Below are 72,089 nucleotides of genomic sequence, written 5' to 3' on the forward strand. Positions count from 1 at the left end.
AATATTTCATCAACAGGTGAACTATAAGCAATCAGACATGAAGCAACAGCCATCAAGAAATAGTAAAGCAGAAGTAATTATGCCATGAGAAAACCTGTTATGCATTTTCACCTGAACAAGGAGCCCATCCTAACCAGGAACAGGCTCAGAGCCTGAAGATGGGCCATACCGCAATTTGTGGTTAGGTAGGCAGATTTTACCTGCTGGAGTTGCAGTGTCTGAGTAAAATACAGATTCTGATAAGGTTGAAGTAGGGCTTTGAAACTTTATTGGCTGACAAAAACTACTTCACCTACTCAGAATGCTTATCAGAAGAAACCTTAGGTGAGTTCTAGAGCTGGCACATTTTTCCTTCTTGAGTGATGATGATAATTGCACAACTCTCAGGTTTTAGCCAAAACTGAGTAGTAGAGCTACAAATAAACTAAAATGATTTAGCAGGAGTAAAAGGATAGGGTCTCAGTCCCAGAACTCAGGGATCTAGTCCTTGTTCCCATGAACCCTTTCACTGAAGCAACAGTTGTTGGCCAGAGCTTCTCATGTGTGACAAGAATCTGGAGCCTGAAGGGGGTTACAGCAGTGTCTCTTGTGTCAGGGGCAGAGTGAGGAGTTGAGAGAACATAGGTATTGGAGAGCAGACAGGCCTGGAGTTGAAGCAAGTCTTGGAGAAGAGGGAGAAGATTTTCCCACTGTTGGCTCTCGTTCACTTGCTGACCACCCAGAATCTTTCCCCAGCTTCCCCCTTTATCCTGTTCACAGCCTCTCACTGTGGGTAGAGGAAGATGGGAGATAAGAGAGCAAGAGTGAATATTTAGGGAGTGAACAAAAGGCACGTGAAGTCAGATTGGGTAGAATAAAGCAAGTGGAGAAAGAGATAAGCAAGAGTTTCTGTTCTGCTTCTGACACTGACTAGGGATATACCCACAGGTAAATCATTGTCCTTCTAGAAACTATCTGTGATGTTGGACTGAGGATCCTTGGACAGTCTGTGGTTTGGGGGCCTCTGTTCTGCTGAGCTTTAATAAATACTTTTCCTTGTGATCAGATTTAATGTCTCAAATCTTGGATTCCTCACATATAACTGATTATTCTAGACAGTCGAAAATCTGGACAGTCTAATTTCTGTAACATTTTGCTTGAAATCCAGAATTCAACATAACTGTTTCTTTAGGGTGAGATAGTGGAGTTGGAGAAGAGTGGGAAGGCATTTTTATTATTTTACATTATTTGTTCTAAACTCACCTACCAATAAGATTGACTCTCAAAATCGTGTTTGGGAAATGTTAGGTGGAGTGGACCCAAGCTTCAACCGGAAGGTGGGCAATGGTCCTCATATTTCTCGTGTTCATTCACTTGGATTTCTTTACTTGAAAAGAGGAGTGCTTCCCAGAAATAGCCATTTTTGTTGACTGTTGCTAGGAAATAAATTCAGACACCATAACATTTAACAAGTACCACGGATGGAAGATATTAGAAGGTAGCCACCCTGATTTCCATTAGAGCGGAAGCTCTGACCCAAAATGATTTAATTTAGTCTAGCCTACTTCCCATATTAATAAAGTAAAAAAGCATTAAATGCTAATGCCAACTTCTTTTAGAATTTTGGAAAGCTTGCCAAACAAAGCACACACACGAAAAAAAAAACCTTTATTTCACAGTGATGGGGACCCAATGATACCAGGGACAGGGCAGGCTCCTGGCTGAGTGAGGCAATTGGGTCTTTCCTTAACATGAGTTTAGATATTACCGATGCTCAAGTATAGTTTGTTCTTCAGGGCCAGAGTGCTTACTTTGACTCACTAGCAAAGAAACCAATAGGGCTGCAGCTCCTTTTGGTGGAAGTAATGAAAAGGAAACTAGAATAGAAGGAGTTGAGTTCACCATTACCCCCAGGACTAATGCCCACACCCCCTGTCCTCCTCCACCCCAGCACCTGCATTACTAAGAGTAATGAGCTTCAGCTGCCCAGTGAGCTGGAGTCTAAAGCTCTGCTCATGACTGTCAGACTCAGACTTGGCATATGGCCCACTAGACAAATAAAGAACCTAAAAACTCTAGAAATGGGAACTTTCTCAAGGAGGGGCATGGAGATTCAGAACGAGAGGCTCAGAGAAAAAGGTGGGGAATCCTAAATATAGAAACCCAGATTGGGAGTGGAAGGAAGGGTGCATAGGGAATTCTCCATCCCCACCCTACTCAAAGCTGCTCTTTCTAGGTGACTTTCTCATGAAATTCAGGGTGTAATGTAGTAGATAATTTTATTTGCTAGAAATCAAATACAGGGTGAAAAGTGCAGTGCTTCCCAGGATGGTCTGGTAAAATGATTGTGTACATTACGAGCATGAACATGTGAGGAAGGTGGCAAGAAGACATTTAGAGGATGCCTTGTGGTCAGGAGATTGTGGTAGGCTGAATGAGGGCCCCCAAAATATATGAAGATCCTGCAAATAATCGTATATGGTCTAAGGGACTTTGCAGATGTAATTAGTTAAGGATTGTGAAATGGAATTATCTTGAATTAGTTGATAAATGTAATCACAAATGCCCTTATAAAAAGGATAGCAGAGGGAGATTGGACTACAGAAGACGAGAAAGCAACATGACTATAGCAGCAGGGATCAGAGCAATGTGGCCAAAACCAAGGAATGTTGGCAGTCACAACAATGTGGAAAACACAAGAAAATGTATTCTTCCCTGGAGCCTCCAGAAGGACCGGCCCTGCCAACACTCTGATTCTAGCCCAGTGGAACTAATTTGAGACTTCTGGCCTTCAGAACTGTAAGAAAATAAATTTATACTGTCTTAAGCTACCAACTTAAGGTAATTTGTTACAACAACCCTAGACAAACAATACGGGGATGACGTAAATGAGGAAGGGAGAAAGCATACTATTTATTCTATTAGCTGCTTCAATGAGGAAAATGTGGGGAAGAGATAAAAGAGATGTGCAGACTGCTGAGATAAAGGCTTTAGGAGAAGTCAAAGAAAGAGGTATTGTCTCAAGGGCTACATCCAAGTATGTAGAGGTATTGATAATGAGAAGAAAGGTTTTTTAATGAAATTTTGCAGCTGGGCATAGTGATGTATGCCTCTAATCCCAGCACTCTGGGAGGCTGAGGCAAGAGGATCGCTTGAGGCCAGGAGTTCAAGACCAGCCTGTGCAACATAGCGAGACTCCATCTCTACAAAAAGATTTCAAAAATTGACCAGGTATGGTGGGATGTGTCTGTGGTCCTAACTACTCTGGAGGCTGAGGTGGGAGGTTCACTTGAGCTCAGGAGTTCAAGGCTGCAAGTGAGCTGTGATCATGTCACTTCACTTCAGCCTGTGCAGCAGAGCAAGATCCTGTCTCTATTTTAAAAATAAATAAAAGAAAGAAATTTTTTTTTGTTTTTCTGTGCTTTCAAAATGAAACTCATATCCATTTTGGCATGTGCTCAAAAGACTAGGAAAATAGATAGGCTTTTCAGTTTCAATGTATTTCTGATGGACCATCATTTCTTTGAATGTAACTCCAAGTAAACTCAGAGGTACCTGAATTTTATACCAGGGATTTTGTGCTAATTTATGTGCCATTTTGGTATTCAGCCTCAAGAGGGCATTTTCATCATGACTCCAAATAATTAGAAACATGATGGAAAAGAGTGTCATATTCATTAAGCATCAGCTGTAATTGGATTATCATCATAAAACCATAAAGACAGAACAGAAAGAGATCATATTAAGGAGAAATCATATTTTAGAATTCTGTATTTTTGTCAAAAAATCATATTTATATGCTATTATACTATTTATTAACACTGAGGATTAAAACTTCTCCCATATGAGGCCAGAACTTAGTTTTTAACTCAATGCAGACTCTTTCTTAAAAAGAAAAGAGGTCAGTGGCAGACATATAAGGTTTAGTTGAAGGCTTTGGCCAACTCCATTCCCAGAGACTAGGATCCCAGTGAACGTGCCTGACCACAACTTCTAGCTTCTTGAAAATGAAGAAATTTACAGCAAGCACTATGAAGGAACTTAGGGGAGAAAGGATGACTTTTAGCCATGATTAAGGCATGTCCCTGAAATGACACAAGAATGGGTAGATTTGGAAAGACTAAAAGAGTGAGAGGATTGGTATTAGGAGTTATTGGCAAATTTGATGACAGCCTGTCTCACTGCCTTAGAAATATGGCAAGGCAGTAAAGAGTTTAATAAATGGTGTTGGGAAAACTGGCTAGCCATGTACAGAAAACAGAAACTGGACCCCTTTCTGACACATTACCCTAAAATTAACTCCAGATGGATTAAAGACTTAAACATAAGACCTAACACCGTAAAAATCCTAGAAGAAAACCTAGGCAAAACCATTCAGGACATAGGCATAGGCAAGTGCTTCATGACTAAAACACCAAAAGCATTGGCAACAAGAGCCAAAATAGACAAATGGGATCTAATTAAACTCCAGAGCTTCTGTACAGCAAAAGAAACAATCATTAGAGTGAACTGGCAACAAACAGCATGGGAAAAAATTTTTGCAAGCTACCCATCTGACAAAGGACTTATATCCAGAATCTACAAAGAACTAAAACAAATTTACAAGAAAAAAACAAACAAACCCATTCAAAAGTGGGCGAAGGACATGAACAGACACTTTTCAAAAGAAGACATATGTGAGGCCAACAAACATATGAAAAAATGCTCATCATCACCGGTCATTAGAGAAATGCAAATCAAAACCACACTGAGATACCATCTCATGCCAGTTAGAATGGCAATCATTAAAAAATCTGGAGACAACAGATGTTGGAGAGGATGTGGAGAAATAGGAACACTTTTACACTGTTGGTGGAAGTGTAAATTAGTTCAACCATTGTGGAAGACAGTGTGGCGATTCCTCAAGGACCTAGAAATAGAAATTCCATTTGACCCAGCAATCCCATTACTGAGTATATATCCAAAGGATTATAAATTGATCTAGTATAAAGACATATGCACATGTATGTTCATTGTGGCACTGTTTACAATAGCAAAGACCTGGAACCAGCCCAAATGCCCATTGATGACAGACTGGACAAGGAAAATGTGGCACATATACACCATGGTATACTATGCTGCCATAAAAAATGATGAGTTCATGTCTCGTAGGCAGGTGTTGAACAATGAGAACACATGGACACAGGAAGGGGAGCATCACACACTGGGGTCTGTTGGAGGGGAATGGGGAGAGACAGTGGTGGGTAGGGAGGTTGGGGAGGGATAACATGCGGAGAAATGCCAGATACAGGTGACGAGGGGATGGAGGCAGCAAACCACATTGCCATGTATGTACCTATGCAACAATTCTACTTGTTCTGCACATGTACTCCAGAACCTAAAGTGCAATTATATATATATACACACACACACACACATACACACACACATAATTATGTATTTATATATATATATATACACACACACACACACAAATAAATAAATAAATAAAAACAGTACCCTTATACAAAGTCTGGGATGGAACAAAAGCCTACCAAGAGTTTTGCCTAGGCCTTTCCTGGGCCTTACCAAAGCATGACAAATTAACAAAGGAATTCTTAACATGACACACTTAGGATTAAACAAGTTTATTTAGGGTCTCAAGGAAATCCCCAACCCTTCCACGATTTAGCAGGAGACAAGGTACGCATTATCAACCCAGAACCTGGACCTATTTAGATTCAGTAAATTTACTGAGGCTCCAGAGGAAGGTCTTCAGGACTCAGACTCTAGTTATAGATTAAAAGAAGTTAATCACTAACATCTTTAGATAAATGCACACTTACACGTAGACATATAGGTTAGAAGGTATATAAGCTCTGGAAAACTTTGTAATTTTGAGTTGCTCTGGTGATAATTTCCAGGCCTTCTCCCTGTAACTGGATGGAGGAATAAAAACTCTCTTCCTCCCCATATCTTCCTCTGCATCTCCTTATTGGGCCACGAGAAATAGCAGCCCAACCCTCAGTTTGGTCCAGGAATACTACTACTGTATACAAAATGTTTAAACTACAGTATATATTCCTTCATATTTTTCCTATGTATTCTTGATATATGTATGTACTTTTATAAAATAGAATCATTCTACACATATATTTTCCATGGTTTTACTTTTTGTATTATATAAATCTCTATATATAAATTTACATCAAATTTTAAAGCTCAAACAAAACAGCATATTAAGAAGTTGTGACATTGTGAAATATGTATTTGTTCTTTCTCCCTGCTTATTGACATATAGCTACTAAAATCCTTATAATCTCAAAAAAAAAAAAAAAAAGATTCATACACTGAATTCGTAAGCACAAATCAGCAAGGTAGAGGGAAATAGGACGTTGCATAGGTAGACAGATAGATAGACTAAAGTGTATGTGGATGCATACATATATACACATTTACAGCTACTTATATATAAATATATATTTGTAGTCACACATACACATATGCACACATTTACATCTACATTTATATTTATATACATATTTATCTATCTATCTGGATAGATCCATATCCCTAGCTCTGTCCACTGATGGAACATAGGAGCAGTGAGATCCCAGTAGCAACGAGCAGAACTAATGCCTGGATCTTGGCTTCTAAAACTATCTCTAAAAGAAACCAGGGTTCTTGCAGAAGCAGCTGATTGCAGCACTGGGACAGTGAAAGCTCAAGCTGAGGCCGGACTAGCTCGTTCTGCCAGAAAGCAAAAGATTGCTGAAAGAACATTGGGGACATGGCGGAAGGATACAAGACCCAGTTGGAATGGGCTCCCACTGGCCAAGGATGGGGCAGTTTCAGTATCAAAACAGAATAATGATAGTAACAAATTTTGATCTATTGAATAAAATAGGATGCCATGATGCCATACAGTATATATAAATGAACAAATAAAGAAATTGAAATTTTCACAAGGAACAGAAGATTTACAAAGTTTCAAAGTACTTTCCCATAAAATATTTATTAAAATATAAAGGGAGCAAGAGTTACTTTGCAGTGGAGAAGCTTGACACACACCACCTTAGTCAAGTGATTAAAATGAACATTATCAGTAATGAATAAATCAAAACTGTGAGCTGCCTGATGGGATGCAGTTAAAAGAGTGCATTATCATTTCTGTGTGATTTCTGCCAAAGATGAAGAACCTGATTTTAATCATGAAGAAACATCAGACTGACCCAAACAAGGGATGTTCTACAAAACAACTGTTTTCATCTTCAAAAGTGTCAAGGCCATGAAGTCTAGACTGAGACTGTCACTACAGAGACATATCAACTAAATGCACAGGGCCAGTGTTGAAGGCGCTCTGCGGATGGGATGGTAGCAATGTATCTGAAGGCTACACTGTAGTTAGGAAGGGCAGTTTTCTTGTTTGTAAAAAATACCATTCAGAGGTGACAAGACATTAGATCAGAAACTTACTCAGGAAAAGAACCTTTTGCTGTGCTTCCAACTGTTTTATGTTTATAGCTATTTCAAAATTAAAAAAAAAAAAAAGAAAAAAGAAAATGAAGAAAGCAACCATTCCAAGCAATGTAACTATTTTCAAGTACAATATCAAATTTGTACATGCTAGCTAAGGTAATCAATTCCCTGCTCCCCCCAAAAAAACACAGTGAGGTATTTCCAGTTGCTGAATATCAAAATGTTTATTCTTTTGCTTCTTACTATTGCTGAAAATCTCTTTGATAAGTGGCTCCTCTTAAAACCAGATTTGATTTCACAGAAATTTTGTCCTTTAATAATTCATTTTGAAATGTCCCATACTGGGGACGAGGATGTGTCAAGGCACAGCTTGGACAACCAGGCCAGGTGGGCCACCGTGAAGGCTGTCCTCCCCACACTCCACCCCACACACAGAAAGCTGCAAACAACTCAGGGAACACCTGTGCAAAGCCAGCCAGGTTGTCCAAGTCAGCTGAAAACAGAACACGATACTAGATTCAAATTACAAGTTCAGTACTATACTGTACACATCCAGCATTACACATGCTTAAAATAATATAAGTATGCATAATGACACATCAGGTCTCACTTGTAAGCGATAAGCAGGCAGCTACAAAACGTTAAACTACAACATAATTCCAATTTACCTAAAGTCACAAATGTTGTTGCATACACATTGGCTGCTTCAGAAGCCTTGGGCATGCAGACAGGAAGTAGAGAAAATATTCCAGCTAAGCATAAACACATTACATGTATTTAAGACTCTTTCTAGCCAAATCATATTCTAAAGACTATCTTGAAGAGCCAGGGCCATTTTCAGGCTGTATGGTTTTTAGGAGAGGGAATTGTGCCCTGACACATTTGTGTGCTTCACAGATCCTGGAGTTATGAATGCAGGTAGACCCACTGTGATTCCCAGGGTGATGTCAGCCTCTGGGAAGAAGAAAACCTAGTGGCCCCTGGCTCAGGGGAGTCTCTCAACCCTGGAATTCCACCCAGGTCTGGAGGGCTGCTCCAGGCTCATGGGGACCATTTTGACCTGTCAAGCCCAGAGGCAGCACAGGTATAGTCTGACAGCAACCTACAGTAACTACAGCTTTCAGGCTAAATGAATAATCTGCTCTACCCCAGAAGAATGCTTGCCCATTAAAGATGATTTTGTTTGCAATTTTAATATGTTCTACAAAAATAGCTAAACTTGTCATTAATAGCACCATGAAAACATAGATAATGGTAGAAAACAGGATAATAAAGTTGCTTTCAATTCCAGGCATTGTTTCCTACCTCTAACATAAACAAAGTTAACCATTTTAACTGAATTTGAGAAAACAACATGTCTTTCAGGAACAAAAATATTCTTGTAGGGAGAACATAGGCAAATATATTCATTATGAATTTTATATGCATATGTGTGTATATATGTGTGCATAGATACATAAAATCTCTGAGCAGCGAGGAAAGAATGTAAGACATAGCTCTCTATTGAGAGTGGCTGGGAGGCTGTCAAGCAGTCATGTAGAAGTATTTTTAAAAAGAAAATTGAGGGCACAAGAAAGCATCTAAAGTCTTGGTAAAATGGTCAACTGAGGTTCAGCAACTGAAGGAGAGTACTGTGTCTAATGTACAGTTCACATCAACATCTCAGAAATAAAATAGCTCCAGTTCTGAAGCATCTCCCTCGACTGTCTGATGAAAAGAGGAATTCTCATCGCTATAGAAAGAAGAGGTAGTATGACAGTGAAATGCGGACAGATGCTGGCCCTTGGCTGCTCATTTGCTTTGCAGATTCAGTCCTGGCATCTTTAAAACACTGTTTTGGTGAGTGTGTTTGTTTTGCTGGCTGGTGCACTGCTAGGGGCAGATGTGGAGACAGGGATTCCACTCCCAGTGAGATCTATTTGTTGAGCACACAGGAGCTGGTCTTTCTCTAAAGCTGGTTGCAAGAGGGTGATTGTTTTGAGAGGACTCAGCAGTACCAAGGCAGTCTGTTAAAATTCCCGTTGACTGATACAGTCACTCGTCCAGATTGAACAAAACACCAGCAGAAGATGTATGTAGTTAAATCAAGTCAGACTCTCCATGGTCCAGGAAATGAGAGAATCTTGTGCTTCAAGTTGTGGAAAACTGGCCAACATGGTTCATCTCTGGGTGCCAGAGTTTCAGATTATAGGGTCACATCTGTAACAAAAATTTAGCATAAATTCTCTAAATGCTCTCCATGTGCCAGTTCCCTACAAGAAGCTTTCTCCTTTCCATTGTCTTTCATACACATGCACACACACACACACACACATACACACACATACACCCCATGTAAACTTGTCTTTATGCTTCAAGACCCAGCTCCAGTTCCCCATTTCCCAAGAAAGCTCTCAACTCCTATAGCAGACATTACCTGAACTCATCACTTTGAAACTGTCTACCTCTGATTTCAGCTGCTGCTGAGATGGACAGGTCTGCATGCACTGACTGTTCTAGCACAACACGCCACTGCATTTCTCTGTTTTTCTGCCTCCAGACTATCTCGTGAAGACTCATCCTGATTAGAGGCACAGCTCAGGGATGAGGGAAAGCTAATGCCCCCTGCAGGCAACCCCAGATCAGTGGGGATGGAGCCAGTGGTTATCATCCTTCAGGAGAATAATTCTGGGAGGCATCTGTACACTTCTCAGAGATCCAATGATGTCAGGCCTCTGGCTGGAGCTGAGACCTTGATAATAATGCACCCTTCATTTGCTTCTCCTCGTTGGCTGTCTCACTCTCCCTGCCCCCTCACCCCTTCTTTCTGAGATCGGCTCCCAAATAAACTACTTGCACCCAAGTCATTATCTCAGGTTCTGCTTGTGGGGATCCAAACAGACAAAACACATTAAGCACAAAGATTGAGAGATCGTGTATTTTTTCAACAGCAAAGTAATGAAACACAACCTCTTTGTAAGTGTCAAAGCTATGGTATTAACTCTGTAGGGAACCAAAAGAGTCAATGAACACTTTGGGCATCAATTTCTGTCACCTAAAAAAATGAGATGTGAACTCCAAAGACCTTTTTAACTCCCATCCAATGCTATAATTCCATGATAACACAAGCTATATACCCCCTTTAGACAATCCATAGCCACTGAGGGGTGGAAAAATAAAATGGCTTCTGTCTCATTATATACCACACATCATTCCAACCTCAAGGGGTATAAGACATGAATTTTCCACAATGAAAGCTTCAAACTTTCTGGGTGCTCCTCAAACTTGGCAACTTTCAGTTTTCTAACTCTTAACAGAAAAGGTCAAAGTCCCACGTTACTGAGACTTCTGCAGCCATCCAACTTCTCTAAACTTGCACACTTTTTACATCAAAATAACCAAATATCTTCACAATTTCTCCTTCATCCCTCTAGCAGCACCAGCATAAATCTCTCTTCTTAATCTCAGTCCAAAATTACCATACATCTGTCCAAATCTCAGTCCAAATTCCCTGGAGTATCTCACTCAGTAACTCACACTTCACCGGTATTCAATAAATGCTCATCGAATGACTGAATGAACCCTTCAACAAGAAACACTTAGAATCATCCCAACTTTTGAAATATCAATTGGAAAACTGCCTTGATACAATGTTAGCTTATGAACTTTTTTGTGTGTTTAGTTTCAGTAGTGGCTTACAAACCTATTGCTTGTTTGTTTTCAACATACAAGCAATATACAAGCAAGTGAAAAATCCAGATTTTCACAGAAAAATTAACATTCTAGGCTTACCGTGAAGAAACCTCTTCCCTACCCAAACCCCCAAATGGAGTTATACCTGTGAGTTTAGATTTTTTGGCTGTGTTCACTGCTGCCATGAACATGTATTCACTATTAGGGTCGTGCACGCTGGATGAATATTTCTGAAAGAAAAAGCCAGAAACATGGTTTGTCATCTTCTCTTCCCCATCTCTTTGTTTTTTGACTGTTTTCTATTCTTTGTTGAAGTAGTATATGACAAAAACATGAAAATGTAACCTCGGTTCCTGGCTTTAGGCTAATTAGAAAAACAATATGAAAAGGGCTTTATATAAAATGAGCTTTCTACTGAACTTTCTTCCTCATTTTTTCCTTTATTGTTTCTTTACCTATAAACTTAGATCATGGGCCCCATCTCATTCTCTTCCTTCTTTATCTCTTTTTTCAAATTCCAGTCTGCCACAGATATACACTGGCCAATGACCACACTGTGGATATAATTGAGTACCAGCATACCTGCATAATATGCAGAATGGTGTCAGTTCTTTGACTAAGAACTTGTAATGTGAGAAACCAAAAAGAATATCCCCCAGCACAGGGAGATTTTTGTTATTATCATTGTTGTTTATCTTTCTAAATAGCTCTTCAGTGGTTTTCTTTCAAAGCAAGGAGTCTAATAACTTATCATGTAAAAAAGTTGTCAATTTCCTTCTAAGCTACAATTGACACCTTAGAAGGCTTTCTTGCTGACTGTTTTTAACTTACCAGTTAAGCAAAACTTGTTACTAACTGTTTCATCTCTGCTCTGCCTCTTAGGAAGCTTAGATTCATATTTGCGGCCTACACATAATAATTTTTTTAAAAATCAGAGGCATCTATTTTATGTTTTAACCTTCCTCCTGGCCTTTAGTCTTCTCTTGGTCTCAATTTCCTCATCTAGTTTGAACAATAATAATAATAATGTAACTCTCTTAAGCCGTCAAGTCAAGTCCTCTTTGGAATGTGTGGGTTATAAAAGAAATAAATAAACTTCTGTTCCAAGCGATTAATTAGTAAGTATGTCTTGGGGGGAAGGAATTACCTGCCTGTTGGTCAAACTACTCTGACAAGAGCCATGTGTACTTTTGATGAGTAAATAATCACTGATGTACATAGTAAAGCGGATACAAAGAAAGATAGAAATTGCTCACCTTTTTTGTAAACCAACAAATAAGTATGCATACAAAAACGCAGACTACAACAAAAGCGGCACATCCTATGGGCAACCAGAACTTCAGCTGGCAACAAAGTTGTGATTCTGGATTGGAAAAAACGTCTGTTAATGAAAAATTCTGAGAATCAAATATCCTCTTTGAATACTGAACCACAAGTTCTCTTACTCAATTTAAAAGAGCCGTTTAATCAAATGAAACTTTTCTTTAGTATAGTCATGAAATCCAGTAAGTGGGCAAGTTATTAGACTAACATCATCTCAGTATTATGGCAAGGATCCAGGAACAAAAACTTAGAAGACTATGCACATAGATGTTTACAAATGTCGTTAATAGAAAGGGCTTTTCTGTCAATATTTTTATAAAAGAGGTAGTAGTAAAAGTAATATTATAAAACTATGATTTTCAATCATCACACTTCATTCCACAAACACAATGCAAAATCAAACCTTAAATCTTAGCTGAACAGAAATAATAGCCATTATTAAGTCATAAGTTTAAGTATTTGTCTTAATTTTTTTTCCTGATTTTTAATGGTACATGTGTTTAAAAGGCAATAGGAAGGCCGGGCGCGGTGGCTAAAGCCTGTAATCCCAGCACTTTGGGAGGCCGAGGCGGGTGGATCACGAGGTCAAGAGATCGAGACCATCCTGGTCAACATGGTGAAACCCCGTCTCTACTAAAAATACAAAAAAAAAAAAAATAGCTGGGCACGGTGGCACGTGCCTGTAATCCCAGCTACTCAGGAGACTGAGGCAGGAGAATTGCCTGAACCCAGGAGGCGGAGTTTGCGGTGAGCCGAGATCGCGCCATTGCACTCCAACCTGGGTAACAAGAACGAAACTCCATCTCAAAAAAAAAAAAAAAAAAGGCAATAGGATCTATTTCTGACTTAGTAGTCTATGGGATTAAATTGCATATTGCTGAATAATATTAATTATTATTCATCGTAAATCATCACCTGTATATCTTCATTATAAATGATTGCCATCAATTGCATCTAAGTGAACTCCAACACAAAAGATACTTATTTGTCCAATTGTTTTCATTAGTGAGAAAAGTTGTCAAAACATATGTATATACTCTTAAGTTTGGAAGATGAAAGCAATGTCTTACCATAAATATGCAAATACTCTCCCTTAAGAGTTACTTTAAAAGGAGGAGGATCAAAAATGGAGAGGCTGCAGAAGTAATAGTTGGCATGAGAACGGTCCAAGTTATATAGAAAAAAGGAGACACTGTTGTTGGATAGCTGAGGATGGCAGAATTTCTGGCTGTTAATGGACACTGTGTTACCACTTCCCTTTGTCTTAGTGAAATCGCAGAGTATTTGCTCCCCTTTCAGCAACTCTATTTTAAATTGCTGGACAATGTCAGGATATTTGCATAAAATTTGTACACCTCCATTGTGAAATGTAAACATCTCATAATCGGCAGAACCATTGATTTCTCCTGGATAAAAAGAAAGAAAACAAAGCAAAAGTGACGTTTTATAAATATGTTGTCCTAATAATTATATTTTAACATAGAAGTAATTTATTCTATGCACAAAGTCATCGCTGTTGCACCAGAATGAAACAGCTTCACTTCCTCCTTCCACCCCTCAAGAAAGAACATAAGGTAAAACTATGTCCTAGAGAAAAAAAATCCTAACCAGAAATCCGCTTGTCATATGTGAATATAGAATATACTGAATATTAAATAATATATTTACATAGTATGAATCAAACAGGTATGGTCCCTGTCCTTTGGTAGCTTTCATATTAGAGGCAGATGGTAAAAGAATAAATATATAGTAATGCACCATAATTTGTGATAGGAATGGAATATTATTTGAATAAAGGTAGTAAGGTCAGGTGGGTTATAATTTTGATTATAGAATCAGAAAATGTCACCTTAAGGAAGTGAGTTTTAAAATTGGAATTAAAAGATGAGTAGCACCTAGCCAAACAGAGAGATATAGGAAAAGCTGAAGTTTAGGAAAAACTTCATTTATTAGTATGTATGTCTTGCGGGGAAGGAATTGCCTGCCTGTTGGTCAATACTCTGACGAGAGCCATGTGTACTTTTGATGAGTAAATAATCACTGATGTATATCAGTTAAGCAGATACAAGGAAAGATAGAAATTGCTCACTTTGTAAAAGTTCAAAGTAGTTTAAAAATGAATAATTGTATATATGTGATTATGTGTATATTAAAATATATGTATTATACGTATATTACAGTATATAGAAAGTACATGTGTAGACATATGCATACAATTATATACATATGCATACATATATGCACACATACATTATATCCTCCTACTAGAGAGTAAAAGAACAGACTAATCATTTTCAAATGATAGAAATGTATTTTCTCTGAATATCATCCACTGAGAACTGAATCAAGGCCTGAAAATAAAGATAAGCCCCAGATTTTTGTTTACTTTTTCTCTTTCTTTTTTGTTCTTTTTAGAGAAAAGGTTTCACTCTGTTACCCAGGCTCCAGTGCAGTGGCATGATCATAGCTAATTGTAGCCACCACTTCCTGGGCTCCAGGGACCCTCCTGCCTCAGCCTCCCAAGAAGCTGGGAATGCAGGTGCACACCACCATACCTGGCTAATTTTGAAAAAGAAATTTTATAGAGACATATATCACTATGTTGCCCAGGTGGATCTTGAACTCCTGGCCTCAAGTAATCTTCCTGCCTCAGCCTCTTAAAGCACTGGGATTATAGATGTGAACCACCATGCCCAGCCCCACTTTTTCATTTTCTGAAATAATTTTAAGCTTATAGTAAGCCGAGGTTGTTTTTGAAAGCTACATAGGGATCACAGAAGGAAAAAAATAAAATTGCCTTGCCCTGGTGGTTGCAGATTCTGAGTTATTAGACTATAAAGTCAAACTGCTCATTGCCTTCCCTTTCTTTTTGTTTTTTTTTCCTTTTTAATATAGCAAATTTTCACGCTGAAACTGTTTGGGAAAATTATTAGCATCCTGGTTTTTCTCCTAAGTTTTGAAATTTTGGTCTCTTGTTTCTGAGAAAACTAGATAACAAATGTAAAAAATGTTAAAGGAAAAAAATTACCTAGTCCTACAGTGAAATAGAAATACTATTTGTATACTTTTGCTCTTTATCTTTCAAAAACATACTTCTTATTTGTCACAAACATGTTATTTTGTGTTCTGCTATTGTCATTTTATGTCATAAACATTTCATTTCTTACATAGTCATCATAATTATCCTTTTTAATGACTATATTATTGGCCATAATGTTAATCTATTATAATTTGTTAAAACTAAAATACTAATGTTGGAAATTGGGCTTATTTTCAGCGGTTTGCTTTTATGTAAATATTATGACATTTGGTCAAAATGTTTAAAAGTTATAATACTATGTATTGCCATTTTGCTTTCTGAAATTTATAACAGGATTAGCATTATGCAGGAGGAGCTATTTCTCACACCTCTGTTTACACTAGTTGTCTTAATTTTATTTAAGATTCACAATTACTTATTTTCTTAATATCTCTAAGCTTCAATCTATATTTCCTCTATAGATCTTCAATTTTGGGTGATTTGATTGTGAAAATAAGCACAAGTGTTCTAGTCTTCAGTTATAGCAGTGCCTATTATTCAAACTAATTCTCACGCCAAAACAACCAAAAATGTTGAACAAATGTCCAAAAATACAATTAAAAGCATTAAAAGAGTGACACAAAGGAGGAGAAATTACCAGGTTAAATTTGAAGAGACAAGCAAAGCTTGGAACCCCAAGAGACAAGCAAAGCTTGGAAGCTGCTTTTACTCTGAAAGCATTTACTGTTCGAAATTCAAACTTTTGTTTTTGTCTCAACTCCCAGAATCTGCAGAGTGCGGGATCTAGCAGAAAACCATCTCCCCAGTAAACTGGGATCCCAAAGAGTTTCATTCTTGGAGCACAGTTAAACCAGAAGTAAACCAGACTTCATTCAGATTAGGTGGTCCTTAAAAATCTTTTCTGGACTTCAATGGTCTAGAAGACCTCAATCTGTGAATTTTCTTTAAGATAATTTGCATTTTATTACCCCTCAGCTTTTGAAAGTAAAAATGCAAACTATTACAAGAAGAAAAGGAGCATCACACACTGGGGTCTGTTGGGGGGGATTATGGGGAGGGAGGGTAGGGAGGTTGGGGAGGGATAACATGGGGAGAAATGCCAGATATAGATGACAGCAGGGGAATGGAGGCAGCAAACCGCATTGCCATGTATGTACCTATGCAACAATCCTGCATGATCTGCAAATGCACCCCAGAACCAAAAGTGCAATAAAATATTAAAAAAAAAAAAAAAGAAGAAGAAAAGGTTTACATCCTAGGCCTCAAAAAATTCCTACAAATAATATGTACATTCAGTGACAAACACATCATAAAATGAGACCTAGAAAACAAGGTAACAACAGAAGCAACAAACTATAAAACCAAATCCACAATTTATATATTTGAATTATCAGGTCCCCAAAACAAAATAATTAAACTTATTATGTTTAAGCAAAAAAGAAAAATTTGTAATAATATCTGCAGTACACAGGAAAATTTAAGTCAACTAATTTGAAAAAGAACCAACAAGAATTGGCAAAAAAAAAAAAAAAAAAAAAAAAAAGACAAAACGCACTAACTGAAGTTTAAAACTCAATTGATAGGTTTAATATATATTAGACAGAGCTAAAGAGAAAATTGGTGAACCAGTAGATAGGTTGGAAAAATTAGTTAGAACCCAGTCACAATCCACAGATTCAAGAATCCCAACAATTCACAAGCAGATTTTTTAAGTGTGCACATCTAGACATATCTTTGTGAAAATCCTAAAAGCAGCCAGAAATAAGAGACTGATTACCTTCTAAGAAGCAACTAATAGACTGTTTCAACATCAACAATAAAAACCTTGATACAGTGGAATTATAACTTATATCTCCAATGTGCTTTAAAAAAAAATCTGTCAATATAGAACACATTGTCTAGAAAGACAGCGAAGGTATATGTAATTTGAAACTTTTCTAAGTGAAGTATACATGTTGAGATTTCAAAATAGAAATAATATAATCTGAATTAGTATCACAAAATTCAGCCTAATGGTTTTCTCCAAAGAGGGAGAAAGAGTTGGAATCAGGACGGAACAGGGGTGCTGACAATCTTGTATTTCTTGACCTGTGGTGATTATGAGGGTGAGGTAGTATGCTTTAGTATTATTCATTAAATTGTACATTTATGTTTTTTTCACTTTTCTGTATGGATGTTTTGTTTTATAAGAAGAAATATTTTTAAAGTATACAGAAGGAAAATACTACTTGCTTCATTTTAAAAACTAGAGGGAACAATGTAAACAAAAGGCAAAGGAAAAAAAAACTGTTGGCATGAGGACAGATGCAGTCTACATTAGATTAAAAGGTAAGATATTTTGCTTAGGGCCTTTACGTTGCCCCACTGTTGCTTTGATGCTTATGTCTCTACCATCTGCTACAGAAGATAAAATCAGTGGATTGGTTCTCGGTTACTTTAGAAATGTTCACAACAAATTTCCCAGAGACTGTAGAATGGCAGCAAGTAAACCACAAAGATCTTGGAGCAAAAGTGTCTGTGGCCACTATGTATACACAGACATAGATGCATTGTCTTGTACTTCTGAAGATGATTTTGTCAGCAGGGTTTTCCCCCATTGTGCCCACACTGTGGCAAACACAAGAGGACATTAATCATTAATAGTTGGTGGTGCAGTGTGGTGGAAGTGCATTGCACTGGCTCCCCAGGAGACCACAGGCAAATTCTGGCTCTACCACTTGTGAGGCTCTGTGGCTAGGATACCCCTATGGAATTCAGTCTCCTCATCTGTGAAATAAGGAAGTGATACAAAAACATCTTAATGTTCTTTCTAACACTTGCTTTCTCTGGAATTGGGATCAGAATATATCCAGATAAAACTGCAAACAACTGAGAGAGCTAATTCTTTGCTGTTGGGCGAGTCCTCCAAAGGGAAAACAATGTTCCTGTTAACCACTTTCTGTCTCAATATCATAATGGGCCATTCCAGAAATTCAGAATAAATTAAAATGAAGGAGACTATCTTTCTTGCCCACAAAAGTATGTACATAGGACTAGGAATGCTGTGCCTCAATTTTTCTTGAATGTCACATTGAGAGTGTGTGCCACTGACATCAGCTGAAGATTTCAAAGTGTCATTTCTATTGGAAACTCTTTTTTTTTGAGATGGAGTCTTGCTCTGTCACCAGGGTGGAGTGCAATGGCACAATCTCAGTTCACTGCAACCTCCGCCTCCCAGGTTCAAGCTGTTCTCCTACCTCAGCCTCCCAAGTAGCTGGGACTACAGGCATGCACCACCATGCCAACCTAATTTTTGTATTTTTAGTAGAGATGGGGTTTCATCATGTTGGCCAGGATGGTCTCGATCTCTTGACCTCATGATCTGCCCACCTCAGACTCCCAAAGTGCTGGGATTACAGGCGTGAGCCACTGCAACTGGACTGGACATTCTTAATTATTCATTTTATTATTTTTAACTTAAAAACTACCTGGACAACATTTTTATTATGAAATGTAGTGATCAGAAGGCTGACTTAGGTTTCCACATATCCAGTGTTTAAACTTTCTATCTGGAAAACCACGTGGCAGCTCTAAGTATACAGTTTGAATGTTTTCAACTATAGCATTTAATTACTTCATAATTACTTTGCCAGATATAGAACAGACATGCTTGCTATAGCTTGAATGTTTGTCCCCTCTGACACTCATATTGAAAATTAATCCCCAGTGTAATAGAATTAGGAGGTGGGGCCTTTAAGAGATGATTGGCAGAACCCTCATGAATAGCTTAATTCAATTCATGGGCTAATGGGTTAACAGATTAAAAGGTTATCACAAGAGTGGGTTAGTTATCAGGAGAGCTAGTATGTTATAAACAGCCACACTGGCTGTCTCTCAAGAACCTCCTCATCACGTAATCCTCTGCACTGCCTTGGGTCTCTGATGAGTGTCCCCACCAGCAAGAAGGCCCTCACCAGATTTTTACCCTAGACTTCAGCCTAGACCAGACCCCTAGACCCCTAGACTTAGGCTCCAGCCTCCAGAACTGTAAGAAATACATTTCTTTTCTTTATAAATTATTCAGTCTCAGGTATTCAGCGATAGCAACAGAAAATGGACTAAGACAATGCTCAAATGACAAATTACAAAGTCTTCTTAGCCTTTGGTAACATTTGAAAAATAGTATTAAAGGAGACAGTCCCTTATAAGCATGACTAAAGCATGTAATGAATAGATGGTTTAAGGCAGATCTGAATACGTTAGTTTCTTATAACTGCAAAAGCAGCTAGGATCCTTTCTCCATCCTTCTTGGATGTTCTTATCTCCAAGTCTAACACTCAGCCTGGAGGGCTGGTATGATCGCACCACTTTTATAGACAGTGTCTGTTCTAATTGGTCAGATGTCAAATCTATTTGGTCAATTCTGTTGCTATACCAGTAGTTAAAATTTTTGAGTGTTCCCCTTATTACCAATCTCTCTTCTTGTTTTCTTCCTTTCTCTCATGTTTGCCTTTTCTTCCCATACCACCTTTAATATAAACTCTTCTCCAAAATATCCTCTCTCACACTATCTTTGATATGCTTCTCACACTTCCTAACATACCATTTCCATTGCCAATAAATTCTCATCAACACTGTTCATGTTTCAGGCATCCTATAAGTACCCTCAGCTTTACACTTTTGTTTCCTATAACATGATTCAACCTCTTCTCAGCATCATACACAATCAGACCTGGTGATCTCTTTTGTGTATATACAGACAACTGAAGGCTCGGACAGATTAAATTATTTGCCCAAGGTCACACAGCTTCCTGGGTGCATGAAAGATTTTGGTTCAATCCACAGTCAAAGTGTCACTAGCAACAATCAACTGAAGTATAATAGAAGCAGGCAACCACATGAAGCTAGACAGTGGTCACTAACAATGGGGTCCTACAGGACCACTGCTAAAATCTGTATGCAGGAAGAATGCCTTATCTGGCACCTCTGTTTTATGTCCAGCAGAATTTATCTGCTTCTCCATCTCAGCTTCAGCTGGTCCAAACCATTGTCATCTCTCTCTGGGACTACAAGAGCTTCCTAACTACAAGAGCTTCTGCTTTTACTCTTGCCCATTTACAATTCATTCTCCACATAGAAGCCAGAATGACCTTCTCACATACATGATCCAATAGAGTCATTCTTTGGCTTTTAAAACCTCCAGGGGCTTCTCATTTCACTTACAGTGAAATTAACTCCTTACCCTGGTTTTCCATGACTTACATAACCTGTGCTACCTCTCCCCATTTTATACCAGTCACACACTATGCCACAGTCACACTGCCCTTCTTTCTGCTCCTCAAACACACAAAGCTGGTTCCCAGGGCTTTTAATTTGTCATTTTTCCACCTAGAGCATTCTCTCTGATCTTCACAGGGCTGCTTCTTTGTCATCGTTCAAGAGTAATGACACTTCAGTGACCACTGGCCACCCAATATAAAGAATACATCCAAGTCATTTGCTAGAATATTAACTGAGATAAAGCATTTTTCACTCTCTGAAATTCTCTGGTTTATCTGATTGTTTTCTTCTTTATCGTCTGGCTACTCCACTCTAACGTAAGCTTTAAAATCAGGGACCTTGTTGGTCTTATTCACCTATCGATCCCAAGTATATACAATAATACCTTGTATGTTGTAAGTTGCAATTAACATTTATTGGATAGATAAAAGCATGGTTGGATGGGTGAACAAATGAGTATGTAGATGGTGACATTTTAAATATGAGGAGATGAAGCATAGGATTTATAATATACGAACCAAAAGGGCTTCTAGAAATGACAAGTTAAATCTTTCATTTTGCACTTTACATTTGCACTTATTAAATTAAACTAGAACCAAAAAGGGGAATATCTTGCCCAGGATTACATAGCTTATAGCTGGGACATGATCCCAGAGTTAGCTATGCCATGTTGCTTTTGAAACAAGTACATGAAGATATACAATCATGCATACAAGACACTACCCCAACATGTCACGTTCTAATGGAAATTATATGTCTGAGCTTTCAAGAAAAACTTTCTTTACCTACAAATATCTGCTGGGCTCATAAATATTTATTTAGATAGTCGATGATTCTCTTGGTCTTATATGTCTACAGAGGGCAGGACAACTTTGTTCCATCCAAGCGAGCAACAAACTTGGTTGCTAACTTGGATCTCCCAAAGTGCAGTCATTAAATTTGTCCAATATATGGCCAGGACAAGAACCCCTGGACCAGTGGTTGCTCTAATATACCAAGATGTTTTGTAAACACAGCATGTTAGTGATTTGTGATATAAACATCATCTTATATCTTTTAGCATTTAATATGTTACTAAAAACACAAAAAGGAAGCCTTAAAATCTGAATATTAAACATGAGGTTTTGTTTTGCTACCATATCTGTTTGCTTTTTATTGGAAATCCTAGACTATAATCAGTCTAGAGAACAGATACTATATTTCTTGATCACATAGAGTACTGCATTGAACAGGGTATATTCTTCCCAAGAGAGGCTCAAGCCTGTTAACTGCTGCTAACAATAATTTTTAAAACATTACTGTTAATGACACTAAAGTTTTCAAGAGTAAAATAAAAATCTTTACATTAAGTGATTTCTTTAGGTTTTCAAAATTTATAAAGCATAAGAACATTTTCATCTTCTTTTGGGGGATCATTAAGAAAATTTCTGAAAAAAAGGCCATTCACCTGAAAATTGCACTATAGTTCACATGAGTTCATTATTTGCAAGTTGATGCTTTTAATATCTGAACTACTTCATTTCTCTAGTACAAGATGCTCTTGTCCAGACCCATCCTGTTAGGACTCTTTGCCAGCAGTTGTATTGTTCCTGGTTGAAAATCCTCTGGAGGAAACATTTCAAGAACCTACTCAGTACAGAGCGTGCAAGATATTAGAAGTGTAATTTTATTTTCTTTAACTCAGACATCTAACCACAAACCTCCACAAAGGTCTCAGAGTGATGGAAAGATAAGATCTCCTGAGTTTGTAATCATTAATAGTGCTTACTAAACACATTTTCTATAATCAAACCACGATAAGCATTAGCTTAGCATGGCACATGAATGTAACATAAGAGGCAAAGGTCTAAAAATTGCAATGTTAATTACAAGTTGTCAATCATATTAGGTTTTAGTTAAATTTGATCTTTTACTAAGAAAATCTGGCATTTAAAACAAAATGTGCTTCCTACCACTTTTCTCACCTTTTATAAAAGCAATGTCATGTCTTATGAGTCTACTAACTAAAACTTTTAGAATCCTAGTTAGTAGATTTTTACATATGCATCACTTCTAAACTTACATTACTATTCAAAGGCACCCATAATCTAAAGAAGTGACTAAAGCAAGGAAGGTAGGGATGATAGGCAAGATAAATCCAATCTAATCTAAATGCCTAACATTTGGAGGAAAAAAAAAATATAGGAAGAAGAAAAGCAATGAGAAAAAGCCAAAAGAGTACTCATGAACACACACACAATATGTGCATTGTTTTTACTCTCCAAGGAACTCTACAGGGGTTACAAAACAGCCCTTTGGTTCTCTAAGTGTATATAATAAGAAAAATGAAAGACTGATTTTCTCCTAGTTAAAACTGATTTCGTCACGAAAATGAAAAAATCCCAGCGGTATTATAAAACTTCATAGCAATATTCACAAAGTAATTAATTTGCAAACAAGTTACTTTGTTAGTTACTTCATTGCCATTGATTTGAAATTGTTGTCCTAGAGAAATCACATGAGATTAAATGAACCCAACTCTCTTCCACAGAGTGGGAGGGAGAGGATTTTATCCACACCTCCGAATCCCCACATTGCTTCCCATTGCTCACCTACTGTGCAAAACTCCTTGGGCACATGGACAGGGTGTTCGCTGACTGAACTGATTTGCACCTGTAACTCCAGCTCTCATGTCTACCCCCAGAAGCCCACATTTTATCTCTAGCCCAAACTTTCAATTCCTTGCTTCCAAATTCCTTTCAACATCACTCTCTGGATATACCCTAACACATCAAGTGTAACCTTTCCAAACTGAGCTCAGTACAGTCATGCACTGAAGAAATGACATTTCAGTCAACAATGGACTGTATATATGATGGTGGTCCCATAAGATTATAATACTGTAATTTTTAATGTCCCTTTTCTGTGTTTAGTGACACAAAGATTTACCATTGTGCTACCATTGCCTGCAGTACTCAGCACAGTAACATGCTGTACAGGTTTGTAGCCTAGAAGCAATAGGTTACTCCACATAGCCTAGGTAGTGCAGTAGGCTCTACCATCTAGTAGACCACCATGTTAGTATGCTCGATGATGTTCACACAATAAAATCACTAAGGACACATTTCTCAGAATGTATTTCCATTGTCAAATGGCACATGACTGTATTCATTCACCAAACCCAAACCCTGTCTTTTCAGGAAGTCACTAGTCTGACCCTAAGAAACTCTTCCTCATTTCTTCCTCTTTCTGATTTTCATCATCTAATTGGTCACCAAGTCCAGTTGACTCCAGCTCATGAATATCTCTTAAATTCAATTATTTTTCTCCATTTCCATTGCCAATCCACACCTTTTTCATGTCTTCCCTTAACTGTGGATGCATCCTCCTAACTGGCCTTCTCAACACTAATCTCTCTCTCTCCTCCCCATCCATCCTCCATGCTGCTCCCAAAATTATGTTTAAGAAAAGCATTTCACTCCCCAGTTTAAAAGTCTCCATTAGTGTTCTATTGCTTATAAGGTATTTAAAAATATATATGACTTGACATAAAATGCTTTCACAGTCTCGTAGGCCATCTATTGAAGTTACACTAAACTTTGTGGCCATTTCTTTCTCACTTCTGTTCTTCATTACTAGAATACATTTTACACTTCATTATTTCTGTTACCATAAACTAGAATATCTGATTACCCCTTAATCTGAGAAGAAACCCTCATTCATTCTTCAAGAACCATTTTAAATGTCAATTTCTCTCTTGAGATATTTCCAAGACCACCAGACAAAGACTCTTATCTCTATGCTCCCAGTAATACTTTGTTTAGGCCAATATAATTATACTGCATATCATCTTGGAGCATAACTATTTTTGTCTATCTTCCTCATTTAATCATGAGCTCCACAAAATAAGGACTGCATTACAGTTGCCTAAATAATCCCAGAACCTTGAACATAGTAGAAGCTTAATCATATTAAATAAAAGAATTAATATTAATAGAAGAATATGGAGGCTAAGTATGTTTGGCAAATATCCTTGCAACGGGCCAAGAAAAGGAACAGGAACAGTAGAGCAAGAGATCCCATTTACTGAAGATTGGGAGATACTTATTTCCCAGTCAAAAAGCAAAGACTGCTGGGAAAGGGAGGCCCTCGTCTCCCAAACACACACCCCAACTGGTGAAGCCGAAGATCTGTTTGCAGAGAAGTTTCTGACTTTATCTGGAGCTGAGTCAAGTTTCGGAGCCAAGTGGAGCAAGACACAGGGGTAGAGGAAGCAGCAGAAAGGCCCCGGGAGCTCTCTGGGCCAGGCAGCCAATTCCTGCCTAGCACCACAGGGATCCATTGGGAGGGTGGCCAGAGGAGCAGGGGGTAAAACTCCACAGGGAGAAGAAATTCTCTAGCTGAACTTTCTAACAATTTGAACAGGGCAAGAAGCCTCCTGGCCAGAACTGGGAGAAGGGCATGAATCTGGCTTGCAGACTTCACACGCAGGGGAAGAACTAAAGCCCTTTTCTTTCACAGCTGGGAGGCAGAAAGCCTCAGGCAAGTTTTCAAGCCCATCTCGCCCTCCTCCTGGAAACAGACTTGGGGCTGTTGTGGGAGGCATGGTGAGAGTGACACCAGCCCTTCAGTTTGCATGGGAGCTGGGTGAGGCCTATAACTGTCCGCTTTCCCCGACTTCCCTGACAACCTACATGACTCAGCAGAGGCAGCCATAATCCTCCTAGGTACGCAACTCCAGTGACCTGGGAATCTCACCCCCATCCCCCACAGCAGCTGCAGCAAGACCTGCCCAAAGAGAGTCTGAGCTCAGACACCTCTAGCCCTGCCCCAGCCAGATGGTCCTTCCTTACTCACCCTGGTAGCAAAGACAAAGGGCATATAATATTGGGAGTTCTTGGGCCCCACCCACCACCAGATCCTCTCTGTACTATTACAACTGATGCCTCTGGAAAGTGCCGCCTCCTAGCAGGAGGCCAATCAGCACAAAAATAGAGCATTAAACCACCAAAGCTATGGACCCTCACGGAGTCCATTGCACCCCCACCACCTCCATCAGAACAGGCACTGGTATCCATGGCTGAGAGACCCATAGATGGTTCACATCACAGGACTCTGTGCAGACAACCCCCAGTACCAGCCCAGAGCTGGGTAGACTTGCTGGGTGGCTAGACCCAGAAGAAAGACAACAATTACTGTTGTTCGGCTCACAGGAAGCCATATCCATAGGAAAAGGGGGAGACTACTATATCAAGGGAACACCCAGTGGGACAAAAAAAATCTGAAAAACAGCCTTCAGCCCTAGACCTTCTCTCCGACAGAGTCTACCCAAATGAGAAAGAACGAGAAAATCAACTCTGGTAATAAGACAAAACAAAGCTATTCAACAACCCCAAAAAAATCACACTAGTTCACCAGCAAGGGATCCAAACCAAGAATAAATCTCTGCTTTACCCGAAAAAGAATTCAGGAGGTTGGTTATTAAGCTAATCAGGGAGGGACCAGAGAAAGGTGAAGCCCAATGCAAGAAAATCCAAAAAATGATACAAGAAGTGAAGGGAGAAATATTCAAGGAAATAGATAACTTAAAGAAAAACCAATCAAAAATTCAGGAAACTTTGGAAACACTTTTAGAAATGTGAAATGCTCTGGCAAGTCTCAGCAATAGAATTGAATTAAGTAGAAGAAAGAAATTCAGAGCTTGAAGACAAGGTCTTTGAATTAATCCAATTCAATAAAGACAAAGAAAAAAGAAAATAATAATTTGACACCAGAGTCCACACACTCACTTAATCTCTTCATCTAATAATATAGTCCAACCCCCTCAATGTACAGAAACTAAAGCATAGGAGCTAAAGAGATTTGCTAAGAAATAAAAACACGAAAGAAGCTTTTAATGTTAATCTAGATATAAAAATGAATTTCAGGTATTTATTTTCCTTCTAGGTATATTGGATATATTATCACCACTAACACTTAAAGTAGGATTCACATTGGTGCCACATATGTGTTCTGGGATTGAAAGGGTTATTATACATCAAAAAATTATTTTAAAGTGACTTAGATGTGAAATTACATTGTACATAACTCACTCATTTCCCTAGACATTTTTATTCATCAACCATTCTGTATTAAGCTGTGCTATCATTGTACCTGTGTTCTTGCTCTGATTAAGTCTAAATTCTTAATGATTTTCCCATCACTTATCTGCCTGTAGAAATGTACAGAAATGGATTCACATATAGAAGAAACTTTCGTCATAATTAAATAAGTGCAATAGGCACAACTATGAGATTTTTGCATTAGTCCTAGATAGTGCAAAATAAACAGAACTTTAATTGTGAGTGCAGTAGAGAGTTTGTTGTTGTTGTTTTTGCATGAACAGATTTTTTGATGCGAAGTCCTAGGAAAACATAAACATAGGCTGTAAAAAAAAATCTATTTATCAAATTCAGAAAAGTTACCTTTAAATGATCATTAATTGCTTATTGAAAGTGCTGTGCCTGTGTCCACATGGCTCAAATAAACAGATCCTAACAGCACTACTGGTCAACTGGATGGAAACTCCTAAGTCTATCACCCTACCTGGGGACAACCTGTTTCTATTTTTCCTCAAGCAAAGTAGATGCAAGCATCATTATGTTATACATGACCCAGAAGGACATTCATATACCCAGTTTTGGACTATTTAAACTTGCAAATATTTGTCTATTTTGATCAACCTTACATTCCAAACTAGTGGGAAAAACAAATCATTTTCTGACTAACAGTTTTAATGTGTGTGACATATCTCCTACATACTTAAGTTCCACTTTCCAAAATATAATTGTGAATTTTTATAAGAGGTTTCAAATGCCAAGTTTCTTATTTCACTTAGAATGACCCAAAAGTGCCATTTGACAGACCTAGTTTGTTAGAACAGCAGTAGTACTGAGGTGCCATTTACAGAGAAAATGTGACCTTTTCACTAGTTATTGCAAGCTACAAATGATTTTAAAACACATTTTTAAAAATTTGCAAAGCCCAGTAAGTCATTTTGCATATAAAACTCAATGTCCTTAGACTAGGGAAGCAGTATATGTTGTAGATTTTGCTGTTTACAGCTGTGAATACAGGGATAAAATTTTTTAAGCCAAATAATGTTGTTATTCTTACAGTGAGTAAAGATAAGAATTTCAGTCCCCGCTACATGCCTACCTTTGTTTCTACCAAGAAATGGGAATATAGTACTAGTAATTTAAAACTGAAATATCCATTTCATCTGAAGGAGTTGTGGTTAACAAGCAACAGCAACTTGTGAAAGCCATTTTGCTCATAAATGATGAAAAAATAAGGATGCAAGAACTTACACGAGAATAAGAGACATTTCTAGAAAGAGTGGGGGAAAAAAGGATAAGGTTTGATTCAACAAACACTAGGAAAAAATGATTGAAATGAAGAATGAAGCTTCAGTCTACAGATTGAAAAGACTCACCCAGTCTGAAAAAAAGAATTAGCAGAAACACAGAGAGAGAGAGAAACAGAGGGAGAGAGTTAGACATATCCTGGAGGAATTCCTGAATTCCAATATTGAAGTAAATAGCTTTCAAGATTACAAAATCCTAGAGTTGTTTTTTTTTTAATTACTTACAAAGGAATGAAAATTAGACTAGCATGAAATTGTTCACCCACAACCCTAGAAGGCAGCAGACAGTGGAGGAATATCTGCAACCCCTAAGAGGAAAGGCCGCCATCCAGGACTCCTAGTCCCAGAAAAGATATCAGTCACCCATCAAGGTAAAAGGAAGACACCCTTACCTGTGCTGGAATTCAGAGAGTTAGGGGTACTTAACAAAAATAAGAGAAGTCTTCTGATCATTAGATCAGAACAGAGAGCACAAGACGGGAGCAGATGGCCAGAATGATGCTGTCACTGAAAGTGTGTGATATAAGTGTTGAGAAAGGATTCTTGAAACAGAAGAGAAATACTGTAAGAGGAAACCTAGCAATGATCTGCAACTATAAGTTTTAAATTATTTCCACAAAACCCACGTATGGAGCAGGGTGCACTTTCTGGGGGCAGTGTGAGAGTAGAAAATGAAGAACATTCTTAAGACTCATTCAAAATATCACAATATTTTGGGGATGGGGACTAGGCACAACAGACAAAGGCATTGTCATTATTTTCATACAGTGATAAATAAGTACACATTCAATTAAGATTCTTTGAACATGATAATTACTTAGCAAATTAAGAACTGTAGTTGACCTTCCAAATTAACCAGAGGCAAAGAGGGGAGTCAAAAGAAATTTCATCACACTAACAAAAATAAAAGAGAAAAAGAGGACACGGCAAAGGAAAATAAGTAGTAAATAAGCACAGAAATAAAATGAAGTAGAGGCTTATGCTGAGTGGAAATGGCCTGAATTTATCTACTAAAAGAAATAATTGATAACTGGGATTTTTAAATTAAATCTATCAAGAACACTGGAAGGGGGCGCTGCCAGGAGATGACATTTACTCAGAGTCCTGGAGAGGCTAAGAGGGGCTCCAAGGTCAGCCATCTTCACAGACTTCTCAGACACTGGAAACACCAAGGGGCTCTTTTCCCCAGTGGAACTTAGGAATCACTAACAGAATGCCTCAGTGACAAAGCAAGGCTCAAAGTGGCCTTGAGGGCTATCCTCCCAGCTTCCTCACAGAACACATCATAAGACAGGCATGTTTATTAGACACCCTCTGCCATCAGCTCTTCCCACTCTGGCCTATTATCTACACTGCTTTTAAAGTGGTCTTTCTAAAACCAGAATTCATCCCATCACTCACATGGTCCCTGTTGCCTGTAAAGTCTACAAAGAGGGTTTCCAAAATGCAGTTAGACGTTCACATTTTTCCTAGATATTTTTACAATAAAACCGTCCTATTGTTCCAAATTCATTAAAGTAATAAGACTTTGTTAAATTCTACATTGAGATCCATCAAAGACTGGAAATCACCAAGATTCCCATCCTTCTTAATTCACAACCAAGTAACAAAGGTGATCAGAATCATTGAGATTTATGTTAATCTCCACTACTTCAACACAGTTTAGAAAGAATGTAGATGTTGGGGTCACATTGGAGTTCTAATTTCGGTTCTGCCACCAATTACTGTGTAACAAATCACTTAGCCTTTCCTGGCTGGAAATTCTTCAAACATTGACGGAAGGTAAGAATGCCTACATGCCTACATCTTCACGGCATGAGAAAGCCTATGTAAATTGGGAGGATTGAAAATACAACAAAGAGAACAAGCAAGTGATTAGTTGACTTGAGTTTGGCTCTTTTTGTTTAGAGCTTTTAAATGGCAGTTGCTGGATACATGCATTGCGGTGATATTTTGAATAGGATAATTGTTAGCAGATGTATCATTACCATTTAACCACTCATGCCTCAGTTTTACCACATGTCAAACAGCATACCACATCGCATGGTTTTCCTTATAATGAGAGTGAACATTGGTTGTATTCATTTAGAATCTATGATGAATATTATTCCAAAATATAAATTATTCATCAGCTTAACCTGGCAACTTGAAATAATCCTACCTAAGGCTGGATGTAACCTTCCACAGAATTGACATCAATGCTACTTTAATTCTCCTGGGCACAATACCACAACCAGAACTTCCCAAATGGGTTTGGCCTAGTGGAGTGATTTTTACCAACAGAAACAAACCCTTCCATGAATGGTACATATGTTCTTGGAAGAAAATCCAAAATCTTGAACATAGAACACATGGTCTGAATGGTCTGGCCTCTGCTTTCCTTTCCAGCCTTATCTTAGACCAACTTGCACCAGTGGTCATCTTGGACCAATATTGGTGAGACCAGCTCCCAATATATCAACATGGTTTATATATTGTGAGAGTTTAAGAACTCTCAAAGTGATCGAGTGGTTGGTGAAAAAGAAAGAGAGACAAAGAAAAAGTTTTCTTTAAAGCTGCGCCCAGGGGAGACACCACATAAAGCCACTCTGTGGATGTCTGACATTCCCCTGAAAATCTCAGTTTTTTATTGTGCTTTTTCCATAAGGGAGGGGGAGCAAGATTATGCAAAGTTTCAGTGATAATTATACAAAAAGAATACATTTGCAAAAACTGATGCACAAAAATCACAAAGTGGTTGTAAAAGCAGAACAACATAAAGATAACTTTCTGTGTGTCAGCATAGAAATCATACACCTTAGCAAGAATATAGGTTAAATATAATCTTATGATTATCAGCAAAAACATATTGGGCTCACAGCTATAGGGGGAACAGGATCTGATACAGGACAACCAGCCTGACCACAAAAGCTGCAAGAGGAGGGGGCCTCCATGCAGGATTGGAGGAGCAATGGGAGAAGAAAGACTTTTACATCCTTATCTCAACCACAGAGACAGACGCCCCTCATGTGTCCATTTATAGGCTGCCCATGAGGGTCGCATTCCCTTTCCAGGGCCCTAATCAATATGCCTTTCCTGGGAAAGGAATCCAGGTAATAAACCTCTCCATTACACATCCGTTTATAGGCTCTCTGCAACGAGAAGCCTATTGCGCACTGTCATTTCTCTCCAGCAGTCAAGTTGTGTGGTTAGTCCCTTCACAGAGTTCCTGTTTTTACCAGAACAGATCAGTAGAGCCAAAGTTACAAGGTGCAGCTCAGCAGAGCCAAAGTTACAAGCTACATCTCAGTAGAACCAAAGTTACAAGTTACATCTCAGCATTTCACATTATCCTTCATTTTCTTAAACATAATTGATACAACAAGTAACAAACATCACAAAGCAAATAATTCATTTCAGGGGAACTAAATTCTAAGAGAATTTACAGGTTAAAAATCAACAACAATTTCTTCTTGTTATTTCAGATAGCTTGGGTTTTGCCAATTCTTCCAGAAGCTTGGGGTTGCTCAGTCGCCACAGAGGGGTTCAAAGTATTCCCAGCAGATCAAGCTCAACCTCTTCCCGCTCTGTGCTCAGGCACACCTGTCTGCCTTCTTCTATTCCCTAACCTTACCTCATCCCCTCCTGCCACAGGCTCTTTGCACTTGTTCTTTCCATGGTATGGAATGTTCTTCCCCATTTTCATACCATTCTCCCTATTGATTCCTATTTGTCCTTAAAATCTCTACTCAAGTGCCACTTGCACAGGAAAGACTTCAATGAACCCTGTTCCTCAGCTCCACCTCCACACCCACCCAATCTAGTCAAGCTCCTTGTTACATTCCCTCATAGGATTGAGTTTTGCTTGTAATTATAATTAATCTATGGGATTATTTGATTGATCTCTCTCTCTCTCTACAATGCTGTTACCTTCTGAAGAACAGGGGTTGACCTGGTTTTGCTCATCCTTGTACATCCACCATCTGGCACAGTACCCCCTGCCAGGCAAGTGTTCGGTGCTACATGAGTAAATGGATGAATGAAGAATGAATATCAATTCCAAAGCTGCTCGTGTCATTCATGCCGTTAAAGGACTTCATGAGATTCTAGAAAAGGCATAAACCAGCAAGTGGCCCAGAACTGTCCTTGGACTCATTTCTCATGCCTCATTCCTCAGTCATCAGTCCTCTTTACTTAACAGCACTTAACTCACTTTGAACCAGCACAAGATGAAACATTTGATCAGTTCGATTTTGGTTTTTTAAATTTTTTGTAAACACAGTAAAGTCTATGTTTTTTAACCACTGAAAAATGTAGCCCTAGATAGGATCATACCTACTAAAAGTTCTGCCTTCACTTTTGGTATGTTTAATTATTTAAGTTATTTAATATAACTTCACTTTCCTTTTTTCAACCTCAAAAATAGGGCTCAGGGTTAAAGAGAAAATAAAAGTAGTACAAATTATACACAGTAAAAAGCAGCAGAACCACGTGTATTAACTTACATTGTATGTAGCATTATTTAAATTGTCCATATAGAGTGTGCTGTATACCATTCAAGAGAAAGAATCAGGGACTCAGGGACTCAAGAATGATTTTTTTAAGGCCTATGGGGGCTAGGAAGTATTTTTACATTATCCTCTCCTCCTTGGCTTTTTAGGGTGAACTCTGATGCTTAGTGTCAATAAAAACTCTACGGTACCCTTAACATTTCAGATAACAGATCATCCAGGTAAAATTAAAATCAAAATCCCTCTTTTCAAAGCCTTTCCATTTTATTTTCTACCACAGAAAGAATTCCCAGCCCAAATGCCACAGCTACTTAATTTTCATTCTGTTGACACAAGTCATTTTGCCTTTCATCTCTCTCTCTAAGAACAGTAAGCCACTCTGCTATTTTATCCACTGACAGGTAACTCCAAGCAGGTAATTTAAAATTTTAATGGTCTGATGAACCTTTTTTTCATCTCAAGACACAGTATCAAAGGCAGGAATGCAAACTCAATGCCATCCACAGTGACATGAGTGACATGGTGCCCCTGGCCATATACTCGGGCTGTTCTGAAACTATTCCTACTTTCAAAAACCAAAACCACCTTCTTTTGGGTACGCAATTTCTCTACCTTTGATTTTTCTTAATGTTTACTTGAATTATAATAAGAAACATTCAATAAGCCACTTACCTGTTAGAACTTTAGTTTGCAAGCAGAAGAGAAAGAAATACCAGAGGTCTGACTTCATGTTTGCCAGAAACAGATGAGAGTTCGTGTTCAATGTTCAGTGTTCAGAGTTCAGTGTTCAATGCTGATAGTGAGTTCAGGTTCTCAGTTGTTTGCTATCTGCTAGAAAGGAAGTGGGTTTTCTGGGAGTTTATGTAGTGTCACACTTACCATCAAATCAAGGGGGTGTCTCTTCTTTGATGCCAATGGCTATATGGAAGGCACTATTGCTTATGAGAGTTAAACAATGCAGGCATTATTGATGATTTTGAAGACAGAGGAAAACTACCCTTATTCTGGTTCCCACAAAACAAGTTAAAGAGATAATGCCTGTATTTTTCAGAACCACCCTACTTCTCTGAATCAATAATTATTGGGGATAACAGGACCTAAAAATACCCACATGATGAATAAAACATGTATTTTGACACATTTCTATCTTATGCTAGGTGCTCCAGAGATAAGAAAGCCTTTCAAATAGGACAAGAAACAAACAACATTATTATAGAAATTGAAGGGAAAAGATCTGAAAGAAGAGCATCATAGGAAGCTGAGGGATATTTATGTGACATTAATTGTAGATTGCAATGTTTCAAATGATGGGATCAGTTTTAAGCTAACTTAAACCCTGCTGCTCATATTACAGCAGAGTCTGTAGGACCCAGGGATTCTGCACCTAGGGCTCAGGTGAGAGCAAGAACGTTTAAAAGCCTGCTGCAGTCTCTCTATCCCTGCAGGAAGTAAAGTAGACAGTAACATCAGTAACAACAATAATTACATAAATAACTATATGTATATGTACTTAAATGTTTTATATGAAATAATATACCTTAATGCAAAATGTGACAAATTAAATATAAAATATTTTTATATATAAAATATACTATGAATATAGCTAATGTTACATTTATATTATGTTTTACATGTATGCAAATGGTTGTTTGTATATATTTATATTATTAGAGTTTATATATATATATATATATATATATATATATATATATATTCATTTAATCTTCTTAATCATCCCAATGGTGACCACTAATCTCCCATCTTACAGATGAGGAAAACTGAGGCACAGAGAGGTAAAGAACCTGGCCCAAGTCACATAGCAAGCATCAGTGCTAGGATTTGGAGAAAGAAGAAACAAACAAAATTATTACAGAAACTGAAGTGAAAGGAGCTGAAAGAAGAACATCACAGGAATCTGAGAAATGGTATGTATGTGGCATTCATTGTAGATTGCAATGTTTCAAAGGATGGGGTCAGTTAAAATAACTTAAACCCTACTTCTCATGTTACAGCAGAGTCTGTAGAAGCCAGGGAGTTCTCACCTAGGGCTCAGGTGAGAGCAAGAAGGTTTTAAAGCATCCTGTGGTCTCTCTATCCCTGCAGGGAGGTAAAGAGTCATTTACCTCCTGGCTCCAGAATCCTCACTCTTAACCAAAGCAGATAGAACCACCCATACCAAGGCCTGCTGAACTCTCCATCCAGAGGTCTGAATGGGCTTCCAGGATCCTAGATCCAGGATGTACTTCCCTTAGCCTGCAGAGGTGACATCCAGATGAGAAGCTGAAATCAGCTGGCCAGGGAAACCAAGGTGTGAGTCCAAAAGGTTCAGGGTCTGAAACAGATTCCAGGTTTGGGGCTTTAGGCCAGCCCCTAGGAATACCAGACCACAGCCAAGAGGTCTGAAAGGCAAGGAGGAGGCTGACCCTGCAGGGATCCCCAGCTGCTGAGGCTTCCCTCTGTAGGGTTCCTGGGTCTCAGCAGTGTGTATGAAGGAAGCTGTTGGAAGGAATGAGCTAGCTTGAGCAGTAGAGCCTGGGCCACAAGGACCCCTGGGACTTTGCTACCCCAATCTCCTCGCCTTTCACTGTACTCCCTGGTAGCATCATGAGGAGAGGCTTCCAGCCCCACTGGCACAGTGCTGGAGTCCTTTTCAGCACACAGGCAGGCAGTGGAGAACAATTGCCTTCTTCCGAGTTGAGGCCTTGTTCTGAAACTGGGGATGGGAAGCTCTAACTTCACTTGAGAAAATCTATCATAAGTTCTAGCGCTCAGGACTGCTGAACCGAGAAAAATACAGGCAGGAACCTAAAAATGAACAAGCAATGAGGACATAGTGTGTGCCAGCCACAAGGCTCCATGTGCATTAAGGGAGAGTCTATTACTAATCTCATTTCACAGATGAGGAAACTGAGAGTTAGAGAGATTCAGGCATTTGTCCAGGTCACAGAGCTGATGAGCAATGGAGCCTGTTCAAATCCAGATAGTGAAACTTTAGATTCCAAACTCTCACCTACCCCACCACACTCACATGCTCATCCTCATTTATTTGGCTAGAAATTGTTGGCAGCATTAATTTTTTTTGGCCTCGTATTTTCATGGTGGAAGGACACTTAGGTCCTAGAGAAAATTCTAAGATAACTTGAATGCAAAAAAAGATGTCCTGGTCAATTGGAGGTGTAATGTTTCTACCTCTATGGGAGAAAAGTTGCACAAGTTATGGTTAAATTCAGCTTCAGTTCAACTGGATATATGTGGTTTTGTTTGATATAAATATGTTTGCTTTTTCCCAACCCTCTCGCTTCTCCGTTTGTTCGATACCGGGTGGTAAACTGATCCGACAGTGGAGCAGAGCTCACCTCTATGTAAACGGTGTTTTATGTCAAAGTCCCATTTCAATGATCCTTCCCGTCCCTCGCCTTCTCAAAAATCTTGGTTAAGAATACAAGTACTTGTGGTTTTAGATATTCAGAACTTTTTTCACGTGCCTGGAAAATTAACTGGGCAAAAATTTCCATTCACCTCACAGGAAGTGCTTTCTGTTTGCTTTTAATTTTTTTTCATTCCATGACTTAAGAGGGTTTTGATTTGTGTGTGCAGATGCTTGGGGTAAGGGTGGGGCATGGAAAGTTGGTTACATTTAAAGTGTTTATTATTTCTTGCCTCCTGGGCACCAGAGTTCATAATGCAGCATGCTTGCTTTTCTGAAGGGCTGCAGGTGAATGTCTTTCTTACGCTTTGCTTGGAACTTACTGGAAGCAACATTTGCCTGAGTAGAGGAGCTCAGACACCAGCACGATTGAGTCCAAGCAATAAGGTTAGAAAGCACCCCCAAAATATGTATGCTTCACCTAAGCTTGGTTTGCCATTCCGAAAGGGACAAGCATCAAAACTGAGAGGTCCTTCCTAATCACAACTGCTTCTCCTCCTACCTTGCCTATGCTGTTGAGTGGTACTGCCAACCAGACTTCTCCCTTTTCCTTCTGATTCACCGATAACCCCAATTATTCTATTCCTTAACTGTCTCTCAGGTATTTTCAACTCCTCGCTTGCCAGGGTCCCTGACTTAGATTAGGCCTCTGTCATTTCTATTCCCACTCTTGTCCCATTTCAATCCGTCTTCATGCTACAACCAAAGCAATCTTTGTAAAATGTAAATCGAATTCATCTATGCACCTGCCCCTCTCAGAGTCCTCCACTGGCTTCCACACTTAGATAAGGCCCACACCCCTTACAAGACTCCTCGTGAAGGGCAGCTTCTTCCCCAGTTTGGCCTCATCTCTTGCCACATTTTTTCTTTCTTCCTTCTGTACCAAATGTTTCCATCACATTGAATGACATGAAGTTCTCCAAATTCCTCAAACTAACTCTTCCTTCTACTGCCAGGAGCCATCGTTTTGTCCATACTTCCCCTCCTCCCCACCCTCACCTACCTTCTTTGGTAGAAATTCCACCATCCTTCAGGCTTTTGCCTCCATACCCATCAATTCATCAAAGAAATCTTCCCCAACCAATGTCATCCACTCCCAACCACCCCCATAACTAGGGTCCATTTAGTGGTTTTTCTGCATCCTCCCAATGCTCCTCTGCATCCCCCATCCTAGAAATCATTATGTTACCAGTGGAAGGTATCCAAGTTACCAGCAGAAAATCCATACAGGTCTGCAGCAACTTCAATCCTTGCCTCATCAGAAAAAAGAATTCAACTGAGAAACATAAGGCAGAAAAAGAAACCTAAGGCAGAAAAAGAGACAGAGGTGAGTTTCAGAGCAGGAATATAAGCTTATTTTAAAAAGAATAAGAACAGATAAGATAATAAGCTTTAGAACAGAAAAAAAAAAAAAAGGAAAGTATGCTTGGAAGAGGCCCAAGGTCAAGTGCAACGTTGATTTTAGGACTTTATAGGCTGACCCCTTTCACGTGATTCTTCCCTTAAGGTAGGCTGCCTGCATGTACAGTGCCATCCTTAACCTTAGGAGGTGAGCACGTGCGGTGTGTTTAGGGAACAGTATGCATGCCCATCTGAGGCTCTCTTCCCTTTTCTGGTGGTGTGCTCCCACAAAGGTCATACTCTGCCATTTTCCCTCTTAAGGTGCATGTCCAGGAAGTCGCTTCTACCTGTTACCTATATTCAATTAACACTTTAGTGCAACAGGTGTGGACTATCAGGAAATGACCACTCCCTGGCACCAGCAGCCAATTTATCACTTTTAGAGAGGCAATGTGATAATTGCTGAACCATCACCTGGCATTCCTATGGGTCGGGGAAGAGCTGTCTCCTGCCTGACTCATGCCTGTCTAACTACCTGTGACAATGTAACAATTATACCACTATAATGACCTGTTTGCTTTCTGACAGCTTCTACTAAATTGCAAGAAACATAAGAACGAGAACCGAAGATGCCTTCTTTGCAAGTATATTTGCAATGCTTTACAGCTATTTATTGAATGAACAAGTGTTTGAAGAATCCTTGACTATTGGAGGAACCATGTGACCTTGGGAATGCTCACCAATGACAATTTTTCTTTTTTTTTTTAATTATACTTTAAGTTCTGGAATACATGTGCAGAACGTGCAGTTTACATAGGTATACACATGCCATGGTGGTTTGCTGCACCCATCAACTCATCATCTGTATTAGGTATTTCTCCTAATGCTATCCCTACCCTAGCCTCCCACCCCCTCAACAGGGCCTGGTGTGTGATGTTCCCCTCCCTGTGTCCATGTGTTCTCATTGTCAACTCCTACTTATGAGGGAGAACCTGTGGTGTTTGGTTTTCTGTTCTTGTCTTAGTTTGCTGAGAATGATGGTTTCCAGCTTCATCCATGTCCCTGCAAAGGACATGAACTCATCCTTTTTTATGGCTGTATAGTATTCCATGGTGTATATGTGCCACATTTTTTTTATCCAGTCTATCCTTGATGGGCATTTGGGTTGGTTCCAAGTCTTTGCTATTGTGAACAGTGTCACAATATACATTCGTGTTCATGTGTTTTATAGTAGAATGATTTACAATCCTTTGGGTATATACCAAGTATTGGGATTGCTGGGTCAAATGCTATTTCTGGTTGTAGATCCTTGAGGAATCACAACACTGTCTTCCACAATGGTTGAGCTAATTTACACTCCCACCAGCAGTGTAAAAGCCTTCCTATTTCTCCATATCCTCTCCAGCATCTGTTGCCTCTAGATTTTTAAATGATCGCCATTCTAACTGTTGTCAGTACAATTTTTCACTCTGAATCATAACTTGAGAGCAGAAAATTATCAAGATGTGTTTGTATTTCACATTGAAATTAATTGAATAAATATATATTCATCATCCTGATTCATCTTTCTGATCACTTGCCCATCTCTAATCCTAAAACAAAATTACATTCCATTTTGACAGCCAAATATTTTCTCATTTAAAGTTATTAATTAATCCATAAAGTCCAGAAAACTAATTATGTATTTCCATGAGGGGCAAAAAAAATTAGCATGAGATATGACTGCCAAATGATATGATTGATATTTTTTAACAAATATACAGCAATTTATTCATGTTGGCCTTCATTCCAATGATAGTATCATTGCTCAAAACATCAGTAAGGCACCACTCTGAATCCCATTCCTTCCAGCCTCTTCGGAGTTCGGGCTCCCTTAGTTCTGTCTTTGGCCCCTGAATCACCATTCTACACTTCTGTATTAGTCTGTTCTCAAGCTGCTATGAAGAAATATCTGAGACTGGATAATTTACACATATAAGAGTTTCGACTCACTGTTCCCCATGGCTAGGGAGACCTCAGGAAACTTACAATCATGGCAGAAGGCACCTCTTCATAGGGCAAGAGGAGAGAGTGTGAGTGCCAGCGGGGGAAATGCCAGATGCTTATGAAACCATCAGATCTTGTGAGAATCACTCACTATCATGAGAACAGCATGGGGGGAACTACCTCCATGATTCAATTACCTCCAACTGGGTCCCTCCCATGACACATGGGGTGATGGGATTACAATCCAAGATGAGATTTTCGTGGGGCCAAACCACATCAAGTTCCTTCCCTACGGTTTATAACCAGATAGAATCTCTCCAATCATTCACACATACACACACATACACACACAAACACACACACACACTCACACACACACTCTTATTCAGACTCTGCAAATCCTGCCATCTACTTTTCTCCTCTTTCTTAGTAAAGAGAAGTCTATACTCCGTCTCTACTCTTTATTCTTTCTAGTTGTTCCTCAATTCACTGTAGATTGGTTTCTGTCTCTATCATTCTACTGAAGCTGTTTTTCCTAAGCTCACCATCAGCTCTACACTGCAAAACTCCAATGAACACTCTCTATTCTTACCATCCTTGACCTCTCTGAATTGTGTGATGCTATACTTCAGGTTTGATGTTACATTTACTTTATCTTGAAATGGTACTACCCATTCCTGATTGAGGTATCAGAACTAAGAACTATTCTGTTCATTGTAGGTTAATTTGCACGCTTCTACTCTAATTTATTCTGTATTAAATGTAAAGTCTAACTCTGAAGGAAATCTTATCCTCCTAATTTCAAACAACACCTCATTGAAGCCCCTGTATGATCCCCAGAAAAGGTCAGAATCATTACTCTCCTTTTCTTGTATTCCATCTCTCAGACCCCTCTCTCCTCTTGGGCTTCTTTGCCGGTTCTCTCATTCCTCTCTCCCCTGACATGTTGATGTTCCCCAGATCTCGAGCTTCGGTTCTCTGATTTGCTCATTCTATATACTCCTCCTGAGTGCTCAAGCAGATGATGCCATTTGTGAATTAAAAAATTTAATAGGCTAAAATATTGACACCACTTTTCTGGTGTGGCTGTTAACACTATTCAAGCATTTTGAGCCATAATAGTATAATTGAAAGAAGTATATAATCATTCCCCCAAAATCTACAACTCCAAAGATTCACAAACTTATATGCACACAGGGCTAGGTAGATAGAACAAATGAATGGAATGGACCAAGCATATGGCAGTAAGGAGCAGTGGACAGTGAGGCCTCAAGGACAGCATACAGGAGGTGCCACCAAGCAGTTCCAGCTAAGGAATATGAATCCAGTGTAACCGTCTCTTCTGATTTTCTCCAAAGATACATGAAATTCTAGTCCTTGTGGGAAATATCCCCACTTTTAAATTTTGGAGCTTATTCAAAAGATTTAAAATACACTGTGAGCCAACATTATGGGAAACAAACAAAACACATCTAAAGATCCAGTTTGGCCCCTGGACTATTGATTTTTAACCTCTGCTTTAAAGGATGACACTCAATTGGCAGAACATACATATATATATGCACATAAAATTCAAAGGCCTTTGTTTTAGACCTGACTGTCTTTTACCAACTGTGTGGACTGGAGAAAGATGCCTGACCACTCTGAGCGAAAGTTCACTCATTTGTAATCACAGAAATTCCTTGTGAGGACCAAAAGGTAATGTATATGAAAGCTCTTAAAAACTATTACATGATACCAAAAGTACAGTTATTATGACTTTACATATTCATTACTTTTTAATCATTATTTGATATTTTTGAAATACCTTATTATGTTTGAATTCATCCCAAATTTTTGTACACGGGATTAAGGCTGGTGATCCTCTTTCAGAAAATCATGAAAATAGTAACTTTGGCCTTCTTTGAGTGGCTATTCAGAGTAAGATTTTAAGATTTTAATAACCTCTTCCCAGTAATGGATGTATTTTTAGGATATAAAATGATAACTTCAACTATGAAATTTATTGCATTTCAAAACTGCTCTTTTTCTTTCTTGCAAGCACCTTAAATAGCAAAAATAACCTCTTCTCCAAATTCAACTGAAAGCCTAAATGTCCTTCACCCAAGGAGCTTAGATATGCTGGAACACTATACTGGAATTTGGTAGAAATTATAGAGATTAAGTCAAATTATATTAGGTTTCTTGGGTTATGCTTTGTGTGAATGGATGACACCTACTGGTATAAACTGAAAATCGGCTTTCTCTTTTCAAAAAGAAAAATAACTGCTTATCACTCAGATCAAGAAGGGAAAAAAATCACCTCCAGCAGAGTCTAACACTGTCAAAAGTGTAAGCACCAGAGGTACAAGCCAAAGATTTTGTGAAATCATGAGAAAATGTTCATGACACGGTAAGTGAAAAAGCAAGCTACATGTATGACGTATATATAAGCTTAATGTTTAAAATTTTGTATAAAAATTTATAAAATATATAGAAACAAGGTATAGAAAAAGGAAAAGGATAGGCACCAGAATGTTAATTTGTTAATATGCTAAGTATAACAAATGATTATTTTTCCTTTATGTTTTCTGCACTTTCGAAACCTTCTCCTATGTTCATGTAGCATTCTTATAATGCAATAAACGAATACTTTGTGTGTGTATGTGTGATTGTTTTTCTCTTCCATGAAATTTTACAAAATTACCTTATGTATGAGGAAGCAGAACACCTAAAGTACAAAGAATGAAACTGACAAAATAACACAATAAATTATGGCCAGGCAGTGCCCTTGATGGTGGTGTTTTTTAAAAAATATCCATTGTCACCTAGTTTTTTTCCAAATGAACCTGAAGATCATGTTTAAATTTTCACAAGTTCTCCCTGTCCAATCTTTCTGCTCTCCATATTCTACTGGAATTTTGACTCCATACAGTGCTGAGTGCCTAGACCTCTGTGTTACTCCTTTAAGATCCCAAAAGCATACCACAGCCTAGTAATTCAAAGCTTTTACAAGCCATTTTATTTCAAAAGTCAGATGAAGGTTTAACAGATGCCATTATGAGTGCTATGAGAATGTACATATGTAAAACTAATCTCATACTTTTTATCAATGTCCACCTTTATTTCTTAATCACTATATTAGATCTTGAATAGACTTTGGTGGCTTTAGGAAATTAACATGTAAGAAGAATTGTCCTAGCTGGGCACAGTGGCTCATGCCTGTAATCACAGCACTTTGGGAGGCCAAGGCAAGTCAATCACTTGAGGTCAGGAGTTTGAGACCAGCCTGGACAACATGGTGAAACCCTGTCTCTACTAAAAATACAGAAATTAGCTGGGCATGGTGGCGACTGCCTCTAATCTCAGTTACTCGGGAGGCTGAGGCAAAAGAATCACTTGAATGTGGGAGGCAGAGGTTGCAGTGAACCAAGGTTGCCTCACTGCACTCTAGCCTGAGAGAGCAAGACAGTGAGACTCCATCTCAAGGAAGGGAGGGAGGGAGGGAGGGAGGGATTGTCCCCAGTCTTAAGTGCTGAACCACTTGAGAAGAGGGGCAGGATTTCACAGATACTAGCAGGGTTTGACAGGGAATTATAGAAATGATGACTGAGATAAGTAATTGTCAAAAAAAAAAAAATCAGAAATGGTTGAGAAGTCTACTGCAGAAGATGGAATGACAGACCACAATGCTTTGGTGATTAAGGCAGGTAAAAGAGATAATAAAGAAAGAAAATATATTAACTCACATTTGTATGGGATGGTACAGTGTGCATAACACCTATACACATTATATGTTAAAAACCAATGACTTGCAGCGAATGGATATTATCATCTGCATCTTGTTAGAATGGAAACCTGAGCCTCAAAGAAGTTAAATTGTTTGCCCAAAGTAGCTAGGCCAGGACCGGAACTCACATATACTTACTTTTAGGTTAGTACTGTTACAAGTGTCTAGGAAGAAAAAGAGAAACAATCCTGGAGGCTTGGTTCTATCTCAGTCTCTCTGAGTTCACATTTTCCTGTGCCTAATAAATGTAATTATAAAACCTATGAGACGCAGTTTCCCCTCTGATGACCACTGATCATTTCCCAAATTAGAGATGCACTGAAGTGTCCAAACGTCTCTTATTTTACCTTTTAGTAAGTCATTTGATATAAAAATAAAAATAGTTTTGGTAGATGTGGTTATAAAGCCATGAAAATTAATGTCACACTTTATTATCCAAACCCCCACCTTAAATCTTTAGAATTATTTTACGACAGTACACTAGATTTACTATCGAGACATTGTAAACTCAATCTGGACCTCCAGCCCAGAGGATAAGCAGTTTCCTCATCTGGCCTATTGAATCAAAATCTCCAAGGAACACAGGTAGCGTGAGAATTGTCAGAGTGAAATTAAAGTTCATCCAAAGGAAAACTTTTTTTAGTAAAAAAAAGAGTAAAGACGATTATCAGGCCTGCCGCACATTAAGCCATATTATAAAGTTATAATAATTCAATCATTTTAGGCTGGCATAGAGATAGACAATTCAATTGAATAGACTGTATATCCAGAACTAGGTATTTGTGTATATAAGAATTTAATGTTTGATACCATCACTGTACTGGATGGGGTTCCATTGCAGATAACAGAAACCATTCTTTCTAGTTTAACCAGAAAAGGATTTGTTACCAGATATTATAAAATATTTGGAAGGGCCGGAGGAGCAGATTCTTGGGCTTAGCTCCTAGAAATAACTCCCAGCCCCCAGACTTACATGGTTTTTATCATAACCATAAAAGCTGCCATGGCCACTGTTAGAGGCTGCCATGTCTCGAATCAACTGGCTACAAGACTATCCTGCTGTGATCATTTGTGCTAGCAAAATAGATGTCTACCACTTCTCTGCCATTCATGTAATTCCAAAAGCAGGTGAGGTATTGGCACACCTGATTGATGGAAACATAACTGCAAGGAACCCCTGGAAAGGTCGTTTTCAAATTTTCAGCCTCTATAATATAGGAAGTCTCCCTTGGATATTAGAGTGGAATTTGAACAAGTGAATTCCACTATCTACCAAAACATAGCATTTCACATCAGCTAGAAGAGAAGTTATTTAATAAATGATGATAAAGCATTTGGGTAGCTATACATTTTGCTTATGTGAGTTGTCAGACTTAGTGTAACCTCTCATTAACGATTGTGTTTCCATCAATTTTACGTATATTTCTGGTAGTTTTACTTCATAGATTTTAATGACCATATTATACAAATAAAAAGATTTATGACTACTAAAGCTTCATCGTGAATTATACTTTTTATTAATATAAAATCGCTTGTTTTGAATTTTTCTTTGATATTATGTTTTGACCCATTTTTCTTTTTTATGTGTAACTATTTATTATACTCATGCACATCTTTTACATATTTCGTTTTTAGTCAATTTAACATTCAAGTGTTTTGCCTATCTATCTATGGGGTCTTAATATTTTTCAGTCAATTTGCATGAGCATTTAAAATACGACAAATATTAATCCTTTGCCTCTTTCCTGTAAGTATTGTCTCGAATGCCTTGAATTACAATCACTGTATGTTGTGTACAGAATTCCTTTTGGATCCAATCTATTAACGTTTCTCTACAAGGTTTCCTTTTTATGTAGAAAGTATTTCTTTATGTTCTTTCATTCATTAATGTGAAGTTTATAATTTAACCTTTTAATTTATATGCAGTTAATTTTGATGTAGAGTGTGAGGTATAGGTCTAAATACACTTAAATGTTTCTTACTAAGTTTTAGGTTTATTGCATAGTGATCAATAATAATGATCACTAAGAATGATCACTATGCAATAAAACTAAAAATTAGTAAGAAACATTTAAGTGTTAAAACATAACTACTTGAAAATTTCAAATATCCCTAACTCTGTGGTCAAGAGTAAATAGGACGGGCGTGGTGGTGCATACCTATAATCCCAGCACTTTGGGAGGCCAAGGCAGTCAGATTACTTGAGGTCAGGAGTTCGAGACCAGCCTGGCCAACATAGTGAAACCCCATCTCTACTAAAATTACAAAAATTAGCTGGGCATGGTGGCACACACTTGTAATCCCAGCTACTTGGGAGGCTAAGGCAGGAGAATCACTTGAACCTGGGAGGCAGAGATTGCAGTGAGCCAAGATTGGGCCACTGCACTCCAGCCTAGAAAATGGAGTGAGACTCCATCTCAAAAAAAAAAAAAGAAAGAAAGAAAAGAAAATAGTAAATTGCAATTACAGACTACTTGGAGAAAGTAGGATAATAAAATATAACTTACCAAAACAAAATAGATGTAGCCAGCCCAAGTTATAATAGGGAAAAAATGTATTCATTCACTTTTGGTTCTTTTTATATATTTTTTTAAGTTCTGGGGTACATGTGCAGATTGTGCAGGATTTTACATAGGTATATACATGCCATGGTGGTTTGCTGCATCCATCCCCCCATCATCTATATCGGTATTTCTCCTAATATTATCCCTCCCAATCCCCCCACCCCCTGCTATCCCTCCCCTAGCTCTCCCACCCCACAACAGGCCCTGGTGTGTGATGTTCCCCTCCCTGTGTCCATGTGTTCTCATTGTTCAACACCCACTTAAGAGTGAGAACATGCAGTGTTTGGTTTTCTGTTCTTGCATCAGTTTGCTGAGAATGATGGTTTCCAGATTCATCCATGTCCCTTTAAAGGACATAAACTCATCCTTTTTTATGGCTGCATAGCATTCCATGGTGTATATGTGCCACATTTTCTTTATCTAGTCTATCATTGGTGGGCATTTGGGTTGGTTCCAAGTCTTTGCTATTGTAAACAGTACTGCAATTAACATACATGTGCATATGTCTTTATAATAGAACAATTTATAATCCTTTGGGTATACACCCAGTAATGGGATTGCTGGGTCAAATGGTTTTTCTATTTCTAGATCCCTGAGGAATCACTGCACTGTCTTTCACAATGGTTGAACTAATTGACACTCCCATCAACAGTGGAAAATAGTGTAAAAACAGTGTAAAAGCCTTCCTCTTTCTCCACATCCTTTCCAGCGTCTATTGCCTCTAGATTTTTAAATGATCGTCATTCTAACTGGCGTGAGGTTGTATCTCAATGTGGTTTTGATTTGCATTTCTCTAATGACCAGTGATGATGAGGATTTTTTCCTATGTTTGTTGGTTGCATAAATGTCTTCTTTTGAAAAATGTCTGTTCATATCCCTTGCCCACTTGTTGATGGGATTGATTTTTTTTTCTTGTAAATTTGTTTTAGTTCTTTGTAGATTCTGGATATTAGCCCTTTGTCAGATGGGTAGCTTACAAAATTTTTTTCCCATTCTGTTGGCTGCCGGTTCACTCTAACGATAGTTTCTTTTTCTGTGCAGAAGCTCTTAAGTTTAATTAGATCCCATTTGTCTATTTTGCCTTTTGTTACCACTGCTTTTGTTGTTTTAGTCATGAAGTACTTGCCTATGCCTATGTCCTGAATGGTACTGCCTAAGTTTTCTTCTAGGGTTTTTATGGTATTAGGTCTCATGTTTAAATCTTTAATCCATCTGGAGTTAATTTTTGTATAAGGTGTAAGAAAAGGATCCAGTTTCAACTTTCTGCATGTGGCTAGCCAGTTTTCCCAACACCATTTATTAAACAGGGAATCCTTTCCCCATTGATTGTTTTTGTATTTACATTATCTAACAAAAATGAAATGACACTAATGAGCCAATCATTTAAATCAAGAGACACAAAAGAAAAACTAAATAAGCCTTTAAAAGGTAGAAACATAGAATTAATATATATTTAGAAATGGAAAAAATACTGAATGAGGAAATAGAAAAAATTGTAAATAATAAACCAAAATTCTTGTGTTCATTTTTTAAAATATTAATTTGAGCAAGGCTCTCTTGGCATGAGGAAAAGGAAAATATATATGTACAATATTAAAAGAGAAGGAAATAATACAGATACTGATAAGATTTTTCAAATTTTAAAGAAAGTATCACACAAAGTACCATGTAACTTATAAAAACATGGTTGAAATGGCCGATGTTCTGGGACACAGAAAATTGACACAGAAATAAAAAACTGAACAGACTGATAACCTTAGAAGGAAATAGGAATAGAACTAAGAAACTAGCCCATACAAAAGAGCTGAACCCAGACTATTCTACAAGTGAGTTATTTAATGACTTTGAAAAAGCAGAAAATTCCCATGCTATTTAGACTAGTCTGGAGCACTAGAAGTAAAAATGGAAATTGTTCAGGTTATAGTGTGAAGCTGATATAATGTTCATAACAAAATCTAACAAGTTTAACTCAAAAAAGATTAACAAACCAATCTCACTTATGAATATAGACATATTCCAAATTAAATACTAAGAAATCTTATCCAGTGGTTTCTTAATAATTCACTAGATAGGATTTACTCCCAAAGTGCTTAATAATAAAATATCTATATCTCAATAACTTTGCATTTTTGTTTGTTTGTTTTTGAGGCAGAGTCTTGCTCTGTCACCCAGGTTGGAGTGCAGTGGCACAATCTCAACTCACTGCAATCTCTGCTTCCCACGTTCAAGTGATTCTCCTGCCTCAGCCTCCTGAGTAGCTGAGACTACAGGCACCCGCCACTACGCCCAGCTAAATTTTTGTATTTTTAGTAGAGATGGGGTTTCACCATATTGCCCAGGCTGGTCTCTAACTCCTGACCTTGTGATCTGCCTGTCTTGGCCTCCCAAAGTGCTGGAATTACAGGCATGAGCCACCATGCCCGGGTCACTGCACCTGGTCCTGTGTTTTTGGTTTTTGGTTTTTGGTTTTTGAGGCAGAGTCTTGCTTTGTGGCCAGGCTGGAGTGCAGTGGCACAGTCTCTGCTCACTGCAACCTCTGCCTCCCAGGTTCAAGTGATTCTCCTGCCTTAGCCTCCTGAGTAGCTGGGACTATAAGCACACGCCACCACACCCAGCTAATTTTTATATTTTTAGGAGAGATGGGGTTTCTCTATATTGGTCAGGATGGTCTCATCTCCTGACCTCGTGATCCATCTGCCTTGGCCTCCGGAAGTGCTGGGATTACAGGCATGAGCCACTGTGCCCAGCCAACTTTGCATGATTTTGAAAAAGAAAACTCTGTGAATACATCAGAACAAGAAGGATACTTCCTAACCTGATGAAAAGTCATAGCACATGTTACCAGACATTGTCATGTTTACTTATTAAATACTAAAGGTATCCCCTGAGGTTAGAAGGAAGGCACTACCCCTGTTGTTTTTCAATATTCGGAAAGATATTTAAAAGAAATAATTGTTATAAAATTTTAAAAAGAGAAGAAACAATTATCAGATGTTTGCTCTGATATCACTGATTACCAAGAAAATCCAAGAGAATGAACCGAAAGGGGATTGATAAGAAAGTTCAGTAAGGCAGCCAAGGACAAAGTAAATATAAGAAAAGCCAAAGCATTTTATATATCAGGGGGGAAAATGAATGGTTAGAAAATTATAAGGAGGAAAATAGTAATAAACATGCACAGTTTATAACGAAAGCTATGAAACTTTCAGAGGGACATTAACAGAAGATTTGAATCAATGTAAAGGCATACAGTGCTTCTCAATGAGAAGACACAATGTTATAAAAATATTCATTCTCTTCAAATTATTTTATAAATATAATATTTTACAACCAAAATACAAATTGTATTTATCATGTTTGGGAGTCTGACAAAATGATCCACGAATTCTTTGGAAGAATGAAGTTGAGAATAACCAAGACAATTAATGGGTGAGAAGAAGACGTAATGAGTGATTGAGCCTAAGAATAGGCATAAGAATTAAACTGAACAAAGGATGAGTTCATGTCCTTTGCAGGGACATGAATGAAGCTGGAAACCATCATTCTCAACAAACTAATGCAAGAACAGAAAACCAAACACCATGTGTTCTCACTCATAAGTGGGTGTTGAACAATGAGACCACAGGGACACAAGGAGGGGAACATCACGTACTGGGGCCCGTCGGTGGGTGGGGGGCTAGGGGAGGAATAGCAGGGGGTGGGAGGATAGGGGACAGACAGCATTAGGAGAAATACCTAATGTAAATGATGGGTTGATGGGTGCAGCAAACCACCATGGCACATGTATACCCATGTAACAAACCTGCATGTTCTGCACGTGTATCCCAGAACTTAAAGTATAATTTTTAAAAATGAAAAAAAAAAACAATTAAACTGAACACAAAATCCAAAACCAAATCCAAATAATAAGACCAATGTGATCAATACATAAAACTTCTTACAAAATATTAATAAGATAAAAAGATTAAAAATTAAAGTCTAAATAGGCAATTCACTCACACACATAAAAAGCCTAAGTAGGCAATTCACAAACAAAGGCAGAAGTCTAAAAGATACATTAAGACCAAAAAAAAAGCTCACTAGTCAGCAAAAATGAATGAGAGACATGAAACCACAGGATATATTTTTTCCTACCAATTTTGGAAAAAAACTAAAGACATTTAAATGATATTTAAAAGATATTCAATGACGTTCCAAGGATATTAAATAAAAACTAATATTTGGTTTTAGTAAGGAAATAAATAATGAACATTTTTATCCACAGCTAGTCAGAGTAAACATTGACACAACCGTCTAAACAGCAATTTGGTAACAAATATCAGAAGTCTTAGAGCACATCACACGATCTCCTGACCAAGCAGCACCCTCCCAGGAGGCCTGATTCATCCCTTTATTAGACACTTCCAAGCAGGTCAGGGTTCCCATTAAAGTTCAAGTTAGTACTCCGAACCCATAAACATATATGCATCTATAGTATAAATTAACTTTACAGACATTCCCGATTTACAATGGGGTTACACCCAAATAAATCCATTGTAAGTTGAAAATACCCCAAGTTGAAAATGCATTTAATACACCTAACCTACCAGGCATTGTAGCTTAGCCTAGCCTACCTTAAACATGCTCGGAACACTTACATTAAGCCTACAGTCGAGCAAAAGCATCCAACACAAAGCCTATTTTATAATGAAGTGTTGACTGTCTCATGAAATTTATTGAATACTGCACTGAAAGTGAAAAACAGAATGTTTGTATATGGGTACTCACCATTAACATACACAGCTGAAAGCACACAGGGACCCGAGGAGGTTTTGAGGCATTGAACTAGTTAATTACTGGATGATGAGGATGCTACAGGGACAGGTCATCAATTCCTCTGTCTTCTGCTGAGCTTCTGCAGAAGGCAACGGGGCATTGACATTTGTTGATGGTTTAGCAGGCACAGTGTTTTTCAGAAAAGTATCAAGAATCGACTGCTTATTCTTGAGACAGCATGACTGACTGGGAGCTGAGTACTGCAGCCTCTGCCCAGCATCACAAAAGAGTATTGTACCACATATGGCTGGCCCTGGAAAAGATCAAAATTCAAAATTTGAAGTTAAGTTTCTACTAAATGAGTATTGCTTTTGCATCATTATAAAGTCAAGAAATCCTAAGTCAAAACATCCTGAGTTGGGGACTGTCTGTACAAACATCAAACATCTACATGTTGTCTTACCTTCCTCACAGCCACAAGGAAGGTACCTTCCAAATAACTGAATGGATTTTGTTTGTTTTTTTCTGGAGACAGAGTCTCGCTCTATCCCCCAAGCTGGAGTGCGGTGGCATGGTCTCGGCTTACTGCAACCTCCACCTCCAGGGTTCAAGTGATTCTCATGGCTCAGCCTCCCAAGTAGCTGGGATTACAAGCATACACCATCACTCCTGGCTAATTTTTGTATTTTTAGTAGAAACGAGGTTTCGCCATGTTGGCCAGCCTGGTTTCAAACTCCTGACCTCAAGTGATCCACCAGCCTCAGCCTCCCCAAGTGCCGGGATTACAGGCATAAGCCACTGCACCCAGACAAATTTTATTTTTGTAATTGTTTAGTGTCAGATGGACAAAGCCCGAACAGTATGTGCCAGAGTACATATCTATTCCAGCTTTGAAAATCTGTCCTGGAAATAGCCTGAGAAACATATTGATAGCCTGAAAGAGAACAGAAAAACCAAATAGAAAATGTAATTGGAACTGTTCTACTTATCCTTCCTAGACTCAGGGAAAGAGATCCTGAAATATATTTAAGATAAAGATGTATAAGAAACAAGAGTAACTTCTAAATGTGCTATTCTTCATTGCTCTAGTAGCCTTGTTGCTATTATATAAAAAACTAAAAATTAATGCTGTGTGTTCCTATAGATGGGGATAGCCTGTGTCTGCATTTTGCATTGTTTTATCAATGTGATTTTTTTTATTGAGATAAGATTTCACTCTGTTGCTCAGGCTGGAGTAAAGTGGCGCAATCTCAGCTCACTGCAGCCTCTGCCCCCGGGGCTTAAGCAATCCTCCTACCTCAGTCTCCCAAGTAGCTGGGACTACAGGCATGTGCCACCACATCCGGCTAATTTTTGTTTTGTTTTCTTCTGTTTTTGGTGGAGATGAGGTTTGGCCATGTTACCCAGCCTGGTCTTGAACTCCTGGTCTCAAGTGATTTGCCTACCTCGACCTCCCACAGTACTGGGATTACAGGCGTGAGCCACTGCACCTGGCCAACAAGTCATATTCCTTACAATTGACAGATGGCTTCAATTCCCCCCAAAAAAGATGCCAGTTGACAGCCTATAAAGCATTTTATTTTTCTGCTAACGAATGTATTTTCAACAATGCTAATTCTCATGAGGCAACACAAAAGCACATACTGAACCAAGGCTATATAATGATAAACAAGATGTGCAGAACCCAACATAAAGCAATATTGACTTCAAGATCACAGAGAACATGTTACAGATTTCCATTATAAGTGACTGAAACCCATATGGCTTAAGAAAATGAATTATTGATTCATGAAACTTAAACTCAGGAAAATCTATCTTCAGGTACAGCTAGATCGAGAAATCTATCTTTCCTTGTATCTCTTTTTTGCTGTTTTCTGTGTTGACTTTATTCTGAAGCAGGATCTTCCAAGGATCTCTATGCTTCTCTTCTCTCAGCTTTGCAAACTCAACAGCTTATAAAAAGTAGAGCATGCCGTGCACAGTGGCTCATGCCTATAATTCCATCATGTCAGGAGGCTGAGGCAGGCAGATCTACTGAGGTCAGGAGTTCAAGACCAGCCTGGCCAACATGGCGAAACCCCATCCCTACTAAAAATACAAAAATTAGCCAGGTGTGGTGACAGGTGCCTGTAATTCCAGCTACTTAGGAAGCTGAGGCAGGAGAATCGCTTGAATCCGGGAGGCACAGGTTGAAGTGAGCCAAGATCATGCCACTGCACTCCAGCTTGGGTGACAGAGCAAGACTCAGTCTCAAAAACAACAAAAAAAGTATAGCATTAGTAAAACACCTAGGTATGATGAACTGGACAGACACACAGGTCACATGGCTGTTTTTGAAATAATCCAAGTAGCAAGAGATGCAGAGTTCTGTTCAGCTAGGCCTCCCCATGTGCCCATCCCTGGAGCCCAGGAATGAGGTCCGCTCTACGCCAACCACATGAACTAAGAGACAGGGGAATAGTGGCCCCTAAAGGAAAATCTAAGTGCTGTTACCAGAAAAGAGGGAAAGAAATGTTGAGCAGGCAAAAACAGCAGAGGTCTGCACAGACGGAAAGATGCTTTTTTTATCTTGACACTGGGGATAAAATACATGCTCAAAGAAGGCACAGTACAAAAACTCACCGAGGTAGGATGCGTAGTGACGTCTTTAGACGAAGTCATTGCCAGTGATTAACAGAAGCTTTTTCTTAGTCATTTCACTTTCAAAAGAGAGGGGAACTGGGATTCTGGAATTAGCACTCATTGTTTGACTGTTCAAAGGCCTGGTAGAGTTCGATCCTCAGGTACCTCATATTCAACAAGACATGAAAACCTTGGAATGAGAAGGACCCTCTTTCACCCTCTTCTGTGCTTTGGAAAGATGAGACTTACAGAGCACCTCAACTCCCATAGCCTCTGGCTCATGCTTGCTCTCAGCTGCCGGAGTTCTGGCTGGAGATGGGAGGGCAGGATGAAAGTGAGGCTGGAGTGTTTGTTCCCGAGGCGACCTCCCTGCAAAACCACAGCTACTCTCAGGGAGCCTTCTCACACAGCTACGGCGACCCTTGCAGCTCTGCCCGGGCTCTGGTAAGCGTTCTTTCCCCAGCCTTCAGATCTGGAGGTGGGAACGGCTTCCTGCTGTTGCTTGCCCTGGAATGCTTCTGCAGCTTTTGTTGATTTTCTTTAACCGTGCTCACACCTTGGCTAATCATCATTGATTGTACTCTCCTCAGTCACTCTGACTTGAATTTACTGCCTGCTTCCTTGGAGCAGGGAGAGTGGCCCAACTGAGTCAAGGATCAATTTTGTAAAGAGATAAATATAGTAAGTGCCTGGCTATTTATTGTTATTTCAGGGGTGAGGTAATGCAAAGGCCTTCACTGGCCTCCTCACATATGGATCTACTCACTAACATGTGAATTTCCTTTAAGTGGAAACAAAGCCTTTCATTATACTACATTTACATAGCGTGTAAACTTCCCTGACTTCAAATTGCTCCACCATAGAAATGACTGATATCAGATTCTTTCTTGAGGAATAGCATTGACTATAGTGGGAGATAGAACAGTGAGGCTCAGAGTCTGATAATGACAAAGAAGATGGTGATGACCAGGCACGGTAGCTTATGCCTGTGATTCCAGCACTTTGGGAGGTCAAGGCGGGAGGATCGCTTGAGCCAGGAGTTTGAGACCAGTCTCGGCAACATAGGGAGACTCTGTCTTTACCAAAACTCTAAAAATTAGCTGGGTATGGTGGTGTGCTCCTGTGGTCCCAGATACTTGGGAGGCTGAAGTGGAAGGATTGCTTGAGCCTGAGATGTGGAGGCTGCAGTGAGCCGTGCTTGCACCACTGCACCCAGCCTAGGTTACAAAGCAAGACCCTGTCTCAAAAAAAAACAAAATATATAGTGACAATATAGTGAAGAAATGACCCAGAAACAAACTACAAGACCAAGTGTACCAAAGACGGAGTTTTTCAATTCGTAATTCTGAAGGCTGGCTCTAAAACTAAGCATCTCTTCTTTACCAGCCTAGAACAAATTAGGTTACCCACTCATGGGCTGAATTCTTTCCCCCTCAAAATTCCTATGTTGAAATTACAAATCCCAGTACTTCAGAAGGTAACTGTATTTGGAGATAAGGACTTTAAAGAGATAATGAAGGTAAAATGCAGTAATATGGGTGGGATCTAATCAAATATGACTGGTGTCCTTATAAGAAAAAATTAGTACACATACACAGAGAGAGAGAGAGAAGATCATGTGAAGAACACAGAGAGAAGATGGCCACGTACAGCCAAGAAGAGAGGCCTAGAACAAATCTCTCCCTCCTGACCCTCAGAAAATCCAACCCTGACAACACCTTGATCTTCAACGTCTAGGCTCCAGCATTGTGAGAACTTTCTGTCGTGTAAGCCACCCAGTCTGTAATACTTTGTTGTGGCAGCCTAACAAATTAATACACCCACTCCCAAGTTTCCTAAGGTAAAGACTTACTCAAAGAGAAAGAAGAAGCCAACTTTCTCCACCAAACCAAGAAAACCAAGTGAATCCACTGTGTCAGCACCCTGAAGCTGCAACTTCTGTCTATCACCCTAAGATGAAGTCTTGGCCACTTTCTTACATACCCATCCATCAATAGATACCATCAGATGCATCTTTTGGGACAACAAAATAATAAGCATATTTATTTGCCAGCCATTTGGGGGAACTGACATATGGTTGGACCACTGACTATTCTACCAACTATTGAGACAAAGCTTTGTTTACAAGCAAGGACTTGGCATTTTAGAGCTCACTGTGTCATCTCTTCTTGCACAAAGATACTGTATGAAGGACTACTTACCGGGTGAAGAGATATTGAAAGTCACTAATAAACTCAACTGAGGGTAAATGAGTAAGAACTCAAATTACAAAATGAGATAAGATCCCTGAATCCTTACCTGACTCCTAGGTATTATTATGCCAAGAAATGTTAATGATAGAGCCTTATTGGAGACAGCTGGGTCTCTTTGAAGCCGTAGCCTGACCTAAACCAACCACCTTAATTTGCAGGATCTGCTCACTAAGGTTTAGTCTATTCAGTTTGTTGTTAGTCACTGCCTTATATGAACAGGAGAAGTTTAAACAGCAGTGGAGAGCAAAGCAAAGCAAGAGCCCCAGATAATCACATTTTTTTTTCTCTTCCTAGGAACAAATACTACTCAGATATCCCCTGTTTCCATTGCAATTACTAAAAGGTAGTGGAATCTTTTGTGAAATTTGTGCTTGGGAACCCACTGCCTTAGAATATGTAGGCTTGGGAGTGAATCTAAAAAATAAACTTAAGAAAGAAAATCAGGCCAGACACAGTGTCTCACACCTGTAATCCTAGCCCTTTGGGAGGCCTAGACAGGCAGATCACTTGAGGTCAGGAGTTGGAGACCAACCTGGCCAATGTGGTGAAACCCCATCTCTGCTAAAAATATAAAAAAATTAGCCAGGTGTGGTGGCAGGTGACTGTATCCCAGCTACGTGGGAGGCCAAGGAAGGAGAATTGCTTGAACCCGGGAGGCGGAGGTTGTGATGCCCTGGATCATGCAACTGCACTCCAGCCTGGGCGACAGAGTGAGACTCAGTCTCAAAAAAAAAAAAAAAAAATCAAAACCAAATTGCTAAAGTTTTAGAGATCTCAGACTCAAAGATAAAAAGTCATGGGTAGTAAAAGCCCTGTTAATGGAGTCATTTGTTTTATACTCTCATTTTAGTTTCAACAAGTTCATTTTTACTTGACTCGCCGACAAACTGTTTTCCTAACAATCATGGATACAAATGAGTTTTTCCTCTGAATAAACAAAACGAGAAGTTTTACTGCATCCTTACATGTGATTTTTATTAGACCCAGTGCCCAGGAATTCTTCCAGTGAAATGAAATTTGATTTCAAAATAGAAAAACTGGATTCCCTTCACAGACTCTTGCTTGGCTACAAACTGTCGAAGCAACTGCACTTCCTTCAGAGAGCTGGCTGGCCAGCGCCGAGATGAAGAGCCGGCTGCACAGGCAGGCCTTTCGGGCTTGAATCCGGCTTCGCAGTCTCATGAGCTGCAGGTTCATGGGCAAGTGAGGGAGCCTCTCAGGGTCCAACTTTCTCATCTGTAAAATGAAGATCGTGACAGTACCTATCTCCTGTTAGTTTGTTGTGGGAACTATGTTAAATAAGTTAACACAGTAAAGCACTTCAACCAGTACCTAATATGTTTTATTTTCTCAATAAGTACTAGCTGCTGCTGCTTCTGTTGTTGTAACAGAAAAGTAACACCTAACTTCTCACCTCCTATCCATCAGAGGTGTCTCAGCTCTGTTGCCTACACCATTCAAACAAACAATGGACTTGGAATGCCTGTGTGAATCAAAGGGTGGCCTGTAAACAGCTTGAGCCGTCTCTCAGGGTCCATGAGCCGGGACTGTGGTGGTGGTGAGGTTTTGTGGCACAAGCTTTCTCAGTGGGTTTTGCTTTGAAGATGCAGAGGTTGTTTACCTTTTAAAGAAATCTTTTTCTTGCTCTACCTGTAAGATTTAGTAAAAACTTGAAGCTATTTGTTACTTTGTGTGCTCCCAAAGCTAAATTATACAAAGAAGACAACTAATATTAAGAATGTGAGAACGAAGAAGAGGTGTGATGAGGTTAAATGCAGAACTTGACATTATTTTCAGGTTTGAGGTCAAAAAGTTTGCTTATATTACCTCCTAATGAGAAAGACTCCCTTAAACCTTTCCCTCCTGTCAAACTCCATCCATAACGATGGCAGGAGAGAAGAAAAACGAGTAATTACCTTTGCTCAAATCGTTTCCAAATTGCTGTGTTGGATATATTTATTTAGTGTTGGTGGCAGTGTTCTTTCTAAATGCCCTCAGAATTTAATGCAGTAATATCAGCCTTTCAAAGGCATAAATTACTCAAGCCAGATTTTAGAAATTTCATTTACCGCTTCATCAGTGCATAAAATAGCGAGAACCGTATGCACCTGGAAACCCCACCTGTCTGCTCCAAGGGAGGAGTCAAGGGTAGAAGTGATGTGGGAAAGTTTCCTTCAATAGAGAACAGTACTCTCCAATTGCCCGGAATTTGACCCCCCAGATTGTTAAACCATGAAGGGACTCCAAAATATCCAGGGAAAAGTCCTGTGTGTACATGGGACCTGTCAAAAATGTCAGCCACAAGCACGAGGTGTCCGATGCTGCACTCTGATTGGTCAGACGCACAACGCTCAAGGCTAGAGGCCAGCAGCGATCGGTGGGTGAGGAGAGCAGAACTTTGGCCAAAGGAAGGGAGATGAAAGAGGAAAAAGCGAAAGGGAGCAGAGAAAGGACAAGAGAGACGAAAGTATAGTAAAAGGGGAGGAGAGAGAAAGCAGCCAGAAGAAGAGAGGACTGTGAGAAGAAAGCAATCTTACTAGGGAAATATTGAATGAGGGGGAATTGAGAACAGCCAGGCTTGTTTTCGTAGAGGCTTCTATAAGGGGACATTTCTGAAACTGAGAACTGATCTCCTCAAGTTGCAAACACTGTCACAGTCCCTGAATGATTTTTGTGTGTGTCTTTGTTTTTTGGTGTTGTTTTGCTATTCCCCAATGCCACCTGGACTATGATTATATTAATATTTGTATTTTTAATAAATGTGTCCTTTAAATTTTATTTTAAATAAATTGTAAAACTTTCAGATCAATAATTGAATGGAAAGCCAATATAATTTGCCATGAATAAAAGGTAATGACAAAAATAAATAAAATAGAAACAAATAATACCTTAAATTCTAGCCAGATCCTATTAACAGAGAGAAGAGACTCTTCTCTCTGTTAATAGGATCTGTTTAGAATCCTCTAGCCAGATATATATCTAAATAGATATATATCCTAGTGTGTTTGGGAGGCATTAAATGAGTCTTGTTCTTTAATATAATCAAAAGGAAAGAGAATCGAAATGAGAAAAAAATGTTTTCACTTGGTAAGTGAATGTTATTTAATACCATGTCTGAGTACCACCTGAAGTCATTTTTCTAGGCCTTTAAAAACAGGTGTTATCCATCTCACATTTTAGAAAGTTCTAGGTCTATGAGCATTTCATTTCATCAAAAACACCATGTTCTTAATAAATTAAGACATTTTTTTCTTAGGCCAGCCACCAGTGTTAACAGCATTTAGTTAATCTGAGCACACCCTCCAAGAGGCTAATCCCCTCTGGGATTACTAAGGCTTTATGGGAGAAAAACCGGAACCAGAGCCAGGAAAGGAGCCAACCCAGAAAAATGCTGTTAAGGAGTCACTGGGTCCCTGGATGACGTCCCCACCACTGCCTCTGCCCCTGGGACACACATGGTTTCTGAGCACTTGCAAGTGGCTAGTTCAAACTGAAATGCACAATATAAAATACGCACCAGATTTCTGAAGACAGTAAAACATTTTTAAATCTCATATTAATAATTTTATGCTGATCACATGTTGAAACAATTTTTAGATATATTGCATTAAATAAAACATTAAAATTAAATTCACTTATTTAACTTTTAAATTATTTTTTGAACCAATTTTCTACTTACAGAAAAAGTGCAAAATTGTATAAAGTTCCCATATAGCCTTCATCTAGCTTCCCTTAACATCTTACATGACCATAGTACAATGATCAAAATCAATAAATTAACATTGATACAATAGTATAAACTACAAAGTGTACTCAAATTTCACGCATTTTTCTACTGATGTCCTTTTTTCCCAGGATCCGACCCACGATACCACATTGTATGCCCTTAGTTTCTTCCAATCTGTGACGGTTCCTCGGTCTTTCCTTGCATTCATGACCTTGACACTTTTGAAGCACACTGATCTGTTATCTTGTACCTTGTCCCTCAGCTTAGGTTTGTGTGTAGTGTTTTCTTATGATTGGAATGAGTATGTGTGTTTTCAGCAAGAGAAATCATAGACAGAACTGCCTTTCTCAATGTAGTCTATCAAAGGGTTCACGATGTCAGTATGTCTTGCTACTGGTGATTTTTACTTTTATGTAATGTGGCTACTACAACAATTTTAATTACATGTGTGCCTCACATTATAATTCAATAGGACAGTGCTGGTTCACACCATACACAGGTAAAATAATAAGTATGTGACTTAAAAGAACATGTTCATAACAAAATACATGGGTTTAATCATCTATATTTTCCAGACCCTTTTCATGTATTTCAAAACCTTTTCATACTAATGACATTAAATGTGTATTGAGAACTTACTCTATGTCACTCTTTTCTAAACACTTTGTATGAGCTGAATCATTTAATCCTCACACAACCGGATAAAGGAGATGTTCCTATCATCCCTGCTTTGCTGCTGAGGAACCTGAGACGGTAAAGAAGGTGTAAGAGGCATAAGGCCCTCACACAGCTTGTTAAATGACAGATCCAGAATTTAAACACAGGATGAGAATCCCAGAGCCCAGGCTTATAACCACTACACTATTAAAAGTTACAGCATCAGTTAATTCAGGGAGCCCCAACCCCAGGTACCAGTCTGAGGCCTGGCAGGAACCGGGCTGCACAGCAGGAGGTGAGCAGCCAGTGAGCCAGCATTTCTGCCTGAGCTCTGCCTCCTGTCAGATCAGCAGTGGCATTAGATTCCCATAGGAGCAGGAGCCCTACTGTGAACTGCACTTGCGAGGAATCTAGGTTGTGTGCTCCCAGTGAGAATCTAATGCCTGATGATCTGAGGTGGAACAGTTTCTTCCTAAAACTATCCCTCCCCCAACCCCTTGTCTTCATGGAAAATTTGTCTTCCATGAAACCAGTCCCTGATGCCAGAAAGGTTGGGGACTGCAGAGTTAATTGAAATTCCACAACTCAAGGTGATACTGTTTTCTTTATTTGGTGTCTGAAAAGGCACATCAGCTTTGTAATTCAAATTCCACAACTCAAGCTTTATCAACTGTAAACTCTGTTTCAACTTTTCTCTCTTTTCCTGCATGACATAGAGTGAGGAAACTGATCTTTATTAAGTAAGCTTCTATACACTGTGCTAAGAATTTAACATACATTGTCTCATTTAATCCTCATAGCAGTTCCATTTGACAGATAGGAAATCCGAGGCTTAAAAAGGAGCAAGTGGCAGAATATGGAATCCAAATATTTGACTCCCTATTTTTCCATTATATGAACATGCTTTCCAGTTGGCTCAACTGCGTGTTTTTAATGTTTACTAATTTTGAAAAATCAGTGCTCTGCTCCAGGAATTCCATCAATCAGCAGCACTTCAGCCTGTTAGTTTTTCTGTAAAACTGATAATGACCCTGATGTGCTTTTTCAGTATCACTTTAGTGCAAATTTCAAAATTGGTTAGGTTCCAGGTACGGGAAGCATGGTCTTTATGTAAGGGATATAAGGTAACAATTATTCGGAATGTTTGATGGAGAAAATAGAGCATCTGATCTCCTTGAAGTTAGCCAGCTTAATTCCTTTTACACGTAGTACAAATACTTGGTATCCATAGCATGGAAAAATGATTCAAATGGAACCGCCTGTGGTTGAACACAGAACCTGTTCTGTTAATCGATACTCCAGTCGATGAATGACAGAATCTTCTTCAATTAAAGGGTAGAACTGGACACCACTTCCTGGAATTGTACCACCTGAATGGAGACAGGCAGAAGTGTGGCCCGGATGGAATATTCCAATGACTCCAGAGACCACGCACAGAAATGGAGTTGTTTATTTGTTCTCATGGGTTGCCAAAAAATTTAAAAAAAAAGTAATGGGATGATTGCAATTTATTAAAATATGGAGAAATGTTTCATGAAACTAAACATACTTGAATAAGGTGGGAGTGACGTATCTCCTATTTTTATGGATTACAAAGAAAAGAAACTAATTATTTCTAAAGGTTTCCTGCTCTGAAATCCCAAGATTACTTCACCTCAGAGCTTTCTACAGTTCCCAAACAGGCCAGCAGAGGGTGCTGCTGAATCATACTTAATTCCCCAAACCCACAACTGTGCAAATGCTTTTGTTCCTTTTCTGAAAAAATAAAAATAAATCATAAACTGGCCCCATAGGCATGCATGCAATGCAGTGTATGGGACAAGGTTTTTTAAAATTCTTTTTTTTTTTTAACAGTTTTATGCACAGGCTCAGAGCAAATGCAGTGAATTCCTGTATTGCCAACAGTAGCAAGTAAGTCTCAGCAAGAAGGGATGGACAAATTGTCTGATGTGATGATATCTGCTCCATGAATTGTTCTCTTGAGAGGATTTTGTGTTTGGATTGAAGGAGAAGTCTGCCTGGAAAACCTCACTCTGTGTGTGTGTGTGTGTGTGTGTGTGTGTGTGTAGCTTTGCTTTAGGAGGAAGGAAGTGAAAGAGCTTCCATGCAGAGATTTGAAAAGGAAACCGACATCCTTGGAGGATTGCAATATCCTGGTGAGGGCAAGAAAGCCAACTAAAATTGATATATATCATCTCATCTTGGTCCCATTCCCACTTCCTCTAACTGTAAACATACACCACAGTCATCCTACAAAGCCTGCTAAACCAACAATAGTTCCATGCCCCAGAGAGCAAGACGAGTAACTTTCAAATAAAATATGTATTCCCCTTTACAGGGAAGAAACAAAATGAGGTGGCAATGTCTGCTGAGAGCAAGGCATGACCCCAACACCTGAAGATAATGGACAGATGAGATGCAGGCGTGTCCCAATTCACAGTGAACTTGTGTTCCGAAAGTTCGTTGGCAGGCCACGTTTGGAACTGAGAGAATTACGAAGGCTGGATACAGTCCTAGGACAGCCAAGCACATTCAGTCCCTTGGCTGGACTATAACCCTGGCAGGGAAGCAGCCTGCTCTGAGCACTTACTACATACCACCACCTTCGTTCAGAATCTTACCTTGCTCTCAAAGGAGTGCTTGAAAGTGGGGATTAGCCCCATTTCACAGATGAAGATTGGGATCTAGTCAGCTTGTATGATATTGGTGCAAAAATAATTGCGGTTTTTGCAAATACTTTTGATAGCAATAATAATTTGTTCAAGGTCCAATAGCCAGCAAATGGTGGCACTCAGCCAATTGACTTCAGAACTTGTGCCCTGTCACTTCACTCACTTATACTCATTGAGGCCTTTGAGTGTATCAAGCACTGTTCCAAGTGTGTAACACACATCATTTCATTACATTCACAATAGGGGTAACAGACAGGTAGTGTTATTTCCATTCTACAGATGAGGCAACTGAAGCACAGAGAGATTTAGAAAGTTGTCCACGCTGGGAAGTGATGACGCATGGATTCAAAATCAGGTCATTGGGCTCCAGAACTGTTGCTCTGGACGAAACCGACACCCAGGGCATCCTCCAAGACCCTCCGCAGGTGCTCAGGCATTGACAGAGTTACAAATCTTCAGCCTAGAGGCCATAACTGCCAGAGGGGAGAGGACAAAGGCTTGCTTTTCCTGTACTGGACATGACATTGGGTAGCACTTGCTTAGAGCCTATGATGTGCTGGGTTCCATATTTAGCGTTTTATATATATGAGATCATTTGGTTCTCACAGTAGTCCTGGGAGAAAGGAATAGTTGTCCTCATGTTTAAGTAGAAAAACTTCTGCCAGAAAAGTTACTTAACCTACCTAAAAACATGCAGTTAATAAATAGCAGGGCAAGACTAAAATGTAACATCTGTTTAACTTAGAGGTATTTCCATGAAATATTGTTAAAGGAGAAAAGCAAAATGCAAAAATGTGCATACAATATACATATATAAAGAAATACATTATTATCAGAGAAGTACAGAAGGATATATTTAAGGTTGTTAATCTGGGATAGAGGAGAAGGTGGGGTAAGGATATATTAAAGTACTTATGTCACACATTTGTGCATCCGTGAAAACGATGCATGTGTAAGTATATGTACATATAAAAAGTTGTGAAACTAAAAAGTTATGAAGTTTATGCAAAAGTTATAATAGAAAAATTAATTTTAACTTAATAGACATTTGATTAAATTTAATAAAAGTTCTTAGTACACTTTATTGTTATGGATGTGTTGTTCTAATCCTGGATTATTAACAGAAATCAAAAGTAAGCATTATACTTAACATTAAAACTCCAGGCATGTTCACATTAAAATCAGGAACAAGGCTAGGAATCCAGCTATCATTCTCTGTTACTCAACATTACTCCAGAAGTTCTGGTTCGTGCAATAAAACAAGAAAAGGAGGTATGAAGTGACGACTTTAGAAAAGAAGACAAAAAATTAAACATGCAGATAATTATGTTATTAAAAACATATCTATACACACACTCACACATATCAACACAGCGCTGCCTTCATACAACATAGGACCAACCCCGGGTATGTTAGTTAGGGTTCCCTGGAGAAACAAAATCAGTAGAATATATGTAGATATATAAAAGATTTATAATAGGAATTGGCTTACACAATTATGAAGGCTGCGAAATCTCACTGTATGCCATCTGCAAACTGGACAACCAGGAGAGCTGATGGTATAGTTCCAGTTGAAACCTGGAGACCTGAGGACCAGGGGAACCAATGCATAAGTCCCAGTCTAAGTACAAAGGCCCAAGAACCAGGAGCACGGATGTCTAAGGGCACAAGAACATAGATGCCCCAGCTCCGAGGGACCAAATTTGCCTTTCCTTGTTCTGCTCAGGCCCTTAATGGATTGGATGATACCCATCTGCACTTTTCTACTCAGTCTACCAATCCAAATGCTAATCTCTTCTAGAAACATCCTACAGAGACAACTAGAAATAATGTTTTACCAGCTATCTGGCCATCCCTTAACCCAATCAAGTTGACCCATAACATTAACCAGTACACTTGGATATCATTTTTGAATTGGCAAAAATTATTGGTACTGTTTTACCTTCCTTATTACCTACAACCTACTAGTTTCTACCGCCCCAAGTGTAGTGCTATTACATGCCCCTAAACCCTAAGATTACCATATTCCTCTTTTTTCTACCCATAATCAAAGCTATTTTCCCCCTAGGTAGAGAAAAAATGACCCTCCCAAGCTATTGCACAAGAAAGTGTGAATAGCCTTTAAGATCCTCTTACTTTCCTAAATGCTTCTGTATATTTTTTATTAATAATAAATTTTATTTTTAGAGCAGTTTTAGGTTCACAGTAAAACTGAGTGAAAAGTAGACAGTTGCCAAATATCCCCGTCCCCACACATACACAACCTACCCCACTATCAAGATTCCCCACCAAAGTGGTACATTTGTTACAATCAATGCGCCTTTATTTGACACATCATTATCACTCAGAGTTCATGGTTTACATTAGGGTTCACTTGGTGTACATTCTATGGGTTGGGACAAATGTATAATGACATATCTCTACCACTGTAGTTTTATGCAGAATAGTTTAATTGCCTTAAAAATTATCTATGCTCTCCCTATTCATCTCTCCCTCCTCCAACCCCCGGCAACTATTCATCTTTTCACTCTCTATTAGTTTTACCTTTTCCAGAATGTCATATAGTTGGAAGTGCGCAGTAGGTAGGCTTTTCAGATTGTCTTCTTCCATTTAGTAATATGCATTAACTTTTCCTCCATGTCTTTTCACAGCTTGATAGCTCATTTATGGTTAGCACCGAATAATATTCTATTGTCTGTTTCTCAACAACAGTAAAAAAAAATCAAAACATAATATTAAACATTTCATTATCTGACTGTACTACAGTTTATTTATCCACTTACCTGAAGAAATCTGGTTACTTTTGAGTTTTGGCAATTCTGAAGGAAGCTGCTACAAACGTTCATGTGCACGTTTTTGTGTGAATGTAAGTTTTCAATTCATTTGGTAAATACTAAGGAGCAGGATTGCTGGATCATATGGTGAAAGTACATTCAGTTTTGTAAGAAACCTCCAAAATGTCTTCCAAAGTGGCCGTACACATTTTGCATTCTTACCAGCAATGAATCAGAATTCCTGGTGTTCTACATCCTCACAGCATTTGGTGGTGTCACTGTTTTCGATTTTGGCCATTCTAACAGGGTACCTCATTGTTGTTTTAATTTGCCACTTCCTAACGACAGATAATGTTAAATATATTTTCGTATGCTTACTTACCATCCATATATGGTCTTTTGTGAGATACTGTTGAGGTATTTCATACAATTTTAATTGGGTTGTTTATTTTCTCTTTGTCGAATTTTAAGAGCTCTTTTGGATAACAGTCCTTTATCACATGTGCCTTTTGCCGATATTTCTCCCAGTCTGTGCCTTGTCTTCTCATGCTCATAACATTTTTTTTTCCACAGATAAGTTTTTAATTTTAATGAAGTTCAGCTTTTCAATTATTTCTTTCATAGATTGTGCTTTTGGTGTTGTATCTAAAAAGTCATGGTCATACCCAAGGTCGTTTAGATGTTTTCTCCTATGTTATCGCCTAAGAGTTTCAGAATTTTGTGTTTTACATTTAGGTCTATTATCCATTTGAAGTTGATTTTTGTGATGGGAGACCTGTGTCTGGCTTCCATTTTTGGTTTTTGGTTCTTGTTTTTTCATGTGAATGTCCACTCTTTCCAGCACTATTGAAAAGACCATCTTTGATTTGTTGGATTATCTTTGCTTCCGTTAAAAGAAAAACTTTGACAAATTAAACTTAACAGAGTTAATCAGGCAAAGGATGATTTGTGAACAAGAGAAAAAGAACGCTTCAGGCTCTACGAAACTTTTACTGTCCAGCCTGAAGAATGTTTACCAGCTTTTAACATCATGAACAAGATAATCATGAAGTAAGTGAAGTCAACAGAGCATTGAAAATAAACACTTGTCCAAATCCATAGAATATATAACACCAAAAGTGAATTATCCTAATATATACCATGAACTTTGGGAGATAATGATGTATCAATATAGGTTCATCAATACTAACAAATGTATCCCCCGCTCTGGTGGGGGATGTGGATTGTGGGTGGGGGGGTTGTATGCATAGGAGTAAGCGAAATACAGAAACTCTCTGTACTTCCCATTCCATGTTTCTGTAAACATAAAACTGCTCTAAAAAATTAAGTTTATTAGGAATAATATTTTAAAGTGGCACATAGAAGGAATGGTTAAATAAAGTAATTTTTTAACTGAAGTTGTTCAAACTATGAGCACAGTCCTTTCTTGTCACATTTTTATTGTCAAGCACATTTTTCAGGCCCATGGGTCAGTACTGATTTATAGACCGTACTTGAATAACTTGGAACATTCAAGAGTGCACACACAGTGATGTAAAAATCATATGAGAATTGTGGGTAGGTCACTAAAAGGTTTTGTAATCGACAGCTGAAAAGACCACAAAGGTTACCAGGTCCAGCCTCAAACCTTGTGCAGATGTGCGTTGACATAGCCAGCATTCCACCGGGGTGGAAACTCTAAGCTGGATCTCAGTAGACTATTCCAGGTTTAATAACTGCTCCATTTTATGAATTCTTTCTTGTTGCTCAACCAAATTCTCAGCAATTTTAACCCAGTTCTTTCTATTTTGACCCCTGAAAATATTTATGGACCATGCTCTTCACATTACAACCTCTCAATTTTTGAGGACCGATATTAAGGCTCCAAGTAAAGCAATCCAAATCCTGCAAACTATTTTCTAGTTCTTCCACACCACAACACTTTTCTAGTTCATAACAACTAAAAGAGTTAAGGTGACAAACTAAAAAGAAAAAGAGAAAAAGAAAGATAAGACTAAGAAGTAGTAAAGATATAGATAAGGTGACTCTGCAGAGCCCTAAAGGTGTAGCAAACACAGCTAACATAGCTTCTACTCATACTTCCTAGACTCTTGAATTTCACAAAGTGAATTTTCAAAAACAAATAAATCCATCAGTGGGAAGCTTTATTAGCTATTCACTTTACCAAGTAATGGCATTAAAATAAAAAAATTAAAAAAACAACAAAGATCTTAATATAAACTACCATGATAAATTTGTAGAAAGAAAGAACATGTTTAATATCAAAAAGTAGGATGAATCTATTCTCAAAAGAATAACAGTTCTTTACATTGGATTAAAAGGGCACTACATCAACTTTCATCACTACATGAAAAGTTTTTTTCATTTTGCTACAGATTAATGAAACTCTAAAAGAAAAGCACTTTTCCTCCAGGGCCTGGCATTTAAATGCCCCTAGACTGCTCCATTTCAAGCATGAAATGAAACAGAAAAGCTCAAGGCCTTACAAGCAGAAGATGGTTGCGTAGTGCTATACAGGAAACATCCTGGCATTTGAACCTTCATCAGAAAGTCAGACTACCAACCTTCTCCAAGCTTTGAGTAGATACAATTGATTTTTGTATATTGATCTTGTATCCTGCAGCCTTGCACAACTCATCTATCAGTGCTAACAGTTTTGTGTTTGTGTGTATATTCTTTTGGGTTCTCTGTATTTATCATCATGTCCTCTGCAAATAGAAAGACTTTTATATCTTCCTTTCTGGATGCCTTTATTTATTTTTCTTCCCCTGGCTAAAACCTTCAGTACAATGTTGATTAGAAATGGCAAAAAGAGATATCCTTGTATTGTTCCTATTCTTAGAGGAAAAGCTTTATACTTTCACCATTATTAGCTATAAGGTTTTAATATATGGTCTTCATCATATTGAGAAAGCACCCTTCTATTCCTAGTTTGTTGAGTGTTTTTTATAATGAACAGTGTTAAATTTTGCCAAATTTTTTTTCTGCACCTATTGAGATGATCTTTTATTCTATTAATATGATGTATTACGTTGATTGATTTTTGTACATTGAACCAAGCTTGCATTCCTGGGATGAATCTATTTTGGTCCTGTATAATCCTTCTTAATGTGTATAATCCTTCTTATATGCTGCTGGATTTGGTTTAGTAGTATTTTATTGAAGATTTTTGCACCTATATTCATAAGGGATATTGACTTGTAGTTTTCTTTTCTTGTGATGTTTTGTCTGCTTTTGGTATAGGGTAATACTGGCCTAATAGAATGAATTAGAAAATGTTCTTTGGGGAGAAACGACAGGACAAAACAGTGAACAAACAACAGAAAGCTCTCAAAATGAGTCAGAAGAATCAAGAGAAGTTGTGTCTTATTTAAAAAGTCACTATACCAGGCATTTTGTAGACTATATTGTAAACAAATGCATTTGCAGAAAATAAGAATTTTATGAATTGTTATATACAAGATACAAGCTAGACACAAGGAAATGACCATAGTAGCACAGAAAATGACCTGTATGACCTGAAAGGTAATTCCTAATGGGGAAAACTGAAGTTCAATATCAAAACCTCACTGTAGATTATTCATTATTTGTTTAAAATAATTATGCTTGTAGTAAAGCACAATTATAAAAATGTATAAAATTGTTATTTCATAATCACAGTTTAGTTACTCTCAATGAAACTCTGTGGCAGAAATTGTGAACTGTTTCTCCATTATCTCCTCTCTTTTTCTTCTTTAGTAAGAGGAAGATTTAGCTGGACACGTAACTATTCAAAGACTACATTTCTCAGTCACCCTTGCAGTTAGGTGTGGCTATATGAGTAGGTTCTGGCCAATAGGAAGTGGGAAAACATGATGTGCAACTTTCAGGTCATGACCTTAAAAAGACAGGAATTTGCTCTTCCTTCTTCCTTGTCCCTGCTTGTTAGAATGTGGAAGTCATGGTGGAAGATAGAACAGCCATCTTAGACCACAAGATGAAGCCACATGCTGAGTGTGGACAGCAAAAAGGATCCAGACCTTCAACTTCACTGGTCTCCTTGAATCCTTTTACTCAAGTAGTCACTAAGTAAGAAAGAAATACAATTCCGTCTTGTTGACTGCCAAGTTGGCCTTTGTTACAGCAGCAAAGTTATTAATAACATCCTAACTAACACAACCTCTGTCTAAAGTTGCAAGTTAAAAAAATAAAACCTAGAGGTACTGTTGAAGTCTAATATTTTTTATATAACAGGCTGTAGCTTTCAACTATAGTCACAATTTTGTATTGTAAAACAAATGAGCAAAAAGACCAGATAATTAATACCCTTTTTCTGTCATTTGTTTTTCTCTTCTCACTCTTTCTTAAACATACTTTAGTCAAGACTCTTCTTCTCAACCCTCCACCAAAATCACTCTTGTCAGGATCAACAATGACTTCCAAGTAATGAAATTCGATCTTTAATTCTCAACCCAATTTATACTTGACCTGTCAGTGTGGACACATGTGTGTTTTCTCCTCTTTGAAACACTTAATTTTGTTTGCAGCGCACCTTGCTCTGCTGGGCTCCCTCCATCCTCACTAACTTCCTTTTCAGCCTTTTCCTTATCCCCTCCTACTGCAGGAAGTACATCTCAGCTCCTGGAACTCTCTTTCCTATATGCATTCACTTCTTTGGTGATTATACACAGTCTCATATCTTTAAATATCATACAGATAGTGCAACTCCAAAACTTTATCTTCAGCCTACTAGAGTGTAAACCCTCTGAGGGCAGGGATCCTTGTCTGCTTTCTCCCAGAGATACTTTGTATCTTCAGTGCCTAGAACTGGGTCTGCCACAGACAGGTGCAGCAACTAAACTAAGTGAAGAATGAATGAATAAGTAACTAGAATCTGCTTTGCTTCCTAACTAATCTCTTTAAAGTGCTTAATATTTACTTTCCCCCTTGAAAGTTTTACTAGAGGGCAAGGAAAACCCATATCCTTGCTTAACATATTGAACATATGCAGCATAAATTTCAACTCTGAATTCCTGGGGGCACAGACAAGCTGTGTATCACTCTCACTGCTCTTGCCAGCTATGCAGAGAGGGTGATGACGATGTTCTCTGTTGGTTTGAAGAATTTATAGCACTGTGGAATATGGAAAGATATGCCAAAGTCAGTAACAGGCTTAAAGAAAATGAGTGCTTATGAGTATAGGGTACTTCGTGTCTGTGAATTCTAATCCTCAATACAGATTATTTTAGGGTCACAAACAATCCTCAAAGACCAGCACTTTTAAAGGGTGTTTACAGGGTCTGCTTTGTTTCTGGGTATAGTTAAAAACCAATTATACTCAGTGAGATACTAGGGCACAGAGAAAAGAGCACGTGTGTCTAATTAAAAGTATTATCAGTTAAATGCAGGCTCAGTTAGTCCCGATACAACCTGTGCTTGTCCAAAACTGAGCCCGGGGACTGCAATAAGCTCTTCCCTTTAAAAGCCATGCTAATAGCATGCACAAGTTTAATCTCTTGGATGCTGACTGGTCTCTGACTGAGCAGCTTGGTGTAGGTGTCTATGTGTCAGTATGCTTATTTGTGTATGTAAGTCTGTGCCCAAGAAAGTATGTCTGTGTCTACGTTCTGAAAATATTCTGCTCAGATCTCCTGGGAGAAAAAAAGAGCTATTAGCTGAAAATCTGTTTGTGAATAGATAAAGCAGAATGCTCAGGAGAAAAGAATATTTCCCCTCTGGGAAACTGGATTCTCAGAAAAGGTATCTTCAGAGCTTATACTTGACAGATCATTGCCAATGTTTTGATTTGGCAAAGCAGACCTAGCCCCCATATCTTAGAGAAATGAAGAAGGTAAGAAGAGGTAGTGTTGTGAACCCAATTGGCTGCCCACCCAAACAACATCCATTTCCTCCTTCTTCCTTCTAACAGAAATCCATTTTTGCTCAGATATTCAACTCTGCAGACCATGCAACTCAGGGGAAGACTGACTCCATTCTCTGCTCCAGAGGAGGATCCTGATTCATCTAAGCCAGGGATCAGCGAGCTTTTTCTGGAAAGGCCCGGATAGCAAATATCTTAGGGTTTGCAGCTACATAGCTTTCTGTCACATATTCTTTGGGTTTTTTTGGTTTTTACACTCTTAAAAAATGTAGAAACTTTTTTAAAGCTCCTGTGTCATACAAAAATAGACTACAGGCTGGATTTGGCCCATAGGCTATAGTTTGCCAACCCCTTGTCTAGCCAATCACAATAACTTCATTTCCCTTGTTAGTAGCTGCTTTAGAAGAGGGCATGGGATCCAATTCTAGCTAATGGGATATGGGGGGAATCTGTTGAAAGTTCTTGGGAGAAGTGTCTTCATCTCTCCCACTCCCAAGAAACTACTGTAGCCATCTTGCCATATGAACCAACACAGAGCGGAGGCAGAGCCAGGAGGCTCACAGGGGAGTGAAACCAGGCCCTTCATGGCACCATGCCTGCAGCCCCTCCTGCCTCTAAACTTACTGCTACAGGGACTAATAACTTTTGTAACTGTTTAAGCCAATCTGAACCAGTATTTTCAGTTAGCTGCTGCCCAAAGTGTTTTCACTGATCCAGAGAATAAGGGGTTCAGGACTGATGAGAGGAGAGGACAAAGTAAATACTGAGGAAGATGACATGGCAGATGCTTCCCCAGCTCCCTAGATTTCCTGTCCTTCTCTTTTCCTCCCTATCCCTCTCTCAGATTTCAATATCACACATGATCTGAATGGATATTCAATATTTTAGTTTTAAAAAACGTAGGGCACAAAGTTGCAGATATATAGGATGAATAAATGTAAATATCTAACATACGATGTGAGTTTTATAGTAAGAATATTGTATCACAAACTAGAAATTTGCTTAAAAAGTAGTTTAATTCTCACCACACACACCAAAAAAAAAAAAAAGGGTAACTATGTGACATGATGGATAGGTT

General features: G+C 38.6%; 1 protein-coding gene across 2 annotated transcripts; it reads right to left on the bottom strand.

The window, feature by feature from the left end:
* Positions 1 to 6,954: 6,954 nt before the first annotated feature.
* ICOS (inducible T cell costimulator) lies at positions 6,955 to 33,422 on the bottom strand. Of its 2 annotated transcripts, XM_012446362.2 has the most exons (6): positions 33,278 to 33,355; positions 32,025 to 32,113; positions 13,503 to 13,838; positions 12,366 to 12,472; positions 11,255 to 11,339; positions 6,955 to 9,636 (listed from the first exon to the last, which is right to left on the bottom strand). In XM_012446362.2, the coding sequence occupies exons 2-6, from the start codon at positions 32,068 to 32,070 to the stop codon at positions 9,623 to 9,625; spliced, it is 588 nt and encodes a 195-aa protein (XP_012301785.1). In that variant the 5' UTR covers positions 32,071 to 32,113; positions 33,278 to 33,355; the 3' UTR covers positions 6,955 to 9,622. The 2 variants fall into 2 exon arrangements, with proteins under 2 accessions (XP_012301785.1, XP_012301784.1); XM_012446361.2 differs by lacking the exon at positions 32,025 to 32,113 and having other exon boundaries at positions 33,278 to 33,422.
* Positions 33,423 to 72,089: the final 38,667 nt, after the last annotated feature.

The sequence above is a fragment of the Aotus nancymaae genome, unplaced genomic scaffold, assembly GCF_030222135.1.
Source record: "Aotus nancymaae isolate 86718 unplaced genomic scaffold, 86718_ANA_hifiasm-v0.15.2.pri h1tg000008l, whole genome shotgun sequence".
Classification (NCBI taxonomy): Eukaryota; Metazoa; Chordata; class Mammalia; order Primates; family Aotidae; genus Aotus; species Aotus nancymaae.

Bases quoted from the DNA above. Each gene is read 5' to 3' on its own strand.
- ICOS (XM_012446361.2), bottom strand. From the start codon at position 33,335: ATGAAGTCAGACCTCTGGTATTTCTTTCTCTTCTGCTTGCAAACTAAA. The intron at 13,839-33,277 runs GTAAGTGGCTTA...CTTTTTATCCAG, and splicing joins GCAAACTAAAGTTCTAACAG to GAGAAATCAATGGTTCTGCC. The intron at 11,340-12,365 runs GTGAGCAATTTC...TTTTTCTTTCAG, and splicing joins TTTGTTGGTTTACAAAAAAG to AAATATTCATCCAGCGTGCA.